The sequence below is a fragment of the Talpa europaea genome, assembly GCF_964194135.1.
Source record: "Talpa europaea genome assembly, chromosome: 3".
Classification (NCBI taxonomy): domain Eukaryota; kingdom Metazoa; phylum Chordata; class Mammalia; order Eulipotyphla; family Talpidae; genus Talpa; species Talpa europaea.
In genome coordinates, this window is record NC_140069.1 from 40797402 (window position 1) to 40858349 (window position 60948).

General features: G+C 37.8%; 2 protein-coding genes across 4 annotated transcripts in view; one reads left to right on the plus strand and one right to left on the minus strand.

The window, feature by feature from the left end:
• SNX16 (sorting nexin 16) overlaps window positions 1-10783 on the plus strand; it is a gene marked incomplete at both ends in the record, with an annotated part of 17185 nt that extends 6402 nt beyond the window's left edge. For 2 of the 3 annotated variants that reach the window (XM_084229294.1, XM_084229296.1), the window contains 6 exons: window positions 7-93; window positions 1676-1824; window positions 5733-5802; window positions 9233-9369; window positions 9859-9978; window positions 10687-10783. In XM_084229294.1, the coding sequence (XP_084085420.1) occupies window positions 7-93; window positions 1676-1824; window positions 5733-5802; window positions 9233-9369; window positions 9859-9978; window positions 10687-10783 (660 nt within the window). The remainder of the gene's footprint in view (window positions 1-6; window positions 94-1675; window positions 1825-5732; window positions 5803-9232; window positions 9370-9858; window positions 9979-10686) is intronic. The other variant, XM_084229295.1, reaches the window with a different exon arrangement.
• A 28024-nt stretch (window positions 10784-38807) lies between these two features.
• On the minus strand, window positions 38808-60290 carry CHMP4C (charged multivesicular body protein 4C; the record flags this gene model as incomplete). The annotated part of the gene is made up of 5 exons (XM_084230019.1): window positions 59932-60290; window positions 45296-45473; window positions 42093-42207; window positions 39054-39204; window positions 38808-38869 (listed from the first exon to the last, which is right to left on the minus strand). Exons 1-5 carry the CDS (start codon window positions 60116-60118, stop codon window positions 38808-38810), a joined length of 693 nt encoding a protein of 230 aa, XP_084086145.1. The 5' UTR covers window positions 60119-60290.
• Window positions 60291-60948: the final 658 nt, after the last annotated feature.

Here is a 60948-nt window from a genome sequence, read left to right on the forward strand (position 1 = left end):
GTCTAGGTATATAAAATACTAGTAAGGAAAACCCCAGAAGAAAGCTGGGTAGTTTTTAGAAGATATACTGACTTTTCTAGGCTTAATGATAAAGTAAGTATTTTAATAATTTAAAACTGACATTTCAATTTTGAATTATTATCTGTCACCTATAAAATTATTATCTGTCACTTCATATAAAGTATGAAGTCAAATCTTTGCTACTTCAGAAGAAAATTATTTCATTTTACTTTAATAATCTGAAGTCCCATCTCTTGAATTTAACGTCCCTTTTTTGGAAACCAGTAAGTAAGTATTTTTAGTATGAAATTGTGAAAATTGCTAACATATAAATATGTTTATATAAATCTTGTGAATTTGAAAGATATAGTCAAGCACACCTGTTTATTATCTACTGCCTTGTGTGGGCTAAGCTAGGTTTGATGCTTAAGGTCAAACAAGGTCAAAAACAAACTGTAGACTTAACTGGGCTCCTATCTGGTGACTATGAGGAAGAGCCAGCTTCCAGGTTTATCTGGGTCCTTGGCTACCTTCATTTTCTTACAGGTGTAGGGCCATGGTCCCTGTTTCCTTGTTGGCTATCAGCAAGAGGTTGTCCTTAGCTCAGAAAGACTGCTCTAGCATCTTTGCACCTGGCCCCTCCATCTTCCAAGCCAGGAACAGCAAGCCAGGCCCTCTGACATTCACTTTTACTGCCAGTCAAGAAAACCCTACTCTACTTTTAAAGATTTTATGTGATAAGATTAGATTCACATAGATAATTGCCTATCTTAAGGTCAACTGATCAAAAATTCAAATTAACATTGGCAAAATTTCTTTTGCTATGTAACATGGCAAAGTCACAGAAGCAACACCAGGAGCGAAGATGACAGGGCCACCTAGATTATGCTTGCTATACATATGAAACAGGGAAGATTAATAATAACTTCAATATATTAAGAACCCTTATAAAGTAGACCCAAAAGTGAAAAATACAGCAAATAATATCAGGATAATATTACAAGGTAATCCACAGAAAAAAATATAAAGTACCAATAAATTTGGAAAACCAAAGTGTAAATGCTAAACTACAAACTTCCAGGAAAAAAACAGAAGAAAATCTCTTCAACTTTGTCATGAGCAAGATTTTCTTAGCTATGATCTAGAAAAAAAAGCAAAAACTATAAAAAAATGGATGAATTCAGTAACATTAAAATTAAAAGCATATGTGCTGTTGAAGAGTCAGGCCACAGTCTGGAAGAATATATATGTAATGCATATTTCTGACAAAAGACTTGTATCCAAATATATGAGAAACTCATATAACTTAATAATAAAAATAGAACCTAGTTTTTTTAAGTGAAGGGATCAAAACCTTTGACTAAAGAATTCACCCAAGAAAATATGTTAATTCAAGTAAGCACATGAGAAGATATTAAAATCTAAAGGAAATGCTACTACATACCCATTTAGAATGATTAATATTAAAAAGTCAGATAATGCCAAGTGTTGACAAGGATTCAGAGCAACTGTTATTCCTGTATTACACGACTGATAGAAATGAAGAAATAAACAAGAAGCTTAGCTGAATTTGATCATACTCTTTAGAGCTTATGAATAATTTTACATTGTCAACAGGATAGATTTTGCACAACTAATATAAGTTGAATATTGTGTTTTCTTTTTCCTTTTTCAGTTAAAAGATATGTTTCCAGGCTTTCGATTAGCACTTCCGCCAAAACGCTGGTTTAAAGATAATTATAATACCGACTTTTTAGAAGATAGACAATTAGGATTACAAGCATTTCTTCAAAATTTAATAGCTCACAAGGACATTGCTAACTGGTATGTAACAAATTAAAATAAGAGGTTATTAAAAAAGCATTCCAACAACTCAAACTAGGACCATAGGGCCTTCCTGTGGCCTAGGGGTTGAGTCTCAGCATTGTCAGTGCCAAGCCCTGAGTTCAGTCCCCGCCAGGGAGCTGACCCACATGGCATAGCATACCTCTCCAGTCTCCCTGTTGCTCCTCTCAGCAGTGTATTTCAGTAGATCCACCTGTTCTGCTCCCCACTCCGTGTCTGGTGAATCCTCTCACCCCCCACACCTCTGGTCTAGACCCTAGTCTATTTTTTAAAAAAATCTAGACCTATAGTCATTCAGTCACAAACATAACTATATATATATTTCCTCTCTAATAGAGGTGATGGGACTTTTTTGCTTTTTTTTTTTTTGATAAGGCTTTTTTTTTTTTTCTGGTATTTGATTTGTATTACACTTTGAAAAAGTCAGCAAAGTTAAAAATTCAGTTTATTATGTGCTCCATTTGCCCAGCTGTAAACTCAATTTTAGTATTTTAGCAATTATTTGAACAAAGTGGTCCACATATTTTGGTTAAAATAATACTGTATAATTTTCAGAATAATATTTTTGTATTTCTCCAAAATAATGTAAAAACTGTGAAGTTGGGTTAATTTTATAGGAGGGGAAATGAAAATGCCAAAAACCATTATAAAGGGGAAGAAAGGATCCATACGAGTTTTTGCTTCATATTATAAGAAAATTGCTTTATTATTTTATATCAGCTGGGCATATAGTTTTGGAACTTACATTATTAGATATATTAGAACCATTTTCAATTAAGAAAAGAGCATTACAATGCATCGCTAGCATATTGTAGATACCTATGTCAGTAACTATCTTCGGCAATTTTTCACATATTAAGAAAGCTAACCTGTCTCACTTTTTCTACCTACCCTTCTCAGTCTTTATGTAAAACATCTTATGTATGACACACTTACTATGCATTTACATCTTACTTCTTAGTGTGTGCTTCATAAGCTTGATGGCTTCTTGAGAGCTCTACCCATCCCCTTGTTTTCTTCTATGAAGGAGACTACAAACCAGATCCCTTCTCTTAACTCAAGTTTCATATATGTAATTGCCTCCTTAGCATCTACTTTAGATGTGACCTCAAACTTAAACGCTTACTCTTCAGACATTTTCCCCAGCATCATTTACCCAGAACCCAAAGTCATCCCTTACATAGCCCTTATTATCTTTATCCCTTCCTTTATATTTTAAATGCCACTCACATCTGTTTCTCTAGTTCAGCCATTACCACTATAGTCTAAGCTGTGAACTCTCACCTTAATTTTTGCAGAAACTTTCCTTCTTCATCCACTTCCGCATCCACTCTTGCTTCTGTAATCCATTGGATTCATGGTAATATTTTATAATAAGTTTGACAAAGTCATTCTTTCTGGTCCCTGTCTATATATATATATATATATATATATATATATATATATATATATATATAGTCTGTCTTTCTAATTGTATGTTTTAGTTTTCCTCCCCACCCCCATTCAGTTATATCAGCCATATCAGCCTTTTAATTTTCTAAAATCACCTTGTTCCTTTGTCCCTTAGAGCCTTCAAATATGCTGTTCTCTGGGAAGACAATGTTTCACACTAGTATCCTCAGCCCTAGCCTAAACAACTCTTATATATCCTTCAGATTCCAACACTGGCTTTCCTGACCAGTCTCTCACCTCCTTCCAGCCTCCCACAATCAACACCACCAAAGGCTCTATCAGTTCCTTCTCATAGTATCTGTAGCAGCCCTTTTCTGCTGGTTCTGAGGATCAGCTCCTAATGCCTTAAGACATGTATGTAATGAATTAACTTTGATAGTATCTAGGATGATACCAACTATCCACCAGTGTTCAGAGAACTAAGGAAATAGTCATTAAGTTATTGTCAGTTGGGTTTATTTCTCATGGAGTCCCAGCTGAGGCTAATCAGCCCTCTAATAGTATTTCAGTTTGTAACTATTTCTGTTATTATTTGATTGTATTTCTCTCTCCAGCTTGTAAGATTCACAAATCATAGAAGTGTCCATTGCTCTTTTGTTCAGTTAAATGTATAGTGCTTAGCACAGAGCTGACGCAGAATCCCTGCTTAATAAATACTGTTGGAGGAATAACAGAACCGTTGATGTTTGCTATTGTACTTTTTATACAGAAAAAAATAGACACAAATATGACAAGTACCAATTGTCTATTTTAGGTTGTAGGAACATGGGTGCTCCCTACTTGTCTATATATATTTACCTTTCTCAAAAGAAGAAAGATTAATGTTAGTTCAAAATCACAAAGCAGGAATTAAGACTAACAAACTCTAAAATTGTAGGGAAAGCCTTTGAATATATTTTAATACCATAAAAGAAGACTTTTAAACTAAGAAGTCAACACATTGCCTTTCTTTTCTCCCTTATTCTGTAAACTTTATTGTCTGTTTTGAAAATGTGGTGAATTGAAATCAAATTTATCTTGTAAGCAACTATAGTCTAGCTAATGAAATATTAAATAATATGAACCACATAAATAAATTCAACCTTGTGATTTCTTGATTTTTTTTTTTAAAAGTGGAAGCGCATTTAAGTCTGAGTTTCAGTTTAACCCTGAACATTTCCAATCACATCTAAATGGTGAAAGTGTGTCATTTTTCAGTTACTGATAATTTATCTCCCTCTCTGAGGTCGGCATTACGACATTGGAGATCCTATAGTTTCTAAAATTGCATACTCTACAACAGTGGTCTATTCAATTCATAAATAAGTATTTCAGGGAAAGAAAGATTTCTTGACCAGATAACTTGGGGAAAGGTTTGATTTGACTTTCCTGGAGTATTAAGATCCTAAGAAACCTGACATGAAAGAATCTGATATGCCTCGCATCTATTTGCCTACTTACTTTCCTCATATCATCAGATATTTAGGAAACAGTAAGATAACTTAAATTGAACTAGAAATAAGATACGTCCTGTTTATTCTAGGGTCCTCATTATCTTTTTTGTGGGAAGTAGGTAGCATTTTTTAATTTCACAGTATAAGAAATTCCTTAATAAAGTATTCTTTAAAACACACATGAAGGGAGGGAATGAAGTGGTAGTCATCTGTGTCTGCCCTATACCATACTAAGGTGAACATGACAGAAGCTGAGGGCATACTCCTTTGGTCTTAGAATTCATTTGAAGATATTCTGCTCTGTTTGAACAAAATAAGTGATTTTATGAAATGTTACTGGTATGATAAAGATGATAAAAATAGCAGAAACACAGAGAAGGGTAAACGCAAGGATCAAGGAATATGGTAATTAGGAGGTAGAATTTGAAAGCCTTGAAATGCTGTGGATTAGAAAATGAATATGAGTCAGAAAGAAATTATTAAAAAGATATTTTAGAAGTCAGGTTACCACATATCCATTTATGAATTGAAAGTTGATCCATTAAAACCAACATAGAACTTTCCTACATTGTTTTTTTATTTTATCTCTCACCGTCAGTACTATTCAGAGGTATTAAGGCACAGGTCCAAAACCAGGGACAGCATATAACTCAGTTTGTCAAAGTGAAGGATATATAAAGGCAGATGGAGGGGATAAGTCTTATGTTGCACAATCTGTTATAGTAAAATATAATTATTTATTGCTTTAGGCTGTTTTAGGCCATTTTCATATTGATGCATCATTAATAACCACAGTAAATATTTTACTGTTCTTTGTTTTCAGAGGTACTATATATGTGTCTTGATTACAAAATTTCTCCTTTTTCTTTAAACTAACTTGCTTATTTTGATATATCAGCAGTAGCAACTTGTTTAGCACTATATCTTCAAAGTAACTTCTGCTTTTTGCTATCTTTTATATACTTAATTACACCCAGGCTAATTTTTTTTTCCTTTGAAAAGCCTTGCAGTAAGAGAATTTCTTTGTCTGGATGATCCACCAGGTCCATTTGATAGCCTCGAAGAAAGCAGGGTAAGTACTGTATTACATATCACATGAAAAGAGGAACAAATAATACAGTACAATAACTACATTGTTTTTTTAAAGGGAATAGCCCACAGAATATTATTACTTTGGACCATGCTAGTTTTGCACAGAAAGCTTTTAATATTTGAATCAAAGATTTCTTTCATTGGCATACATATGAAAATTCATACATGTCACATAAATAATGCAGCTCTAAAACCTAAACCTACATTTTATTCTTTTGCTGTTAAAAAAAAAATTGGAAATTTCTTTATTTGAAGTTGAAAGTACTGTTTGTATATTGCAGTTTCTTCCATCTGAGCATCAAAGAAACTACAGTTAAAAATCAAATTTGAAACTTACATTTAGAAGTGAAAGTTATTGTCTTGTTACCAATTCAGCTCAAGCTTGATGCTACTCAAATAACATTAATTGACGTGCTCAAGTGGCCTATTTCTCAAAGCAATTGGCTAGATGGACAAAACAGATTTGGTAATAATGGACTAGGTAGGATTTAGTTTTTCCCCAAATGTTTAATGGTGTTTAAATGGAACAGATTTAATTGCTAGATTTGTAATGTTTTTGATTAAACTGAATCAGTTCCTTGTATTAGAGTGAATGGCATAGAGGTTTTTTTGTTGGTTTTTTTTTTTTTTTTTTTAAGATTTATTTATTTATGCATCAGGAGCTGGGGTACAGGCCAGAGATGGGGGTGGGGTGAGAAGATTCACCAGAGACAGAGTGGGGAACAGAACAGGCAGACTGACTGAAATACACTGCTGAGGGGAGCAGCTGGTGAGTCAGGAGAGGTCTGCTGCGCCATGTTGTTTGCTCCCTGGCCAGCCAGGGATCGAACTCGTGGTGCAAAAGCTGCAGATAGCTTCATAGTGCGGTGCTTAACCCCTTGTGCCACCAGGGAGGCCCATAGTTTTTTTTTTTTTTAAACAGCTCTCTTGAAGTAAAATTTTCATCCAAAAAAAAATTTTTTTCAGCCATAAAATTCACCCAATTTCTTCTTTTCTATATAATCTTTTATGCTGATCACTTTTTTCATGTTTTTAGCAATGTAGATGAAAATGTCTTCTCAAGTTTTTTGCCCAGTTTTTCAGTTGAGCTGTTTCTCTTGTAAGAGTTTGAGCTCCAAGAGTCTTTTGTTTTGCATACAAATCCTTTATCAAATAGTTTTTTTTTTACAAATAGTTTTTTTTTCAATCTGTATATGCCTGTTCATCTTTTAATAGTGTATTTTGAGTGTTAGTTTTTGTTTTAATTTTCATTTTATCACTTCTTTATGGTTTATGCCTATACTTTTGTAGCTTATGTTGTCTCATAAGATCTCTTTTCCCAATGCAGGATCACAAAGGTTTTCTTGTACATTGTCTTTAGAAGTTTTATAATTTTGGCTTTTACATTTAGGTCCATCATTCATCCTGAAGTAATTTTTTTGTAAGGTATGAGCTAAGGGCCTTAAGTTCCTCTGTATACCTAATTGTTCAGTACCTAAACTGAAATGTGCTGACACCTTTTATCAAAAGTCAAGTGAACATAAAAGGGTTTCTTTCTAGACTCTTAATTCTCTTCCATTGATCTAACTACTTAGCCTTATTCCATTATCACACAGATTTGTTTACTTCTTATGATTATTGTTTGTATAGTGTGTTTTTTTCTATTCTTTTATATTTAGTCTGTGTCATTCCATCTAAGGACTGTCTCTTACACATAACATATAAGTGGGTCTTTATCTGTTACTCAATCTGATATCTCTGCCTTTTCTATCTGTGATTTTGCAGTGTTTTCTGTCGCATCTGTTTTGGTCATCCTCCTTTACTGCCTACTATTGTATGAAATAAAATATTTTTATATTAAAATTCCAGTGAATTAAAAATGACTCCAGTATATCTCCTTTTCCTTCCCCTTTGTGTGGCATTGTTGTGTTTTTCATATCTATATTTGTTGGAAGCCCAACAGTACAGCATAATAATTTCTTTTTACAATCCTTTATCTTTTAATGGGCTTATGTGAATAAATAAGAAAAAATACTTTATACAAATACTCTATACACTTTTATATTTAGCCATACATTTGCTATTTCCAAGTTTTTTCATTCTTCCTTTGGATTGGTGTTTAATATTATATTCTTTCCATCTCAAGCCTTTTCTTTAGTATTTTTTTATAAGGTATGCCTGCTGACAACACATTCTCACAATCTTTGTTTATCTAAGAATGTTCATTTTTAAAGGCTTTTTGGGTTTTGTTGTTTTTTACTTTCAGTGCATTGTCATTCCACTGTCCTTTGGTCTCTATTTTTTCTAAAATCAACCTTTAATTAAATTGTTTTCATGTATATGATGAGTCCTTTTGTCTTCACTACTTCCAAGATTTTTTTTCTTTGCTTTCAGTAATTTGATTGTGATATATCAAAGTATAGATCTCTGCTTATCAGAATTTGAGTTTTTTTAGTTTTTTGGACTTGGCAAATTAAATGCTCTACATCAGATTTGGGGAGGAACTGGCTATTTTTTTTTTTTTGAGGGTTTATTTAATCAACTTCAGTCAAGTGTAAGTAAACTTAGAGGCCAAAAGAGGGAGGAAGGTTAAAATTTTAAGGGAGAGTGTAAGTGATAGATCAAGCTTCCAAAGGAGGTAAGGCTTAATTTGAAGAGTCCCTTGTTCTTGAGAAAAACAATAGGATGCAGATGCAGTTAGGATTCAGTAGTAGTAACATATTGTAGGGGGATTTCTCAGAGGTGAAGGTTTAAAACAGCCAAGGATAAGACAAGAAGTGATAGATAACTAGGAGCAGTTTTAAATAATTCATCAGCAATACTGAAAACCTCAAGATAAGTAATCAAAATTTTTTCATGCCATCATTCTTTATGGTAGTATAATTTTGTTTTTTGTTTTAATCTTTATTTTAGCAATGGTTAGTATCCTGAAATATAAAGAATAGAATGTCACTTTTGAGTTAAAATGAGTAAGAAGCAAGTGCAAAGTAATGTTGAAGGTGCTATTATTTTAAAAAGTTGTTACAGTAATATGTATGCTGAGCTAATAAAAGTATCATGCATAGCCCAGCTTTTAAAAGTGTAATCATCTAAAACTGGGCAAAAACAGGAGAATGGAAACTAAAACAGTGGTTATTAGTTATTTTCTTCCTAATTCTAATTAGAGAAATATTACATATTCACTTTAGGCATATCGGTTTACTCCTTAATACTTCTCGAGAAAAGGGACTTGTAATTATAAGTCCCCACCTATGTAGGGACTAAGAGAGCAAGATAGCAGAGATCTCAGAGGTTAGTGTGAAGAACAAATCATTTGGGTTTCATGCAATGGGTTAATTATCCATGTTCCTTGACTCTTCAGTTATGCTCTTGATTGAAGTACTGCATAAGTAATTTTATTCTTTTTCTGCATGTGTTTTTTTGGTTTTAAGGCTTTCTGTGAAACTTTAGAAGAGACAAACTACCGTTTTCAGAAAGAACTACTTGAAAAACAAAAAGAAGTAGAATCACTGAAGAAACTGCTCACTGAGAAGCAGCTTCATATAGACATGCTAGAGAACAGACTCAGGTATGTTGTAACACTTACATTTTGTCTGTCTAATTCAGCTCTTAATATGCTGGCATAACTGCCCTTTGTATTTTAATATGATTTAGGAAATTTCTGATGATAAAAGTCATAGACTGTTGGCACACTTCCTTATAGATTGGGAAAACTATCTTTTGATATTTTATTTAGGAGACATGAGACATTTAAAGAATGGGAAAAATCAGAAAAATTAGTATACAGCTATTCAATAAGATAAACACCAATTTTAACTGTATCTTTGGTATCATCTAGGCATTTATGCCAGCTTTCAAAGTTTCAGTTTGCTCTTTGCAAAATTTATTGAATTGATACTGAAATAATTTTAAATTAAGTACTGATTTCTCTCTCACCAAGTTAGCGTTTTATTAGCCATATGACTGCATTAAGACCTAAGAGCTGAAGACTCCTAAAGCTACATATTTTCTATACTTTATTCATAGAAAATAACTTGGTGCTGTGATTTACTTTTAGAACATTATCCTTAGAACCTGAAGAATCACTTCACATGTCAAGAACAAAAGAACAAGAGATGTTAAAGATGGAGTCCTCTGCACTTGAGGTTGACCAGGATGTCTTCGATGAAGAATCTAGGTATATAATGTTTAGTTTATTATTGCCTAATCATCTGAATGATTGGATGGAAAAATACCGTGTATCTTTTTATGAATTTGTTATTGTATCATGAATCTGTTGCTCAGAGAAAGATTATAGATATTCTAAGTGTTCCTAAAAAATGAGTCTTTGACATCCAGACTGTAGGTTTTCTTATTTCTTAATTTGAGACTATGTCTGAACTAAGTGGGCTCTGATTAAGGTAACTCATTCATTTTTTAGTGTTGAAAAATTAATCTCCTGTGATGTTACTCTTTTTCCATTTAAAATGTGGGACACTATAATAGCAACCACCCTGCCTACCTAATTGGAATGATGAAAAGATAGTATATTTGAAAACACAAAATTTTTATTGCATATAAACCCAAGGTAATTATTGCTACTTTAGTAATAAAGGTTAAACTGTAATTATGAGAACAAATTGTAAAATGACAAAGTAGATTTTTATTGGTAAATGGTTCTGGGGAGAACTAAAAGAATTCAAAATTATCTGAGTTATTATATGGCAACAATAATTTTAAAATACTAAATTCCTAATGGAACATTTAAATGTTCCATTAGTTATTTTCCATTGAAAATATTCTTTATTTATTATGCTTTATATAAGGTCAAAGATATTAAAGGTAATAGTGAAATGAAATAGTATATATGCAATCTCTTCATTGATGTTTCTCTCTTTTTTTGTAGAGCTGATAATAATCCATGCTTAAGTGTTAGTGAACCTGAAAATTCTTTGTCAGAGATAGAAGTAGCAGAAGTGGCATATAATACTGAAGAAGACTAATTCATCACAAGAAGTTTCCATCATTTTTGTTTTGGCAAATTTAGAATAGATTGACAAATATTTAAAAAGAAAAAAAATAGACTGGAATATTTGTAGAAAATAGCTAGAATGCAAATGTATAAAGTTTATATAAAGAAAAGGTTTTTTTTAAGTTATTGGAATAGAAAATATATTCACTACTGCTTTAAAATGTTTTATCCAACCTTTGTATTTAATAAACTAAAAAAATCTAGTTATTAGAGTTCTGTTATCCAGGGCCACAGTCTTATATACTGTGCAAGAATTATTTTGGTGTTTTGCCAGTATATTACTCCAAACTAATGTGTGCATGTGTTGTGTGCGTGTGTTTAAATCACTTAGAATGGACAAATGGACATTAATTGCATGTTGCTATGTCTACTTGATAGATATTTCTTTGTAACTCTGACATGATATTTTTTCATTAGTGGGTTAAATCAATGGTAAAGATGAATTGAGTTTTAGATATTGACATGTTTACTATCTTTAAATAAAAATTGCTTATTTGAAATGCTACTGCTGTTTAAAAGAGGAAGAAAACTTCCTAGGAACAAAAGAAAACTATTTAAAAGAGGTATAATAATATAGCTAAAGTGATAAAATAACTTTGATTTTAAAAGTTAATTCATTGATATAAAAACACTATAATTATCCAGTTTATTGTGTTATACTTGTTTATTTTCCACATATATTTATCTTAAATCTTTACCTGTAGAATCAGTGAGTTTGCCTTTTCAAGACACTACCTCTTTTTGCTAATGAAGGCATACTCTTTTGAAAATACACTATAGATTCTAAGTAAATAAAAAAAATCAAAATAAAAAGCCATATTACTACAAAGTTCTTAACTATGTTGAATTCTGGCATGGCATTTTTATTTCTACATATGTGAATATGTTGCTATGGTGTATTATGGTTGATTTTCTTTAATATATTTAGCCAAATGATGCACTTTATGATAATTAAACTTTTTTGTGCCAAGTTTAATTGGTAAATTTCTTTAATAATTGGAGTTATGAAAAAGAATTATGTAGTGCCTTTACTCTTACTTTTTAGAAAAGTCTCATAGGGTCTGTGAGTCAGCTTTATGAAAAAGTGTTTATTTATGCTTCTCATATTGTTGTTGAAAGTGCCTTATTTCATTTTTATCATAAGAATTTAGTCATTTATTTTCTACTTTTACTGTTTTGCATATTGCTGTTAATAAAGATTATAGTCATGTTGGCATTTTGAAATACCAGTTGTTGATGTTGAACTACATATGCTTTGTAAAAATGGAGGGAAACTTATTGGGGAAATAAAATAATCTCCAATGTTTATCAGTATCTTGATGTATATATTAAGATATGGTTGCTTAAATTCTGCTGACATAGTTTAAATATGCATTCGCTGTTGATAACCTTTAAGCTAAAAAAGTCTGCTTTTTACCAAAGTACACAGAATTTTTAAAGTCTGTGAAAATGCACAAATGTGCTGTCTCGGACAGAATATTTTCCACAAAGTGGAGTTATGTATTAGAAATGTGTTTACTCTTCTAAAATAGACAAAGAATATAAAATAGTCTACTTGTTTATTTAAAATATTCTAGGTTTTAAAAAGGATTTTAAAAGGATGATCATATAAGTTAATATCATTTTCAGTCTAATAAAGCAGAATGATCTTTGCTAAATTTCACATATTATAGTGCTACATGTCAGTGTTAGAAAGTGAACCACACACTTTGAAAACCTGGCCCTTAAAAAGATTGTATTTTAAGTTTTGGATGGGTCAGGAAAACTCTTGTTATTAGGTAAACCACTAGTATTTATATTTAGAATTTACTTTTTTTACTTTCATAATTCATTTTATTCATACTATGTTCATTTAATAATTTTTTTCAGTACAGCGGTAGCTATGTTGTTCAGATGTTGAATGCCATTTCCCCCTCTAATCCCTATGTTCTCATCCCAATCTCTGATTATTGTTAATTTCATTATAGTTAACTGCTGCATTTCACAGATGTCAACTGAGTCTATGACTTTTTTTAAATTTGCAGTTTATATTACTGATCATTCTAAGTCTTTGTGAATAGGGGCAATGTACTTCAAATGTAACCAGTATTAATTAAAAAAAATTGAACATATCTGAAACAAGAATACTCTTTTGTTGATACTCTTAGCTTTTTAAACATTAAATTCATATGTACGTAGTATAACCATAAAACTTAGCAAATGTGTTTTGTACAATTATGCAGAGACTAACCATATTAAAGCATATTTATTTAGAAAACCCCCAGAGCAGATGCAAAGTTGTAAAACTATTTTACCTCAATAAACATAATTGGTGGGGGAAAAAAGCAAAAAAAAAAACACTTTCTTTAGTTGAATCTGTATAGTCTGGTTGAACTGCCTGTGATAGTAGAAAGAAACAGTAGCCTTAGGTTTAATAATAATTTAGTTTTGAAGTGAAGTTTATTATAGGAATAGAGAAATTTGGAGATTATGTTAAAGCAGTTTGTTTTCTCAACTATAGCAGTGCATCACATAACAAATATTTCAGTTGATGACAGACCACATGTAGGATGGTTGTCCCAGAATTTCTCCTGCCTAGTGACTTTCTTCATATCACAGCATGTTAGACAGCTTTCTCATGTTTATCACATCTCTTGATAGCATCTTTTACCCTTGTACTTGATTTAATCTCATATTGACTTGATCATGATGGCCCTTTAAGTATACAAAATTCACTGCTAAGGTTGCCAATAAAAGGTCACAACAAATGATTGACCTGGAACTAAAATGAAAGGTGATTAAGTGCTACAAAAGCAAAAAATCATTGATGGTTATTGCTCACGAGTCAGGCATGTCCTGCTCCACCAGAGCTAGGATTTTGGAAGTACAAGAAGTTCTTGAAGAATCTGCTTCCTTGAAAGCAGCAAGACTAACAAATTTTAAAAAGGGCCTATACCGGGCCTCCCCGGTGGCGCAGCGGTTGAGCGCTGGGTTGCGAAGCTGCCTGCGGCCTCTGCGGCGCCGGTTCGATCCCCGGCTGCTCCCCGGCCACCGGAGGAGGATCCCACATGGTGCGCAGACCTCTCCTGCCACCCGCTGCTCCCCTCAGCAGTGTACTTCAGTCCCTCTGCCTGCTCTGCTCCCCACTCTGGCTCTGGTGAATTCTCTCACCCTCCCGCGCTTCTGACTGTACCCAGTGCATGTATAAACAAAACAAACAAACAAATATAATAAATAAATAAAAACATGCCTCTATAAAAAAAAAAAAAAACACTATTTAAAAAGGGCCTATACCTTCCCTGGTGGCGCGCCAGTTCGTTCCCCGGCCGCCAGCGAGGGTCCCACCAAAAAAAAAAAGAAAAGGGCCTATAGAAGATATGGAGAAATTTGTAGTAACCTAGAGTGAAACATAATATTAGACACAGAATCATGTCCTCTCAACATGATAATCATAACCAAAGGAAAAGTTTGTGGTGTTGAAGTACTGGACCTGACTATAACATTGAATTTACTGCTATCTCTAAGGGATTTAAATTATGTGATAGTGAGTAGTGAGTTGTTAGTGCTGATGTAAAGATAGTGGAAAAATTTTTGGAAACTAGAAAATCTAATTGTAAGTTACTTACCAGAACAAGTCTTCCACATGGATAAAACCATTCACGTCTGAAAGGACTTTCTCTGAAGGAAATCAAGTGAGTGCCAGGAAAGATGGAAGCAACATGTGTTGCTGAGGATGTGGAGAAAAAGGAATCCTCACACTGTTGGTGGGAATGTAAGCTGGTGCAACTTCTATGGAAAATGGTATGGTGAAATTGCATTAAAATAGAAATATAAATATTAAAATCGAAATATTTCTAAAAATAGAAATATGATATAGCAATACCTCTCTTAGGAATTAATCTGAAGAATATGAAAAAACTAACTCAAAAAAAAAAAAGCTTGCATCACTATGTTCATAGCATTATTCAAATTAGCCAATATACAGAAACAACCTAGATGCCCATCAGTGGATATCTGAATAAAGAAATTGTGGGATAGGACATAGACTCAATGGAATACTATTCAGCTATAAAAAGGAATTAAATCTTGCCCTTTTGCAACATGCATAGAATTTGAAGTAATTATGCTAAGCAAAATAGGTTAAAGTGAAATATAGTTGCTGGATGATTTCATTCGTGTGGAATCAAATAAAACAAACTAGTAGTTTACTGATAAATGAACTAATAAAATACAACAGAAAAAAAAATGAACGTTACCAGAGGGTAAAGGAAAGTGGGAGAACAGGTAGAGGGGTCAATTTGAGAGTGTGAATGGCACTAGAACTTTTGTGGTAATTGAGGTAATGTATCTATTAATATTGGAGTGCAAAGCTGTACTCGAGAAATTGATATAATATTATAAACCAATGGTAAATTGTTATAATTTTATTAAGTATGATTCTAGGGTTTGTCCTATATTATGTACAGTATTGTAAACCAGTAATACCTCAATCCTCAATAAGAAAAATAAAGAGGATTTTAAGTAAGAAGAGTAAATATGGAACAAACTTAAAAAGCTAGCCAGTTGTAAGCTATGGGTAGGTTTTTGACCAGAGCACAGTATTAATAAACTCAAGTTACAGTATTAACCACCGCCACAAATTAGAACAGTTTCCACTTGCCACTTTCTTACATTTTTCATTAATAGCAAAGTATAACTGACATTTCTACACAGAACAAACAGCGATAAAAAGCAATATAGCCAACGTATACTCAATAAATGAAAAATAGCATTTTATTATAATAGATACAGGTGAGAATAGGTATAGTCTTTAAATACCCTAACATAACGCCTGCAGCCTCGCTAATTGTAATCAAAGAGGTATTAATGTTAGATCATGGCTAGAGTCCTTTGTAAGGGCTTTACTAACATGTGAAATGTACAACCCCACCTTGGGTGATTAAGCCTCTTAACTAGAGGATTCTCTCTCTAGAATTAGCTGATTTGCCAGTCCAGTTCTCTGTATTGCAAACGCTATTCAACAGATCTTTGAATTCCTTTTCTCCTTTGCCACCCCTGAAAAAGAATTGGATAACTACTTGCTTTCTCAGCTCCATTGCAGCTAGTTGTGAGCCTGTGGCATGACTATGACCAATGAGATGTTGAAGTCAGTGCGTAGCTTCTGGGAAATGTCTTGCTTTTCCCATAAAACAGAAAACAGCAGCTTGCTGCTAATCTCAGGTGATGCTCCTAAGTACTAGAGCAGACTTCTTGCAAAAATGAGGTGTGGTAACTATGAGGAACCACTATAAATTTAGTGTTTTGTTAATTGTACCAAGATAAAAACCATCTTAAATTTGGATTGTAGATTGTAAGCATTGAGGGGGAGGGCAATGGGGAGGGGAGCAGGGCTGTGAGAGAGAGCTTTTCAAAGGAAGAAACATTAGACATCAAAGTTCTGCTTTTGACAAATCAAATATGAAAGAGAAAACAGTTCTCTCTCTCTTTATCTCTCTCATATATATATATATATATATATATATATATATATATATATAAATCTGCTCAGGCTGCTACGACAAAATACCACACACTGGATGGCCAAAAAAAAAAAAAAAAATCAATTTTTTTCTCACATTTCTGGAGGCTGAGAAGTCCAGGATCAAGGTGCAAGCAGGATATCTGGTGCAAGCACTCCCCTTGTGTTGAACCTCTTTATTGTGCGCTCACTCAGCCTTTTAGTGCCTCTGCATATGGAGAGCATGCTCTGATGTCTCACAGAGTAAGGACATTAGTCCTATTGAGTCACAGTCCCACTTTTATTCATTTAACCTTTATTAACTCCTTGTAGAGACCTTGTTTTGCAACCATCCCAGGCCAGGTAGTTTCACCATAGGTTCTAACAATTTGAAAGAGAATTTTGGAGCCCTTGGCATCATTTTCACTGGTTTTAATGGTAAGCAGGGGAAACAAGCCAGCAGGGAGACAGCAAGTTGGCCTCCTGTGAATCTCTATCTCTGGGCTTTCTCCAGCTTTCTCTCATGGTCTCGTAGCCATTGCTCCTCCTCTTGATGCTGCTCCACCGTCTCTCAGTGACGCCACCCTTATATCCATGACCTCTAGGATCAGGTGTGCACACTTGCACATGCGCACACACCCATGCTCAGGTGTCCATAGTCAGGCACGCGTGCCCCACAGCCATGCGCCTGCTGTTAACAAGATCAAGGCCACAGGTGATGGTCATAGAGGCCAATGGAAAAGCCTGACCAACTTCATTTACCCTACAGACCTCATTTCCAAATACAGCCAATTAGGGATTAAGGTTTCAACATATGAATTGGGGTAGGGGGAGCAGGTTAACAAACATTCAATACGTAACAGTATAGTATGAGCATAACATCATTAAATATTTACAGAGATATTTCTCAATTCAAGAGAGTAAAGTAGATGGCCTTTTTTTTTATTTGCTCATTCAACAAGCTGAGTATTAGGTGTTGACACTGAGTTATAAAAATTATTGAGAAGCATATGCCCCCTGTAAGTTCAGAGCAGTAAATTTTTTATACAGTCTGATCTGTATATTATAGTATTTTAAGTATTGTAATAGAAGTTTTTGTGATAAATTTTAATTTTAAATGCAGCTGGTATATGCAAATTTGGAAACAAAAGTTGTTCTTGGTAATCACCCAGCTGGGGGAATGGGGGGCAGGAAGGTAGAGAAGGGGGGAGAGAACAGGAGTGTAGGCTTTCTAGGAAGGTGCCCCCTAACCATGAGAATTCAGGAAATGAAGGGTGTCACTGAGTGTTCTGTCTAGAGAAGATAAGTAACTTTTGCAATTAAAGTGCATTCTGAGGGCCTCCCTGGTGGTGCAGGGGGTTAAGTTTCAGCACTATGAAACTATTTGCAGCCACTGCATCACAAGTTCAATCCCTGGCCAAGGAGCTAACCCACATGGCACAGCAGGCCTGCTCCCCTCAATAATGTATTTCCATAGATCCACCTGTTCTACTCCCCACTCTGTCTCTGGTAAATCCTCTCAGCCCCACCCTCCATACCTCTGGCCTGTACCCCAGCTCTTATACCCCTAAATAAATAAATCTTTTTAAAAATAAAGTGCATTCTGAGGTTGAATGACTTACCTACCCTACCAGTTCTCCTCCACTCCACCACCCTGATTCAAATCACCAAGATATTACAGATGAGCTGATTTATTAACTGACTCCCTGCTTTCATTTTTGCCCCACTATAAGCCAGTTTCCAATAGTAACCAGTTTTTTAAAAAACCTAAATCACATTTTTTTAAAGATTTATTTATTTATACAAGAACTGGGGTACAGGCCAGAGGCACAGGAGGGTGAGAGAATTCACCAGAGACAGAGCTGGGAGCAGAACAGTCAGAAGGACTGAAGTACACTGCTGAGGGGAGCAGTCGGGGAGACAGGAGAGGTCGGCTGCACCATGTGGGTATCTCCCTGGCTGGCCAGGAATCTAACGTGCCCTGCAGAGGCTGTGGACAGCTTCACAGTGCTGAGCTCAATCCACTGCGCCACCTGGGGGATCCTAAATCACATTTTTTACTTTAAAAAGTGTAAAGCTTCCCCATTGTGTTTAATATAAAGTTCATTACTTCTACACATGATTCCACTCTGCCGACTACTCTCCCTAAAGCCAACCACATGGCCAGCTTTCCTCTGTTTGAGTCTGTTAAGGTCTTCTATGTCCCAACCTCACCAGAATGTTATTTCCAGAGTCTAGAATGTTATTTCCAGAATCCTAATGGGCTGCCACTCAAGTCTTAGGTTAAATGCAGCGTCTTCAAGCAACCAAACAGTCCGCATGGCAATCACTTGGATCCCCAATTTCTTACTTTCTTACTGGGTGTTCACCTGCCCACCTCTCTAGTGTCTCTCAAATAAAAACAAAAACAGGGTTTGGCCTATTTTCCTCTGATCTCTGATCCTCTCCCAGTTTAGAAGAGAATTTGGCACATCATAATTGTTCAAGGGTATCTATCTGATTATGATTACAAGGGCCTGATGTAGGAAAATACTATAAAGTCTAGAGGTATTTGGACAGAAAATTTAAACCTTATAGATTGGTATTATCTGAGAAGATTGTGACACTACTAACAGAATGAGACCGGCACAGGGAAGAGGAGTTTTGGGGAGACAGAGGGCAGATTCAGTTGGCTTTGAAATTGTGTAGGTGATCAACTAAGCTCCACAGGGGAGCAGGCAATTAGACACAATCATCCAGGAATCAGGGGAAAACTCTGCCTTGTGGAGTCCCAATCAGATTAATTAGGCTATGAGGACATGTTCATCATATTTCTTGCCCATAGCACAGTGGGCTAGAGTCCATGAGAGTCTAGTGTTAGGAGCACTAAAATGAAGAAGACCAGAAAAGCATGATACTGTTTGTGCCATGGTGACAAGCGTCACAGAAATATGCCTGATGGGCCCAGGTGTCTCATCCAGTTAATTTGTTTTTCATTTCATAATTTGTTATCACAAAAGATCATGTTTTTCTTCCTTCAGAGACGATGTAATATTAGCACAGTATCACAAACTTTCATCTTGTTTTTTTTTTCTTTTTCTAGTGTGATATTAAATAGCAAAATGTAAGAAAAAAAATTCAAATAGTAAAATGAAAAAGATTTCATCTCACTAGGAATTAAAGAGATATATTGCAACTATAAGAAGGCAATATATTAACAAAGCTTTTAATGATATTTTCACTAGAGTATAGAAAAATAAAATCTATTGCTGGTGGGACTGAATTGGCTTAAGAATAGTATTTCTGGACAGTTCTCATCCCAAGACTGCCCACCCAGATCAATGTAGGTGTCCCTTCTAACAAAACTGTTCCTTTCAGAGGCAGCTCCTTTGCCCAATTGTATCTGTTCAAAAGTCTTCTTGTCTTCATATTCTAGTAAACCTGTCATTTTAAAAATATAAAATAATATTTCTAACTTGGCTAAATATAATATAACCATTAAAAATATTCCTAATCTTCAACCCAGCAATTACATTTCGAGGATCTTAAATTACAGAAATGTATGTAATGTGTAAAGATTTAACCCAAAGGACTATGCCACATTTATCACAAATACAAAATTTCGAGGTTGGAGGTGGTATATTAAATATTTTTGTCATATTGAAAAGTAGACCCTTTCATACCCAACAAGTGATGCTGCAGAAGATTTAAGGATGTTCATGATGTGCCACCAATTGAAAAAAGCTGGTCACAAAATACTATATCTCACTTCTATGAATGAAAACTATATAATTTATGCATTTGTATGCAGAAACAAAGGTAGTTCAATAACAGCTATTGCAATCTATATGATGGAATTCTGAAGGAATTTTGTTTTTCTGCAATAAACATGCACTACATTGTAATTTTTAAAAATTATTCATAAGCTAGTAATAATTAATGTGCATGTTGCTCAAACATCCATTATGTTTTCGACTTATGGCAAATTCCTTAACCTGCCTGCATCCCCACAAGAGAAGATAATGCCACCCAAACTATAGCATTGGTTCTCTGGTGAGTGTGAAGACATCAAGCCCAGGCTACCTCATAATAGGTCCTCTGAACGAGAGAGTAGACTCTAACACCCAACCTCCTACATTGAATGCCATTGTCATCAGCCACTGAGAAACCCATCTGTAAACCTAAAGTACAGTGGAAATCCATTATTAAACTGATGGGTAGACAGGACAAACCTAATTTCATCAACTAACTATGTTATCCATAGTTTACCCTGTTTAACATCTGGAAGGCTTGAATTGGGGGGGAGATGGCAAGGTGGCGAAGGGACGGTGAGGGCAGGGGAGAGCAGTGGAGTGTGGTGGAGGACTGTGGGCATGTTGGTGGTGGGAAAGCTCTGGTGACTGTACCTGAGAGAAGAAATCCTATATTGTGAAAAAATAAACAAGGATGTTTAAAAACAAAAAAATAATAAAAATGCTTTATTAAACTATAAAATACTGGACATTTGTATAATGTTTGCGATGGGACAAAACAATTTTGAACTGGTAAACAATAATAATATAGTAACATTTTTATCTGTACACAGGGCTTGAGGGAAGCCATTTAGACATGAAAGAAAGTGGAGACTTTTGTAAAGAATCCAGTGGAAGAATTTAAAGTGAGCCAGGTAAAACACAAAGAGATGATAAAGGTTTGAAGTCTGCTAAAAAATGACAACTCTGACTACCCTAATTAAATAGACAGTGTTAAGATACATTCCACAACGGGGGCCTCCCTGGTGGTGCAGCAGGTTGAGTGCAGCACTGTGAAGCTGTCCACTGCCTCTGCGGCACAGGCTCGATTTCCAGCCGGCCAGGTTGATTCCCACATGGCACAGCAGACCTCTCCTGTCTCACAGTGTTTTCGCCTCAGCAATGTTTTCGGTCGTCTACCTATTCAGCTCCCTGCTTTCTCTCTGGTGAATTCTCTCACCCTCCTATGCCTCTGGCCTGAACCCTAGCTCTTGTATAAATAAATAAATCTTAAAAAAAAATTTATTCCACAATGATAAAAATGAGAGAAGTAGCTCCCAAATCCCCCTGGTTTTCCTCCCCAACTCCTGTGCTCCATCAGGCCTGAGTGGGGCCTCGTCACCCTGCAGGCTGCCTGTATGTAAGAGGATAGCTTGCAGGGCCACAATTAGCTGGCAGTTCTGTTTTTCAAAAACCAACTCATAATGTCCCCAGCTCTTTATAGAAGAGCAAACAAATCAAAAAGTATGAAGTAGGGGCCTCCCTGGTGACGCAAGGGGGTAAGCACTGCACTATGAAGAAATCTGTAGCCTCTGCAGCACGAGTTCCATCCCTGGACAGCCAGGGAGCTACCCAAATGGTGCAGCAGACCTCTCCTAGTTTGCCCACTGTTCCCCTCAGCAGTGTATTTCAGTCATTCTGCCTTTTCAACTCCCCACTCTGTCTCTGGGGAATCCTCTCACCCCCCACACCTCTGGCCTGTACCCCATCACTTGTATGCATAAATAAATAAATCTTTTTTTAAAAAAAGGATGAAGTAGTTTAACAAGATCAAGAAGTCATGCAGCTGACAGTAGGGCTTAAGCCCCATGGTGCCTGTGCACTAGATTACCCTGTGCCCACTGCCTACAAAGTATAAAGCCAGGCTATTAGCCTGAAATTTTAATATAATTAAATACCAAATTCTAAACTACCTGGTTAGCTAATACTTTATGAAGGTGAGAAGTGCTCAAGTACATTGACGAAATGTTTAATTAGTGCTAGATTAGTTTATAATAGTAGAGTGTATACCTTCAGTTACCCCCTACTTGTCTCCATATTCTACCTCTACCCAAAAGTTTTCACTATGGGACCTCCCCGGTGGCACAGGGGGTTGAGCACAGCGCTGTGAAGCTGTCCGCAGCCTCTGCAGCACAGGTTCAATCCTGGCTGGCCGGCGAGAATCGCACATGGCGCAGCAGACCTCTCCTGTCTCACCTGCTGCTCCCTTCAGAAGTGTATTTCAGTCAGTCTGCCTGTTCTGTTCCCTGCTCTGTCTCTGGTGAATCCTCTCACCCTCCCGCACCTCTGGCCTATAGCCTAGTGCTTATATAAATAAATAAATCTTTAAAAAAAAAACTGAAAAAAAAATTTTCACATAGTGACATAGTGAAATTTTCACATAGTGAAAATTTTCACAGGAAAATTACCACATCTTTATTAGTCTTCTGAAAATTCCAAAATTATTAGTTCTTGTGCCCAAGTTTTTTCTTTATTTAGTTGTATTATATCTGATCAAATTAACATTGGTTTCCAGTACTGTATACAACTTAGAAGTACAGAGTCACACCTGCGAGTGTATGTCACCATACCACACCCACCACCAAGGCACCTAGTCCTTCACTACGGTGCAGCCTCCCCACTTTGCTTCCCACCCCCCCAAAAAAAAAAACTCCCCCGCCAGTGGTCTCATTTCTGCATTCATATTTTAGGTTTGTTTGGGTTTGGTTTCTGACATTTCTATTTTTTAAGTGTCTTCATGCGTGCAGTAGGCCAAGTCACGGCCTGTCACACAGGGCTTCAGAGGAGATGGCTGGCTCTGGATTTTGTTTGTTTAGCATAAGTCTTTCCATCACCAGCTCAAATTGTATGAATATTAATCAAAATAAAGGCTGTGCTTTTGCTGCACACAGAATAAAGATTATCCTATGGTAACTGGACAGGAGTTAGAAGACAGAGGAAGAAGGGAAATTCTGCCCACACGTGAATTAAAGTATGCACAGTAAAAGAAGGAAGTCACAACAGCATGATAACTCCAGTACTGAGAGCAAAGGAAACTATGGTAAGTAAAGCTGAGTCCAACAAAATCAGGTGGACACGAGTCTGGGGGTTGATAATTTGGTGTGTGTCAGACTACTGTCCTTCAGATACTCAGTCAATGATTCATTTAGTCTGGTGCTGGAGAAATCAGTTTTATAATATGTGAAAAACTTTCATGTTCAAAATAGACCTTAATTGTATGTGTTGAAAGACAGAATATATTTAAAATGTCTTGCTTTTTTAGATAAATAATACATTAATTACTCCCTACAGGTCTCTATAGCCTTCATAAATATATACTTACAATGCCTTGCTCAAAATATATATTTTTAATATGTTACGTTGACTTTTCTGAGTGTTTCACAGCTGCAAAATGTTTCCTAGTTTTTTCCAATTCTTCAGGACTCACTACCTTCCAAGGTCCCTAACTCCTTTTTATTTTAAGATTTATTTTATTTATTTATGCGTACAAGAACTGCAGTGTAGGCCAGAGGTGGGGGGAGATAAGAGGATTCACCAGAGACAGAGTGGGAAGAAGAACAGGCAGATCTACTGCTGAGGGGAGCAGCAGGCAAGACAGGTGAGATCTGCTTTGCCAGGTTGGTAGCTCCCTGGCTGGAGAATCAAACTCCAGCTGCAGTGGGTGGTGATAGCTTGATAGTGCTGAGACTTAACCCCTTGTGCCACGAGGAAGGACCTAAGATCACTAACTCTTAACCCAGTTCTAGTTAAGAATATACTTTAAACAGGCAGACCTGAGTTTGAATTTTAGTTCTGATTCTTAGGAAGTGGGGCAAATAATTTTGCCTCTCAGTCTCCATGCGCTTTTAAATGGAGGATCCCGGTGCTCACCAGTTTGGCTTATTGAAAGGAATACAAGTGAAAGGGCATGTAAGCGGTCATAGCCTCTCCTATGGCCTGCAAGTAGCTACGCGCATCTGCCATCTCCCTGAGTCGGCAGAGGGTGTTGAACAGCACTAAGCGAGGCTGCGCACCCTCTCTGAGCAAACATGAAGATGTATGCCTGTCGGGTATTTCTGCGTTAACCAGGGTCCACCAAGATGTTATGAAAACAATAACAATTTGGTGACAATATGGAGATTTATGAGAAAAAAATAAAGCTGGGCCTACCCGGTGGCGCAGCAGGTTGAATGGCACGCTGTGAAGCTGTCCCAAGCCTCTGCAGCACGGTTTGATTCCTGGCGGGCCAGGGAGAAACCCACATGGCGCTGCAGAACCTCTCTCCCCTGCGCTGCTCCCCTCAGCAGTGTCTTGGGTCCGACTGCTTGTTCTGCTCCCCACTCTGTCTCTGGTGAATTCTCTCACACTCCAGCACCTCTGATCTGTACCGCAGCTCTTGTATAAATAAATAAAAAAGAAAAAAAAAAAAAGAAAAAAATGAAAGCTACATGTAGTACCGAACTATCCAACTACCCTTGTTCCTTCTTTCTATAGTCTTAGTCATGGTGGAATCTCTGAAAAGAAATTTTCAGAGATATGCATTTCTTTTTTTTAAAGATTTATTTATCCATGCATATAAGAACTGGGGTACAGGCTGGAGGTGTGGAGGGTGAGAGGCTCCACCAGAGACAGAGTGGGGAACAGAATGGGCAGACTGACTGAAATACACCGCTGAGGGGAGCAGCAGGCAAGCCAGGAGAGGTCTGCTGCACCATATAGGTCACCTCCCTGGCTGGGGATAGAACTCGTCCTGCAGTGGCTATGGATAGCTTCATAGGTTGCGCCTCAACCCCTTGCGCCACCAGGGAGGCCCCAGAGATAGACATTTCAAATGCATCCAAGTTGACAATAAATTGGACCTACCTCTTCCACCTCATCTGTCACTGTTCCTAGTCACTGGCCATACTAGCCTTTTTCAGTTTATTGAATGTTCTGAAGATTTTCCTGCCTCAAACTTTCAAAGAGAATATTGTCTCTCAATAGAAGAACAAAGCCAAACTAAATTAAAGAAATCTTAAACTTCCTGCTTTTGCGTTTTCCCAACAAGTCTTGTTTCATTTAAGATGCTTATAAATTGTTTCATAAACACTGAAAGATAAAACGAAAGTTCCAGTGTAAAAGTATGGAAAAATAGTCACATTATAGAAGAACGCAAAGTAATAGGGAATTTAAGGAAGTTGATCTATTCTTGTTCCCTTAATATCAAGCTCCCTTAAATTTATTTTTGGAAATATATTTCTTTTGGTTCAGTCCCACCTTTCAAATATGTCAAAGAAATAGTATCGATTTAGTATGCTGTTAAGGTAGAAAAACCTGATATGAAAATCACTTCCTAACTTTATTTTCAGAGCATAAAATGGTCACTGTGACCAAACATAGTATGCCTTGTGCTTTGGTTGGTGCCTCATTCAATTACAAAGCAAGCCTTAAACTTTAAAATGTTTGAAAGTAAATAATATTTCAGTAACATTATCCCATTCCTTTTTCACAGGCTTCTGTTAAAGTGAACCACACGCCAAGAAAATTGCATTTTGAGAGATGGAAATAAGAACTTCTGTAAATTTAACCAATATATCCATATATACTAAGATTCCTGTCCCTGTCCATGGAATTTCCAGAACAAAAAGGGCAACAAAAATACCACCAACAATGACCTTGGATTCTGACTAAGGAAAGTTCTCAGAAATATTTTATGCACTGTTCTCAGTTACCCCACATTTTCTTATCTGTATCTATTCAGACAGTTAGTCAGCTAATACTGACCACCCTCTGCACTTGGCAGGGCATCTACATGTACTGCAATGAGCCAGGTCTCCGTGACCAGCGACTTCTCCATCCTCAGCTTGAGCCCCTAACCCCAGGCATGCTCTGTCCCAGCTGTGCGAGTGATATTTCCACGGGGATGCCCAGCAACTAAGACCTATAACACCCTGTACTTTCCTCTTGTCGAACACACTTAATACCTTGCACTGTGCTCATTTGTTTTAAGTCCATCCACCACACAGACTTGATATAGCCCTTCACTGCTCAGGCCTCAGAGCAGCATCTATATACCAGGTGTGCCATCGGCCACAGGATTCATGTGAATGGGCTGTGACCAGTCTCAAAAATAACATTTAAAAATAAGGCATTTTGGGCCTCCCTGGTGGTGCAAGGGGATAAGACACAGCCTGTGAATCTGTCCGCAGCCACTGCAGCACATGTTCAATCCCCGGCCAGGGAGAATCCCACATGGCGCAGCAGACCTCTCCTGTCTTGTCTTCTGGTCCCCTCACCAGTGTATTTCAGTCAATCTGCCTATTCTGTTTCCCACTCTGTCTTGGGTGAATCCTCTCACCCCCCACAACTCTGGCCTATACCCCAGTTCTTGTATGCATAAATAAATCTTTTTTTTAAAAAATAGGGCATTTGGAACTCTTAGCCCTAGTCACTTAATACTTTATAAAACAACTCATAAGTAATAGGCACCCTAGTATAATTAGAAGTAACTTAGATGTTATTTGGTCCAAACTGACCTTCAGAGCAAGTCTCCAGTCCCACAGAAGCAGCCAGGACTTGGCAAGCTCTCCTGCAGACTTGTGGGGTGGCCGTTTGCAGACAGCTCTGACTTGCTAAATTCAACTCCTACTTAGAACATTTATGCCTGAAGGAACCTGTCAAGTCTCCTCCAAACCTCTCGTCTTACAGATGAAACCTCAGACCAGAAAGATTACATGAACACAGTGAGTGAAGGGTAGAGCATCAGGAAAGCAAGGCTCTCTGGTTCTTGTCTAATGCTGATTTATTTCATATGCATCCTTTCTGTGTTTGATTAAATCCATAGAGACCATGAGTGGTAGATTAGAACCATTGTCTATAAATTATACTTTTCCACAGCCAGGGGAGAGAAAGTTCTCAATTTTGTCCCTGATTCCAGGTTCCAGTTCTATCCCTTTGGCTGAGGTTGACAGAGCAGATGGGTGAAGAAGGGTGATGAGTCACATCTGACACAACTACCAGAGGCCAAGAGCTTTCAGCCTGAGCCTTGCTGCAAATATCACACCCACCTCCTTTGAAAACTGCTGCCTATTCCAAAGCCTGGAACCTCATAAGCACAGAGAGCTGTTTCTCTGATTTAACTGAAATGGAAGCTCCCTCTGTCACAGTCATGCAGTCCTGCCTCCTCTCTGCCAGTGAGCAGTGAAAACCTTTCTTCTTTAAGTTGGAGAAATTTCTTTAGTGTGTGCATGGTACACCGGCATGCTGGGTCCTGTCAATTCCTTGAGAAGCAGCAGTAGGTTTTCCAGTAGAATGAGACATCTCCCTGTTAGCACAGTCCAGGCCATTTGTACTCGGGGAAGCATCACGAAGTGGGGATGCCCACTCCAGGCTGGTATTGTCACTTTATTAGTGCATCCAATGCTCCAGAGTCTGAACAGAAGCAAAAACAAGAATTCTAAAGGCTACATACGTTCAGGGTCAGTAAAACCATATGGCTTTCCTTTTTGCCTAGTTTATGAAGAGCTTGTTTCAATTAATAAAATCCAGAATGTTATCAACTTCCCACAAATGGAGCCTCCTAGGGGCACATTTTGCTGGTGCATCGTTGTCTCATTTATGATGAGCTTAGAGTGCCGCCTAGTGGGAATGACGAGTAATAGCGCTTAGTAACAGGTTCATCTACTTGAATATTGAAAATGGTCTATTTGAAAATTGAAAATCCTAAGGTCTCCGTAACTGGCTGCTGTTTTAAGGATATCAGACCTAAAAGAAATATACACCAAAGAGATTCTCTTTAAGTGACTATCTCATCTAACAATACTTCCAAAATACTAACAAGGATGTAAACCAATTACTTAAGAAAATCAAAATAAATAATAAAAAAAAGAATTAGTTTAGTCAAGGTATTCATCCCAGGTAGATCTCAAATAGTCTAAACAGAAGTATATTTCGCTAATTAGAATATTTTGGTGAATTTTCCCCTTTACCTTCATAAGCTAGGGAAATGAAACTGACCCTTGCCTTATCCATTTTTGTATTTATAATATGAAATGTTATTATCAACTATTTTTGAATTCTAATAAACTTTTCCACTTACTAATATCTGTTATTTTATCTCTTTTTCACTGGAATGCCAGCTACACAACATTGAAAGTTGCCTATTTTTAAACGGTTTCAATAATTCTCTGCCAAAACACCCCTATATTATTCCTTTTTCATTTCTCATCTTCTCTTTGCTCCTCTACAAAATCTTCTTTAGCTCTATTTTTTAAACTTCGACTTATTTTCTAAAAGTGGTTTGTGTCAGGGTATCATTTAATAAGGTTAAAATCTAAGCCACTGCCCCTTGCCCAATCTGCATGCAATTTTGGGAAGCTTGAATCGATAAAGGGAATTGATTAGGTTGCTATGGGAACCAGGCCATAACACTGATCAATTTGACCCTGTCTGAGGAAGTAGGGCCAGGATACATTCTGCAAAAACAGGTTGTAAAGGGGACCCCCAAATCTTTTGTTGCCCACAGACTTCTGTCTTGCCTGCTGCTCCTCTTAGCAGTGTATTTCAATAAATCTGCCTTTTCTGTTCTCCACTGTGACTCTGTCTCTGGTGATTCTTTCGCCCATGCACCTCCGGCCTATGCCCTGTTTCTTCCCCACAAAAATATGCATAACTTTTTGTCACCTTCTCTTGAAAAAATAAAATTCTTCCTATTAATCCCTAACTTCCTTTTAAAGGGGAGTCTGATATTCTGAAAGAAGTGGCTTTATTCTAATTTAAAATATGGAAAGTTGCTACTTGACTGGATGGAAGTAGGACATTTTTCCATATTGCCAAAACATACAAAAACAAAACGTACCCAAAAAAGTCCTGGATTTTCTATTCTTTATCCAACTCTTTCCTCAGCTGCAATTTTTACTAATGGATGTTGGCCTGTCCTCCTCCACTCCACTCTTTTCTCTGCAGCCACAACCTGCTGACTCCAAACTCTGGCTCTTATGCAACTTATTCTCTGTACTACAGTCCCCTTGTAATAATCAATTGGCACAAAATGCCTCAACTCTGATATGCAAAACCAATCCAAGCCTTCCCCAACACAGCGCTGCTCCTTCTCTCATCTCATAGAAATGAAGTGGCACTAACATCTGCGGAGCCACCCACACCAGAATTTGGGGGCTTTCTCTAACTCCTTGCTCTCCTGGAGCTCTCTTCACATCCAAGCCCATTACCACTCTCAGTCCATCGCTGCTGCTCTTAGTGGGTCTCCCTGTATTCAGTTTGCCCTTCTATTTTTCACTTTTCTCTATTTTTGTGATAGGTTGGACTTTGTAAAATGCAAATTGATTACCATTTAAAATAAAAGACCTCCTTTAACTCTCCAATATCTTCAGTATTCATTCAAATTAATGGATATTCAAGACCTTTACATCTGGCTCCCCAGCACCTTTCCCACTTACCATCTCCCCACTAGCTGCCTTACACCCTGCGTTCCATTATCACATCATAGTTCCCTGCCTTAGCCACTGCTCACCACTTCTGCAGACCATTGCTTCCAATATCCAACTCAGGCAACAGTTTGGCCAGGACAGCAGCCTAAGGCATTAAAACACCATTGCAATATTTTCCACATTCTGTTTTATGTTTCAACCTTAACCCAATTAGACTTCTGGAAAGCAAGAACTCTTGTTACTGTGAAGCCCAGTGCCCTACAGAGTGGTTGTTACATTTGCTAAAGAAGTTGTGAACAAGATAACCTTTGTGCCTCCTTACCATGCCTGAGGCACTTCTAGGATGTTACATGTATTTTTAGATTTAATCCTCATATTGATCTTATAGAGTATTTTTAAATGTTTATTTCACAAATGAAGAAAATGAGGGTCAACAAAGTTAAATTATCTACTATCAAGCTGTAGCATACTTGTTACAGGGCAACCCCAATGTGAAGTGGGTTGGCCTGAGTATGGGTCCTCACCCACATGCTTCAAGGGATTGAGAATGACTCAACTGCAGGCACACACAAAAATGGTTAATAAAGGGTTTATTTACAAAAAGGGAAAATGAAGAGAGGAATAACCCAGGGAGAAAGAGAGAGTTCCTACCAGTTCCGCTGAGCTGGGACCCCACTAGCACGCAAAAGGCCGGTAAAAAACCAACAAAACCCCCCCCACACACACACACACACAACCCACAGGACCACAAGTCTCTGATTATATACCAAGGCTGTCTATTTAACTCCACCCTTAGTTCCCAGTAATCCTGCCTTCGGTGGCAATGATATTATGGGATTTGTAGTCCTTGGTGCCTTGTATCTCTCTGGCCTTGGGTGGGGGTAAGGTCTGTAAAGCCTGAGTTTGTGGAGTTGGTTCAGGACATATTCTTCCCCCAACATACTTTCAAACTCCTCTTCAAGATAGTACTAACTCCCTCATGTGCTTGGAATATTGTAGGTGGCACTCCTCACCCAATATTATACCCTGTTTTCAAGGCAGCCATATTCAATAACTGATCCTCAGGGAAAAATGACTTAACCCAGATTTCACATTGGAGTATCCAGTGGGGTCAACTAAGGTCTCTTTTGAGACTGCATTGCAGCTCAATTTCTTCTATACACTCTTCTTCCCCTCTTTTCCTGTGGTTATTGAGGCCAAAAATACCCATAATAAAGTTTCTGCATTCTACTCTCCATCTCCAAGTCTGCTTCCAGAGAACCTGGCCAAGATTGGCATTGCTAGTCATTGACAAGCCAACACTTGCACCAGATGATCTTAATCAGTAATTGAGCTCTTGACTCACTAAATTTACTACTTCTTATGATAATTACCCAGCTTATCTTTATATCCCTGATACTAAGCATAGATATTCAATAAGTACAACTTACTTTTTCATCTATTGTTTGGTTTGGGTAGTTGAGTCATTTGTTCATAGTTCTTGCCCTCAAGAATCTTACAATCCAGTCTATTTCCATGAAAGAGGCGGCCGATAATAGTCTAACATTTATGATTTTAGAAGAAAGTCAGTAAGTGCTGAGTTTAACTACAAACAATATACAGATATCCTCTAAATTTAGACTTTGTTTTAGTTATCAAAACTTTTAGAAACTCAAAATTTCAGCAATTATATTTCCACTTCTTAAACATAGCCTAATCCAAGTCTTGTTTATGTTGAGTTTTAGATATCTTTAAAGTCATTAAAATCAAAATGTTTTAAGAGGGTGTAAGGGCAGGAATGGACACGGTGCAGGTTTCCTGATCCCATGTGTAGGGTAAAGAAAATGTCAGGTTTTTCTGCCCTTCCGCCTTCAGGATAGATGATGGATCTTTGTCCTGAATGCATGCCTGATGGCGGGCACCTGGAATAGGGTGTGGGCATAGGTAGATGGGATTCAGCTGAGCTAAGACTGTGCTTTTAAGGGCGGCGTCACGGGGACGCTAGTAGCAGCACCAGTAGCAGCAGAAGCCGAGAGAGAAGCCGCAGAACGAACTCCAGAGAGCTCAGATAGAGTGAAGACTTGCCAGCACCCCTGCCTGCCATATGCCTGGTGAACCCCAAATAAAAAACCTGCAAAACTACTGAGGACTCTGACTCCTCCTTTACCCGGTCTGCATGGGATCAGAAAGCCTGCACTGTGCCCAGTCCCGCCCTTACACCATGCAGACCGGCTAAAGGAGGAGTCAGAGTCCTCAGTGGTTTTGCAGGTTTTTATTGAGTTTCAGCGGGTACATGGCAGGCAGGGGTCCTGGGGGGCTGGGAGGACTGACAGTCCTCCCAGCCCCCAGCAAATCTTCATTCTATCTGGGCTCTCTGGCATTCTCTGCTTCTGCTTTGGGTTTCTTTTCTTTCGGCTTCTGCTGCTGCTTTCTCGGCTTCTTGCGTCCCTGTGACTCCGCCCTTAAAAGCACAGTCTTAGCGCAGGTGTACCCACTTCAGGTGCCCGCCATCAGGCATGCATTCAGGATCACAGGGTTCCCTCATCTATCCTGATGGCAGGAGGGCAGAGAAGCCTGCTACCTTTTACCTTACCCTACAGGGTTCACCAGGCATATGGAGGCGGGGTGCTGGGGGGCCGGGAAGCTGGCAGGCCTCCCAGCCCCCAGCAAATCCTCATTCAATCTGGGCTCTCTGGTGATCTCGGCTTCTCTTCAGCTTCTGCTGCTGCTTTCTCGGCTTCTGGCGTCCCTGTGACGCCGCCCTTAAAAGCACAGTCTTAGCCCAGGTGAATCCCATCTACCTATGCCCACACCCTACTCCAGGTGCCCGTCTATCAGGCATGCATTCAGGACCGCAAAGATCCATCATCTATATTGATGGCAGGAGGGCAGAAAAGCCTGACATTTTTCCTTACCCTACAGATGGGGAAAAAAAACAACAGAAGATGTTTACAAGCATGTAAGGAGCCCAGGTCTACAGGCAGTGTCTGTGTCAGGAATTTAGCTTCCCTATATTTTAAAATCTGTACCTGGTACCACAAGCTCTGTCCCTCTGAAGCTCTTGGCCATGGCAGAGTGCTCTAGATCCTGCCAACAGACATCCTCAGAAAAGAAACCAGAGTAAAAATAGCTCAAATTCCTTTAAACCTTAAACTATGATCTTGAACCCTTCGATTTTGACTAACAACTAGGCTACAGAAGGGCTCATTTTCCAGACAGGTGCTGAAGGGAGCACTTTTGTTTTTCCAAATCAGTCTTTGAACTTGGCTTAATCGTTTTTCTTTTTTGTTTTTGGTTGTTGTTGGTTTTTTTGTTTTTGTTTTTGTGGGACCGTCTTGGCAGTGGGGGAACGAACCGGCGGTACAGAGGCTGCAGGCAGCCTCGCAGCCCAGAGCTCAACCGCTGCACCACCAGGGGAGGCCCGGCTTAATCGTCTTGACTGAGGTTTGTTTTTTTCTCTGCAAACAAGAAGAAAAGTTCTTTTTTAAAAACTCTGACAGAAAAATAAATATTTCAAAAATGTCATTCTGACCCACTCTCTTAAGAACACAATACAATTTTAGATCTATGTAATAAATGTTGCATTATCCAAATTAAAATAACCTCGAAAAATGCTAGTAGAGAGGTAGTCTTATTTCACACTATGGAATAGCGCTCAATTTTTTTCACATTCTGAGCTCTCTCTGCTGCCCTCTATAGTCAAGGAAAGGCAAAGAACATTTTTTTCTTTGCATCTACTGTCTGGAACTATTAATATTTCCTTAGGGATTTTATATCTGTGTCATTTTATAAGAGAAGTGTAGATTCAGCAGAGATTCTGGGGAAAGGTTGGGAACATATGTATAGACAAAAGGAGAACTAAATTCAAATTCTTAATACAATTTAGCAATTGTATGACCTCAAGATTTTGCTTACTTTTTCAATTTACTACTAAAGTCTACATATACCTTCCTAGGAATGCAAACATCATAGCCATATTTTACAAACTAAATAGAACATTGAATAAGAACCTGTGCATTCAGTTGACATATAGATGACGCAAGACAGATGGGTATTACTTAAGGTGAGTTTGTCACTATGAGAATTGACAAAAGGAGGAGAAAGCATTTACTAAGCACTAACTTTGTTAGGGTTACTGTACTAGCTTTATATACATATCCCTATTCAATTCTCCTGCCAATCCAGTGAGATCAGTAATAGTATTACTATTATATCGTTAAAGAATTTTATTCTTGGAGAGATTAAGAAACTTTCTCTGGGTCACACAGTTAGATTACAACCTACCTGTGATCAAGATCTGTGTCTGGTTTAAATTCACACCTATCATTAAGTGGTTTTTAGGAATTATTCATGAATACATGAATAAATGAATGAATTGAGAAATGTGTAAACTAAATATGTATTATTTCCCCATGCAGTGCAAACTTTGCATATGTCACCCTCAAGAAAACAAGAGTCCTACTAAAATGTTAAGGAATGATGCAGATTGTAATTATGGATTCCTAAAAGGTACAGAGAATAATATGTACCACTTCATGCTAAATATTTTGGTTTAAACAATATGTTCTAGTTCCAGGTACTTATGAAATATAACTGCTGAAAGAAACTTCCAACCAAGAACTTTATAGTCAGCAAAAATATTCTTCAAAAATATGAGAGATTGTTATTTATAGATAAATAAAAACTGAGGGAGTTCATTACTAGAAGACCTACTCTACAAGAAAATGTAAATAAAAGGCGTTCTTAAAGTTCAAATGAAAGGACACTAGGCAGTTGAATCCACACAAGGGAGGACCAGTAAAAGTTTCTAAATACATAAATATATAAGATGTATTAACATGTTTTTTTGTTTATAGTTCTTTTTTTGCACAATTTGATTTAAAAGACAAGTCCCTAATGCAATAACAAATCTATGTTGATGGGTGTCCGGAGCCGTCCGGAATATGTGCCATGTTGCATATGCTTGCCATGAGTTCGTTTGCCATGAGTCCGCTTTACTGTTTCGCCTATGGGAGAACCACAGGTTTTTCCTGTTAAAGCACATAAGACTGGGAGGTACTGGGAGGAGCTACGAGGGTATAAGAAAGGAACCGCAAGAGAGAGACTAGGGATTGGAGAAGGGGACTGCGAGGAGGGACTGCGAGGAGACTGTAAGGAGATATGGCAAGGGTTACTGCGAGAGGAGCAGAGAGAAGGCCAGGGAAGTAAGAAAGTCAGGGAAAAGAAAGATATGTAAATGTAAGATAAAGGAAAAATAAAGAAGCAAACGCTAGCGTTAAGTTGTCAAGCCCCTCATTTTAATCCTCAGCCCTTCTCTTCCCGTGCCTCCGAATCCCGCGGGTCGGGACAGATGGGCACATTTGTATAAAGATATAATTTATACACATTAAAGGGGGGGTTTAAACACATAGGAGTGAAATTCTTATATTCTATTGAAATTGCTGGCATTAATCTGAACTGGATTTTATAAATTAAGGTGTAATTTTTAATCCGCAAGGTAGTCACTAAGAAAATAATTCAAAATCATGTAGTAAAAGAAACCACAAGAGAATACAAATAGTACATTAGAACACATTCATTAACTTCCTTAGTGACAGAATGGAGAATGTAAGGGGAAAAGAGACATAACACACAACAAAATTGCAGATAACAGGAACTACATTAAGGGTAAATGATTAGTTTCTCTGATTAAAAGATAGAAATTGGTAAATAGATAAAAATGTACTATCCATTATATGCTTCTACACTCACTTTAGATTCAAGCACAGATAGAGATTGAGAGTAAAAAGATAAAGATAGTCCACATTAGTGGTCACAAGAAGAGCACTAGAGTGGTTATACTGATACCACACAAAATAGCCTTCATGACAAAGATGTTGATATTGAAGAGATGGCAGGAAAATGAGAGGAAACCTTTAACTGCCACCTTAAGTTAGATATCATGGTTAGAGTTCAGGATGTAACAGATATTTAGTAAATATTAGTTGACCAAATGAATACATTTATGTATGAACTCGAGTCATTCCTGTAGAAGTGATAATTTAAAGTGAGTTCTATGACAAATGTAAAAAGAGGAGTGATCGAATAACTAAATCATGGGAATGTGAGAACGATTCATATTTATGAGGGAGAAACAAGACTGAGCTATCCAAAGAGAAAGATAAATGAGAGTTGGAATTAAGGAAATACTGGAGCTATGAAGGAGCTATGAGTAGCAGACTTTCAAAAGTAAACAAAATATACACATACTACAAAATATACACACGTTGTATTAATATAGAGTATGTTTAATCTGTATATGAACACATAAATCTACATATCTGCATTTTATATAACTATATTGTGTAAAATCAAAATAATCGACCACATACATGTCATCCTTTCAGGACTCCATAGAGTAATCTAAATTGGAGTTTTTCTGGCTGCTGAAAGGGCACACTTAATCTTCCTGGTGCCATAAATAATAGTGTTTATATAACCTTCAATAGCCTCTGCATACTAGAAATGTTCAGGAGAATCATTCATAATCAGAGGCACTGCCTACTTGCTCAGTCTTTGGACATCTCTCTTCTAAATAACAGCTCTATTGCTTGGCCCTGTTTGTCCTACCCTAAAGTATACTAAGTCTCTTCTTTCTGAAAAAAATATCTCAAGTGTTGTGTATATAGTGCAATAAAAATTCCGATAAGCCTAGAAACAAATGATGCAAAGTAAATTTGAAATTGGAGGAGGATTTTAGCTATTTTAAGAGACACTTTCTCCAGCAGAAACATTTATATCTGTCTTAAATTAAGGCAATGGGAGGAAGGAAGTGCAGAGATGAAATAGAAATTGACTAACATTCCATCAATTTATTCCCTAGGGCTGCAATGCAATGGAACCAGATATCCTTATTAGCCCCAGCTTCCTGGGTTTTTCCTTTCTTCATACTTGAATTGCTAACTTTGTCACATTATCCAATTTGTTTTAGGAAGAGACATACCACTGTGGTGTATAAACTATTTGCTGCTCCAATTTATACTAAATAAATCAGTGCTTAGATCTATGCTTGCTAACAGAGAAGATGCTATAGTTTAAGTGAACAGCTGTTAAATGGTCATCTATTGTGTTAGGTGATATGTTTAGGTTTTAGGTGACCAACATTTGTTCCCATTTCCCCAGGTAGGAACACCATGATTACGCTTTGACATCCTTCCTTGCTTTTCAGTTCATTCAGCATCCACATGATTGACTCCAGAAGTAATTACATGAGCCAAGAATGGCCATGAATTAGGGCTCTAGAATTCGACTCATGAGCAGAATAGCTTGCTCCAAATGGTAGGCGCTCATCTTCCCCTGCAGTTGGCAACTCAGGAGTTTCTTAGATCAGGAGCCACTCTAGCGTCTGATCTCTCAGATTTGCATTTTAGCATTTCCCTTTATTCTGGGAATCATCCAGTAAATCCAAGTTTGTTTCAAGTTATCTTGAATGTGCTTATTGTAACCAAAAAGAATAAAACAACCTAACTGATGAGTTGGGAAAGATTTTATTTAAAAATACAAAGCACAAAGTACAGTACTGCCCAAACCAAGGCCCACCACAAGGTTCTGATGTTATGTTGGGTCCATGTCCACCAATAAGCTCTCTGCAGACCTCCAGGGTGCTTCTTGCTGCCTCCCCACCACCACCACAACCTCAGCTGGACATTGGAAATACTCACTTCATTTGTTTTCTTCTCTCAGGAATCATAATCTAGTGCAGTCTATTGTTTCATACTCTTGTCCAATTTCTTTATTTTTTTTGAGGGTGGAAGGTTGGTACTATTATTATATCATGGTTCAAAAGATGTCAAATGTAATAGTTATTTAATAAATATTTATGGAATGCCTACTGTATATAAGTGCGGGGGATACACCATTGAACTGAACTACCCACAGTTCGTGCCTTCATGGCTACCATAGTCTGGCAGGGAAGAGCAACAATAGTTTAGTAATCATTCAGGTAAATGTGCAACACAAGCCAGGATAAGTGACAGGAGAGAAAGCAGAGTCCTATGAAGGCAGGTAATGGAGAGTCTTGATTTAGTCTGTACAGTCAGGAAAAAAATCCCCCAAACCCAAAGTGCTTTAACTAAGATTTAAGGGATCAGTAAGATTTGGTCTCTGTATTGTGGAGGGTGGAAAAATTACCAAGGAGAAAAGCTTATGGAACAAGGTTGTGGGAAGGATGATATTTTCAGCTCTCATGAAGTCCAACTCTTAGATTTCCTGTGAAGAAGCCAAGATTCAATTTAGGACATGCCTGGCCATAATGTATTAGTGGTAAAGCAGGGGCTGGAATCCAGAACTCCTACCTCTGGGTCTAGTGCTCCTTCCGTTTCATCATGGTGCTAAGCAAGTGCAGGGGATACTAGGATGCGTCATACAATAATATTTGTCATGTTACGGTCTACAACATATTATGGGCAATACATAAATATGTAATTTACTTTCATTTACAAAAAATATTGGGCAAAAGTTTATTCAAGGTAAACTTTTAATTGTCTATATTTTTATGTATTTACAAGAAATATGCTGTAAAGTATAAAGAAATGTATCACAGAGTACAAAAGAGAAAAGAATGCACATTCACACATTTAGCACGCTGAAGCCATAACAGCATCATAATGGCCTGGGAGTGTTAACGCAGCTTCCTAAGTGGCTAAATTACACCCAGGGGATCCTTGCTCAGCAGTGTAAGCTGTTAGTGCTTTCAGACATTTTGGGAAATGCATCCATTGCCCCATTCCAAGCTTAATTGGCATAATAAATGTCAATTAAAGCTTCTTTAAGATTTTAAACTGCAAAACTCAAGTGAAACTACTTATGGATAGACTCATACAAGACATCTCTATATGAAGTCCCTCCTAAGAGGTGTGGGGTGGTTAGAGTTACCATGGGCTACATCTCTGTTAACATGGGTCAACGCAGTAAACTTGCATTCGCATAGTAACAAGTGAATTCCCCCCAGTTATCCTACACATATCTCTCCGAAATTAATTATAAACTGTTATGTGCTTTTTGTGTTAACAGAATTCAATTTTCTTTCAACAAATACACAGAGAGCACCAACTATGTGCCAGAATTAGAAATACAGTAGTGATCATGGTAGAATTCCTCTATCAGTAAGAAGGGATCCTCCAAGAAGCTGCCAGAAAGCCCCTTTCCACCCCTGATTCTGTCTACATGAGACTCCTTTTATAACTTTTACTTTTGAGGCTTAAAGGATAATTAATTATTCCTCTAGTGCAAATATAAAACAGTCTTTTAAGCTTCTGAACTGGGCACATTTTTTTCATGTCTTATGTATAGCTCATTAAAATAGGTGTAAAAAATTTCCATGTTAGTTTAAGTAGCCCAAGCTGCCAGTTGTTTGAAGTCATCATCCTCTTCTGTCCTCCTGGAAGATACTGAAACATACAATGGATACAAATTAGTAATTGGTGATATTCACACTTTCAGCACAGAAAACAGGCTATGAATTATGTATGAAAAGATGCATATTTAGGAAATAAAACAGTAAATGCTCTAAGGGAGGAGTGTGGCTATGATTTGAGGCCATTATCTGACCAATGAGGGTGATGGGGAACAGACCTGCTCGGGACCGATGTGCAGAGGACATGCTTGGTACTCTGTCTGGCTGTGCTGGGAGGGAGGAGGAAGGCACATTTGGAAGTCGGGTATTTGTCATCTTCTTATTTAGTTCCTCTTGTTCCAATTCTTCAAGTTCTGCCATCAACTCATCCTGAACAGAGGAGAAAGAAAGAATTACGGAGTTAACGTTTCAAGAAGTGGGTTTCCCCAAACACAATCAACATCTGCTACCCCATTGATATGTGAGAACCCAGTGAAATGGAATATTTATTTTAAGACTAAGCCTTTTTTGCAACATTGAACAATGATTAAAAAATGAATATTTGGGGTGGTGCAAATTGTTGCAGTTAATCTTATAATACTTCAGTAAACAGATATTCAATTTATGCTAGCTGAAAATATAATCTCCACAGTTTCTAGGAAATTTACACCTTGCCTGTCATTTTCGCAGTGTCTTTTCACTTCTGTTGAATTAAGAATCTGTGAAACTTTAATTGGAGAAAATAAATGTTTTCATTTGGGCTAATGCTACTGAAAATAAAATAAGTACAGCAAACCCACAATAATGTACAGAAAGTAAAAAGAATCAAAGATAGCATGTCTTCCTTTGTTAAAATACCAAAGCCAATAAAAGTCATGCTGTATGCTTGGATTAAGAAAGTTACAACTCAACGTAGATAAACTGCATCTCTTTCTTTTAGCAATAGTCCCAGAGAGTATGGCATAATCCTAAACTATTTTCTGAGCCAAGAACCTTAGAGAGGTAAGACTGGTTTGAGATTTTAACAGTATGAGTTACCTAATAACAGATCTAATATGACTTGTACTTGTTCAGATCTAGCTGGCTCCAGAGGTCCTTAGGGAAATTCCAACCACCTCAGCTAAGTTTGTCATCACTGAAATTCTGTTGCTGTCACCCCTAGAAATTACCTAAGACTTATATTTGACCAAAGAGACCCTTCTTGTATTCACTCATTAATCATTGAACAAATTTATTGAGAGTTCACTCTGGCACACATTAAACTCAAAGCTGGGGAGGCAAAGTTGAACCAATGGTCCCTATATTAAGGAACTTATTATTGAAAGTAGGGAAAATGCATATGAATAAACATTTATCTGATAATGAAATGAGAGCAACAATACTATGAGCCAAGAGAGGAGGTATCTAAACCAAGCACAAAATTTGATCAAATCAATGGGTCAGACTTGCGGCAAGATGAATGATTATCTGACCTTCGTTAAATCTACGCCATGAAAAGGAAATAAAACATGAAAGCATTCGATCATGTGACTGTCGAATTGTGGTGTAGTGTATGCTTTCTGTGAATGTCGAATTGTGATGTACTGTGTGCTTTCTGGTTCTCCACAGACTATATAAATAAAGAGCCTTTAGAATAAGTATTCTCATGAACCTTTTCTGCTCACAAAACATTAGGGATAAATATAGTAAATGGTAGAATACACTATACTACATTGATGTGTGCCCAGAATTCTAATAACACATGACAGTTATCAACAGTCTTGAAAAGACACTGATTTTTTTTTTAGCAAATGAGATAGCAGAATATCATCTCCGCCATCATTTTCAGCCTTCACCTATCAAATACTTATTTGATCATTGATAAAAGAATTTTAGAATTTAAGAAACTTTAGAGATAATCTAGTAATCTACTAAATTTCACTTTATAGATGAGAAAACTAAGGGTCAAAAAGGGGAAGGGACTTAGATAAATTTTAGTAATAAATGGTAAGTCCAGATGCCCTCATGAGTCCAGAGTCCATTCTACCAAATCATAATGCACTCATTAGATGTCTGTTAGTCTAACCAGAGGTTGGCAAACTTTTTTTTTTTTTTTTAGAGGCATGTTTTATTTTATTTATTTATTTGTTTGTTTGTTTTGTTTATACATGCACTGGGTACAGTCAGAAGCGCGGGAGGGTGAGAGAATTCACCAGAGCCAGAGCGGGGAGCAGAGCAGGCAGAAGGACCGAAGTACACTGCTGAGGGGAGCAGCGGGCGGCAGGAGAGGTCTGCACGCCATGTGGGACCCTCCTCTGGCGGCTGGGGAGCAGCCGGGAATCGAACCGGCACTGCAGAGGCTGCGGGCAGCTTCGCAACCCAGCGCTCAACCGCTGCGCCACCGGGGAGGCCCCTGGCAAACTTTTTTAGTAAGGAGCCAGGTAGCAATATTTTAGGCTTTTCAGGTCGCATATAGAATCTGCTGCATAATCTTCTTTGTTTTGACTGCTATTCCTTACAATCCTTTAAACAGGTAAAAACCATCCTTAAGTCATGGTTGGGAAAGATTTGGCCTCAAAACTAAATTTTTCCAATTTCTACTTGATACCCAATTCTCATTTTCTAGGATTCTGTGAAAGCTCAATTCTACTTATTAGAAGTATCATTTTTAATACCATATAAATGTAAGAAGTGAGATTCTTTGCCAGACAAATGTGAGGATTAGAAACTTTTCAAAATACATACTCATTCTATTTGTGTATGCTTTGCGTGGAACACTTGAAATCCACAGTACAATACTGCCATTATAATTATAGTTTGCATTATTGAACTGATTAATCTAAATGGAATGTGTGTTAATAACGTACTCCACATTTATTTTGTTTCACAGCCTGAGTAATAAACAGAGGCAGCCTAACCCCTAATTTAACAACTACAAAGCATAATACGTCTGTTCCGTGCAGAGTGACACAGCCTGCTTTGTTTTGCCCAGATGTTTGAGCACTCAATTCCTCGTAATGGCGCTATTTAGGCTTCAACCATTAAAAGTCACTAACTTAACATAATCACATGCTGCTTTTCCTTAATAGCTGAAAACTTAATTAGGGACTGTTTGCCAAACTATATTAATCTTTCCTTTAAATCGGAGCAAACAACACTTCATTTTCTTCTCATGAGAAGTACATTTCTAACAAATATTGCTTACTGTTTAAGTAATAAGGAAACCTGTCTGCTAGATATAGTGGGAAGCTGTCATTTAGAGCAGGCACAATGCCACATTCTTTATACGGGTCACCCACCTCATCAAAGTCATCACCAAATCCAACCCGTTGAGAAAATGCATCCGAGATTTCTTGGGCAATATCCTGTTGCTCCGTGATCTCTTGCATCAAATCGTCTATTTTGTTTAGATCCCTGGGAAATAATATTTTATGAAATAGTTTAGAATTTTAGTTTCAAATGATAAATTGAGATATAATTCCATATGAAAAATGAATCAATTTAACAGAAACTCTTACTTATTTCAGCAGGATAACAAAAATTCTGGGGATAATACTTATCGATTTTAAGAAGTTTGCATTAAATAATTAGTAATCCTGTATAGGCACATATATTTTAAATATTAAATGATAGAGCACCAGGGTCTATGGTGATGGTACACAGGTGAATTGGTGGTGGGAATTTCATGGGGACTATAACCGAGATGAGAAAGCATACATAGTACAAAAATGAAGAATGATGTAAAAAAACATATATAAAATAAAAAAATAATAAAATTGAATGATTAAAAAAATAAATACTAAATGATAACCATTACATTGGGAGTCACTAGAGATAAAGTTAATTTATAACTTAATATTTGTAGGCTCATTCTGCAATTTTGTCTGGTAGGAAATAAGTAAATTTGAACATATGTTGTTATGTATCAATTCTTCAGGAAATGGTGCCAGGGACCACCCAGGACCACCATGACTCAGGGAAGCGGTGGCCCCTCTCAGCAGTCACTATCTGACAGCAACCTTTTGTTGCTAAACTCTGAATGAACCATCTATTTTCTAGAATATTTAGTAACTCAGAGATACTGACTCCCTGAGGTTTTCCCATGACTGCTGATGCCCTGGAAAATTACTGATGAGTGCAGGGTGAAGCCTATGAACCCTAAGAAGAATTAGCAACTTCAGCAAAAGTATTCAGGTGACCATCGGCCTAGAATGGACAGGTGTTTTTTTTATATAAATTATTTTATTTTATATAATTTTTAACATCATTTTTCATTTTTGCATAATGTATGCATTTTCATTTTGGTTATATTCCCCATACAATTCCCACCCCCCTTATTCTGACCCTAATCCCTCTTCTCCTTCCCCAACCCCCCACTGTAGTGTGTCTCTGGTCTATAGCTGCTTGGTGATTTTGATTTTTACTTTATTGCAATTAGTCTTTTTCCTGGTCATTTATTTAGGTTTTCTAAATTCCTGCTATGATGAGTGAGACCATTCGGTATTTTTCTTTTTCTTTCTGGCTTATTTTGCTGAGCATGATCCCTTCCAGCTCCATCCATGTTGCTGCAAATTGCATGAGTTTATCTTTTTTGATTGCTGAGTAATATTCCATTGTGTATATGTACCACATCTTCTTGATCCAGTCATCTATTTTTGGGCATTTGGGTTGTTTCCATAGCTTAGCTATTGTAAATAGTGCTGCTACAAACATAGGGGTGCAGGTGCCCTTTTGAATTAATGTTTCTGTGTCCTTTGTCCACCTCGGAGTGGAGTTGCTGGATCATATGGAAGCTCTATTTTTAGAAGGTTAGGAAATCTCCACACAGCTTTCCATAGTGGTTGGACCATTTTGCACTCCCACCAGCAGTGCAGGAGAGTTCCTTTTTCTCCACATTCTCGCCGACATTTGTTGTTGCTAGTTTTTTTTAATATGTGCCATTCTCACTGGTGTAAGATGGTATCTCATGGTAGTTTTGATTTGCATTTCCCTGATTACAAGTGATGTTGAACATATTTTCATATGCCTGTTGGTCATTTGCATTTCCTCTTTGGAGAAGTTTCTGGATAGGTGTTTTGAAGACATTTTCCAGCACCTGGGTGCCACAGGCCCCTAACCACCAGCTTGAGTTGGAAGCTTCTAAATGCTAGGATCAGACCCACTTCTCTATTCCCTGACTCGGAATCATTCCTCCAAGTCTGAAACCAGGCCAAACTGATTAGAACAAAAGGAGAAACAAAAGAAGTTTCCTCATTGTTAATGATCTTAACAATGAAATTTTGATTCTCAGTGGGAAAAAAAAACTTGCAAATTTCCCAGACTCTATATAGTAACTAAGAATACTTATGCCATCTACCTATCATCCTTTCCCCCCCAATTCTTATATACATTATGAATATATAGAGAATAGCTTTATGGAAAAAATGTATATGAGAAAGGTATGGCTAAAGTTTGGGCCTATGAGTGAAATTTTCTCAAAAGGAACACAATGTGACGATGCTGTAAAGCTACCTAAATAGAAAGGCGATGGTTCCTGAATAATTTTAGCACCTGCCCTACTACAAACAGAGGACCTTTGTGAAGTTGTCTAAAATGACAGCCGATCATCAAGACAAGAAAATATTAGCACAGATGTCTTCACTGACCCATCCTCTTCCACCTTTCCAATCCATGGAAACTTCTCTACATCCCTCAGGTACTTACTGCTCTTGAGCATCTTTGGCCCAGACTTCACCCTGATATCTAATCTCAGGAAATGATCTGGGCCCAGTAATTGATTTCCCAGTGTGAATGTAAACCAAACTGTTACCCACCCCAATACCAAGTCAATATTAATTGAGAGCTTACTTTGTGATGGGAACTATGTCAAGTGCATTATATTTAGTATTTCAATGAGTCTCACAATTATCACCAGGTAAGTGGTTTACACGTAAGGAAAAAACCAAGAAGAGGCAAAGTACTTTGCACTTTGTAGAACTGGAATTTTAACCTAGAAAATCTAACCCCCAAATCCATATCCTTAACTAATATTTTATGTCAAGATTCTCAAATATTGATTACTATCAGAATCACCTTAAGAACTTGATGAAAGCGAACAAATGAAAAAGGGCCCTCCTTCTTGAAGGAGCATTTGTGGTTTTTTTAGAAGCTCATGAGGTAATCCTATTTCCACCAAAGTTTGAGAACTATTATTTTATAGTTCTAATATCCTTCCTGAATTTGACATTCAAGTTTTTATAAGATTATAGAATGAATGTATTTTAAAGGTGGCATGTTGGGCAATAGTGAGTTGACTCGACATCATTAACAGGGAAATAAATGTCCTTTTCTTCATGTTTTGTTTTGTTTCCCTTTACCACTACAGCTTCTATTCTTTGTCTGAAGAAGCATTCCATTCCAACACATCATAAAGCCTCAAAAGAGTAAGCCCAGTCCTGTCAAAATCATCATATAGTTCCAAGGCTGTTCCCAACACTGACTCAGAGGAGACCAAGTCACTTACATGTTTTCGTGGACTGCTTTCATTGCTTTTGCCGCAAAGCCCATGTTCCTTAACACCTCGGTGTTGGTGTGTGAGTTTTCCAGGGCTTCTCTCTGGAACTCAATGGTGGATAGTGTGCCATCAATCTGGGTGAGCTGCTTCTCAAACCGTTTCTTTCTCTTTAGTGCCTGTAATGCAGCTGAATAAGGAAGAGGCCACATTTATAACAAGAGAGAGCCTATGTCACTCACTCGAGACATTTGCCTAGTCCCAACCACAGACTCAGCATGGTTGACGCCTCAACACACAGAAGATACCAATAAAACTGAGAAAATTAAAGGTAACCACTGGCCTTCCAATCACATGCACCAGCTACAACCCCCTCCAACATTTTCTTAATCTTTTCTTCCAAATATCTGGCAACTATGAAAGATAAAAGGTCAGTTTTCATACACTATGAAATATACTGTTATGGGAACCCAGCCATCTTAGTGATGGGAGCCAGCAGAACAGTGACGTCCTTTCAACCCTGCGGCCCCACCCCAAGTCAGTTGTCAGTTGTGGCAGTTGCTCCTCACAGCCCAGTAGCTGCCATTTGTAATGGACCAATCAGGTGTGAGCCATGAGCTGACTGGTGCTAAATGGTCCAATCAGACTTGTGGGTGAAAGAGGATATAAACCAGTGTTAGAGGGGGGCTAAGGGAGCCCACAGAAGAAGGAGATGATGACCAGAGCTCTTGGAGAGAGAAGAGGACAAGAGAAGCCCCCAAAGGAAAGGAGATGATGACCCCAGCTCGAAAGAAGAGGACCAGGGCCCCGAAGAAGAAGGAGCGACAATGTCAGACCCCTGAAGAAAAGAAGACAGTTCCAGCCTCCGAAGAAAGAGGAAAAGAAGCATCCAGCAGCCGCCCTCCGAGGAGGGAAGAGAAGCTAATGGACTCTGTCAAGGACTGGGCCTCTGTCCTGTATCTGACATTGCCTGAGAGGAGCACCAAAAGCCCTGGGCCTGGTGCCTCAAAGAGCTGTTTGTTATTGGTACCTGGGTGAGCAGCCACCACTTGTGGGTACAGTGAGCTCTTTGTTTGCCCTGTTTGTAAAAAAAAACCCATGGCTGCTGTTCCTGGAGCCTGAGGTCTCTTGCAAGTGTGCACTCGGGTGAGAACTCAGACAGTGACCTGTCCTCTTATCAGGCACTGTCCTTTGTTAGTCTATAGCTCTTGGTTTTCGTTTTTGGCCTTTTGGGGCTTTTTGGAGGCTCTCTGGTCTCAAAGATCCTGTGGTCTCTTTTGTGGCCCTCTCTGTACCTGTTTCAATACTGCAGAAAATGTTTCTGTCAGTGAAGAGTTTTGGAAAAAGAATAGAAATACAAGTAAAAGTCATGCAACAGAGTATAATGCTTTAGGGCGAGAAAGGACCTGAATGACTACGTATTCTAGCCCCATTTCCCTATTTTAAAGTCAAGTTAGTTGAGACACAGAGAAATTAAAAGACTTGCTTGAAGGTAAACAATCAGCATCTAATTCAAAACTTAGGATACAAGCTGTGAGAATTGCTTATACCAAACAGACCAGAAACTGTATTTATTGGTGAGGGTATAAAGAGAAAGGAACTCTTGTACACTGTTGGTGAGCATGTAAAGCAGGGCCCTCCATAAATGATATGGAGATTCCTTAAAAATCTAAAAATGGAAATACCATATGACCCAGTAATACCTCTTTTAGATAGTTATCAAAAAATACAAAAACAATTCAAAAAGATTTATGCACCCCTATTTCACAGCCACATTATTAATAACAAATAAGACATGGAAACAATCTACATACCCATCAATGGATAACAGAATAAAGAACTTGTGGTGCATATACTCAATGCAATACTACTCAATATAAAAAAAATGCAATTTTGCCTTTTATGACAACATGGATAAAACTGGAGTTGATTATGCTAAGCAAAATAAATCAATATAATCCCATGAAGCTGGGTGGCTATTGTGGGAATAAGTGATAATTTATGGAAAATAATTTGTTAAAGTCCCTGTGTATGGTAGGGACTTAGAACTAGGTATTATTATTATTAGTTAATAGTGATTTACAGAACATCATTCATTAATGAGATTTTATATCTTATTTCTGAGACAACTAAGCAAAAAGTTACTTGTTTTTTCACCACAACTCCCCTAACAGGAACATAACACTATAAAACAGCTCCACATTTGATAGGTGCAGGACAAAAATTATTCATCATAGTAAGAAGCTAAGTTCCAAACTGTCCATCTCCACCCAACATACCCAGAAGTACAATGCTCAAATTGTGTCCCCTCCTTGTCAGATATATCTGCTTACTTGGAACCTAACTGATACCAATGAACCAAAAGCATTTACAATTTTTTGAGAGTTTTTTTAAGTTCTCCGTTAAAAATCATACCATATTTCCTAGCAAGAATTAATTTTAGATTCCTTTCAAAAATCAAGAAATGTAATTTGCTATACAGGATAAAGCTTTAGAGTCACTGGATCTGTATTTTAATCTATCTCTAACAATTAATAACTGTGTAGAATAACCTTGGTGCATGACCTTAACTCTCCTTACGTGGTATCTCCTCACTTGAATAATAACAAAAACAATAGCGAGGAGATAAAAACAAAACATTGTGTGTGTTTTTTTAAAGATTTATTTATGTATACAAGAGCTGGGGTACAGGTCAGAGATAGAGGGGTGAGAGGATTCACAAGAGACAGAGTGGGGAACAGAACAGGCAGACTGACTGAAATACACTGCTGAGGGGAGCAGTGGGCAAGACAGGAGGGGTCTGCCTCACCATGTGGTTTGCTCCCTGGCTGGCTGGGGATCGAACTCATGCTGCAGAGGCTGCGGATTGCTTTACAGTGTGGTGCTTAATCCCTTGTGCCACCAGGGAGGCCCAAAACATTGTGTTTTGGAACTAAGTAACCACTTTTAAATCTGACCCCTACTATCCATCGCTACATGGCCTTACATGGTACTCTCAGGAAAGGAGGCTATAACTCATTTGGTTGTTATGGATTAATTGAAATGATGAGTGATCACTAAATTTTAGGGATTTTCACCACCATCATCATCTCTTTCACAAAGTTTCAGATCTATATGATGGAGACCATGTGATATAATGCCCAAGTTTGTTGGTTATTAATAATAATAAGTTCTTGTTTGGGCAAAATTTCTGATGCCTATGTTAACATATGGCTTCTGCCCTCAAAATACATGGGAGAAATTTAAAAGTTCACTAAGAGTTGAGATCTCAGCTTATACTATAATCCCCATTCCCACAAACTACACAGGGGTCACAAACTCAGGAGCCAGGCAAGTAATGAAAATAAGAGAAGCAGAGAGAGGTTAGGGAAAGACCTTCTTTTTTTTCTCATCTGTGTGAGAGACAAAGATAAAGTATTTCTCTGGGATAGCAATAAAAAATAGTATAAGAGTGACAATAAATGGCAGCATATACTGAACTGGTATCAAAGAGTCAACAGGAAGAAGTGGGAGCTCCCTGACCAGGAGAACATAAACCTGATCTAATGGAAGTAACACCACATGGCTTCAGCCCACAGGAGCCATACAAAGTGTAGCCCAGTCTTCTACACATTCAAAAGAAGCAAGAAATCTGGATTTGCATGCAAAATCTCCCAAATTTTAATGCCAGTTTATATTTCCCCCAAAACCATGTATGAACAAAACTGATGACTTCTACAGGACTGGATCTGGCTCAGGATATCTAACACTTCCTGTGACCTCTGCGCAGCACATTAAGCTTTCCCCAAAACTTACAAGAGGCCTCTGTTCCAAAGAGCCAAGAATTGTATGTGAGGAGTTTCCCATAGGCTATTTCTCATGTGAAATTATGAGCCCACTGGCCCACTCTGAGTTGGACAGGCTTTAACTCTGTTTTTCAATAAACAATTTGGAGGAAAAAGCAGCTATATATTTTTCAAAGGCATGCAACAAATGCTGTAAGTCAAGCATTACTCCCAATTTGGCAAAACCCGACATTTTTAAAGCCAAGTAATTTAACCTGTGTGGAAGGTGCAATTCAATCTTCCAAACTCCTGGATGTGTTTTTTATCAGCTGGTGAAACCTGAACAACATCCTTCCTAAAACAAAGGAACCTACTATATTCCTGTGCTAGAAAAAACAGTCAGGGGTTTGTCTCTTCACGTAACAGTGGTGTTCCTTCAGTAATGCAGAATTGTGTCCTGTTGCAGCACACTGCTGCTAAGGGACACGAGAAAAGCCCTTACTACAGCCCTTTGAGAACTGGGACTAACATTTTAAAATTGTCCACTTGAATTAAAATTAAAGTACCCCATTCAGCTTTACTGTGCTGCCGAGGGAAGCTTTTAGTCATCTATGAAAAATAACTTGAAGTAGCAGAAAAGAGTTCTTATTGTATTGCTCATATAATGCCCAGGTTGTCCTGGTTTTAAAGGTCAATCTGTGGTGCTTTACTTATTCGGGGTGTATAAATGCATGCATTGTTAAGTTGGCAAAAAGTAAGAAAACTTTAGGAGCCATCTTATGCAGGGATAACCTCCTTTGTGAAATGTGAGACTGTATGACACTGTTCCTCTGACCCAGGAATGGTTGATCTCTACAGAAGGCCTAAAAATTGAGACTTAGAGAGGGCATAAGATACATATGTCACAAATAATTGTAATGGCTTCTGTTGCTTTTAACTCAGATGTCTCATAATCACATTGTTTTATTTGAGAAATTTTAATGTAAACCCTGATCTTCCTCATATACAAATAATTTCATTATCTAAACAATATTTCTATTTATGGAGCCTCCTTTAAGTTCTCAAAAAATACAATCTAAATAAATGTCATCTTAAGTATTTCATAAATGGAACAAAAACAAAATGTTCCTGTTCAAAATTGCAGGTTAGATTGGAAAAAATTAGGGAAATACTAGAAAGTTCTAAAATTCACTTGACTAGGGAAACCTCATTGTGAATTTCCGTGGCCTTTTTACCTTTAAAAAGATATTCTTTATCCATTAATTTCAATCGCTCCACAAGTATATACTGAAGATCTAGCACATGCCTGGCACTATATCAAGAACTGCAGAGACAAAGAAGTAAGGCTATGATCTCAGAGGAGGCAAAATATGAAATGAGCATTCAGTAACTCATTCATCATTCAATAAGTATTTATTAACCATCAACTATGTTATAGGCATTGTACAGGGACACTATCATGCATAAGTTACAGAATTCATGTCAAGCAGTAGAGGAGACATAGAGGAGAATGACAGGAGACATATACAAGGCATAGTGAATACAAAGACATATCCAAGCTCTCTCTGCAGAGGAAGGGTCAGCTTCATAGAGGAGGCGGTGCAGATGAAGTTTTGGTGACTTCCTACACATAAACTCAAACACATGCTCAGTAAGGAATATAAATGTTGAAAAGTATTACTCAAATGATTCTTACAGCTCCCAAGCCTCACACTACTGCAAATCTCATACTAAACAAGGTAAAGTTTCTAAATAAGCTATATTAGAAACCAGGAATCACACTGGCTTGCACACTAGGTGGACCTTATATGTGAACTCCATATTTTCAGAAGTTTCACCAATATTAAATATCATTAAAAAATAAATAAAAATCTAAAAAAAGATTAGAACACAGTAGTGATGTGTGGGATGGCATGATGATAAAGCAGATACTTTATAGAAAAGTAAGAAGGAAAAAGAAATAAGAGCTCTTTTAAGGAAAGGGCACTGAAGTGGAGTGTTGATGTAAGCTTATCAGTAACACTGAGCAGAATTTGTATAAAAAATGAGATAGTGATTGATTAATATATTAAAGCATAAAGAGTAGAAAGGTATGACCAGTGCCCTCTCCTATCTCTAGAAAGACAGTAATTAGATAAAGGAAGTTAAACTCCTTTTCCAATAGAAGTGATGCCCCTCTCCTCATTCTAGAGAGCTTTTGGAGATGATACAGTTCTTACTGCCAGGATGTCAGTAAGAGGAAACAAATGTGAGTGGCTAGGTAGGTCATAACCTAAAAGAGCTATCAGCCTTGAGTTGTCAAAAAAGGGAAGAAATGCTTGTGTAAAAGATTCATTTTTAAATACTTACTGAAATTCTTATTTCTTATAATTAATTGCCTCCAAGGTCAATTGCCAGGCAAGTAGAATTACCCTGATATTGGAACAACATACCAATAAATTAAAATCTACTTCATATTCTTTGCAAAACCCCAATTAAATGTCTGGCACCAGACATTTGAGTGAATGAGTTTTTTACTGGTTATTAGCTTTTTTCATAACTTCACAAATTAGCACTGTTTATGGGCCTGCTATTACCTGGAATATAAGGGAAACAGTAGGAAAATGAAACCAGTAAATATCAAACAGAAAACTACATCTACAGATATAAATTTATATTGTATGTGTGTATATATTTATACAAGTATACACGTGTCTGTGTTTATATGTGTGTATATATATATGTATATATGTGTTAATAATATGGTTCTACATTCTACTTTTGAGCAACTATTTCTTGTTCATATGATGCACCAATAAATATTTCCAACCACTGTGCCTGTAGCTTGCAGGTGCCCCTGTGAATCAATATATTTTATACCTATTGTCCCTTTCAACTCTCACTGTTTATGATCCCATGACTATTCTTTTGAGATACTCTGATCAACAAACCTCAAGAACTATATTTCTCTATCTTCAAGGTGACTGTTAAACTATTTAAAATTCTCAAATAGGTGTACCTTGAAATTGATGAACTCTTTAATTAAAGAATATTAAGTATTCTTTAATATTTCAACTAGAAGAATATAAGAATATTCTTATAGAATACCCAATAAATCAAGATAATTTACATAAATAAAAGTTTCCATACTCTTCACAAAATGATAAAATGCAGGCTTGTGTGTACATGATCTTTAAAATATGTATAAGTTGGTAATATATGTAAGTTGGTTTACCACAATCAAGATATTTTTCTTGCATCAGTTTACATAATACAAGTTTTGAGTTATGGTAATGTCTTTGTTCTAATTCAAAAGCTATCTTTACATTTACTTTACATGCATGAATGCATGGAAAGAACTGGTAATGTAAGTAGCACTGCTCCCTGAGAAAGGCCTGTTGAACGTCACTGCAGTAGCAAATAAGACACACCCATTATAACCTTGGCGCATGCAACACTCTGTAAAAAACAAAAAGATTCACTAGACATTTCATATTTAAATAAGGAATAAAAAATTCAAAGTGTTTATCATTATTTGGTTACATAATTTTATCCTCTAAATTTATATTTTAGCCAAACAAAAGTGTAAACTTTATTTAAGTTAAACTTTAAATTTTAATTGCTCAATGAAAAATTTCAACGTCTAAGGCAAGGATTTCTAATTTTTAGCAAAGAATCATCCATGCTTCCTTCTCTGTAATTTTAAAATCATCCTTCTCATTTGGTTGCTTTTTTAGGTTTGTTTTGTTTTGAGGGTAGCAATTACAGTGTTGGTATTTAAGGTACTAAATTGTTAGATTAAGGAAAAGTTGGAGGTTGCACAGAGCAGATGAGAATAAGACTTTTAACCATCCTCTTGCTGGAAACACTCACAAGTTAGAAATACGAAGAAAGGACTTAGCAATAGACGGAGCCATTCCTGGAGGTTTGGAGTGCTTACTATTTTAAAGTACGACCACATGAACTTTGATCTGGGTTCGAAATATTTCCAACAAATAATTCCCAGCTAGCACAACTTGTCTGAGGTAAGGAATCAAAATCTCTGATAGATGATAGTCACTTTTTCAAGAAGTGCATACTATATGCTTCATATTTAATATAGATTCTTGCTTTTTTGTTTCTTTCCTGTCAACTTTTTTTTTAGAGCTTTCCTGTCAACTTTTAAGACAATTGTATATTTGTTAGGACTTCTATCAAGTGATAGTCAGAAAACATAGGAGAAACAAAATTACTAGTACATAGTAAGTGTTCTGCTTACAGTTTACTAAGGCAAAATATTGAAAATGTAATTTCTGAAAAAAAAATTCTCAATATCCTCTCTATATTTTACAAATATATTCCTGTATTCTTTAGTGTATTACAAAAAGTAAATAAGAATAATAAATTATTCATGCCCTTTTCAGACATAACACCCAAAGCACAACATCATAAACTTTAAAAAGCATTAAATTCAGCATTATGCTGAATTTTTTACATTGCTTTATATATCATTGTTTAGAACACTATGCATTTTTTTCTATTATCTTGAAAAGAATCTGAAAGTCTTAAACAGTGGAAAGCACACAACTAATACTAAGCACATGTGAGGCCAAGCTCTCTGTAATCTCCCACCATAGCTTCTTGAAACTGTGTTAAGTCAATAACATAATGAAGGCATAATCAAAGCACTTAGCATAATCAAGGTGATAGTAATAAATTTTCTATCTTATTCTACTTTATTGTGCCTGATTCAATAAACTGCAAAATAGCATAAGAAAAAGAAAATTCTTTTGTGCACATGTGTATGATATTTTTTAAAGAGTTATTTATGTATACAAAGAGCTGGGTACAGGCCAGAGATAGAGGGGTGAGAGGATTCACCAGAGACAGCGTGGGGAACAGAACAGGCAGATTCACTGAAACACAACGCTGAGGGCAGCAGCGGGAGAGACAGGAGAGGTCTGCCTCATCATGTAGGTTGCTCCCTGCCTGGCTGGGGATCAAACTCATGCTGCAGAGGCTGCAGATTGCTTTGCAGTGCGGTGCTTAACCCCTTGCGCCACAGGGAGGCCCCACAAAGAAAATTCTCAATGCAAATATTTCTCAAAATGTACTCTATTATCCACCTCTGTGGAATTTAGATGAAGAAGAAAAATGAATGTTCCAATATTTATAATACTGCTCCCAATGTCTGAAGGGAAAAACAAACTCCATGTAATGTTACATAACACAAGAAACAATACCAAGTACCCTTCTAGAAGTAGCTACCAAACTGTCAAAATCTGTGCCACAGATACTTGAAAGAACAGTAAGGGAAAACTGAAGACAGAAACACACAACGCTCTAGTTACTGATGAATTAATTAGAAAGGAAGACAATGGGGCCTCCCCTGGTGGCGTAGCGGTTGAGCATTGGGTTGCAAGGCTGCCCGCAGCTTCTGCAGTGCCAGTTCGATCCCCAGCCACCGGCGAGGGTCACACACACACACAAAAAAGGAAGACAATGATAGCTGAAATCCAGTATGATTTCACAAAAATTAGAAATATCAAACTAATTTCATAGACTTCTTTTTTTTAAGTAAGTACCATATTAACTCAATCCACTAAGTTACAGTTTTAAAGGGGTTACTTGTGAATGTATATTTTAACAAGCCTTCTCCAGGAATTCTGATGCAGGCAGGTGATCTAAGGACGACATTCTGAGAAACTCTTTTAAGAACAGAGGTCAGGGGCCTCCCAGGTGGTACAAGGCATTGAGATGCAGCACTATGAAGCTGCCTGCAGCCACTGCAGCATGAGTTTGATCCCCGGCCAGGGAAGTGACCCATGTGTCACAGCAGACCTCTCCTGTCTGGCCTGCTGCTCCCCTCAGCAGTGTATTTCAGTCGGTCTACCTGTTGTGCTCCCTACTCTGTCTCTGGTGAATCCTCTCACCCCCCAACACCTCTGGCCTGTACCCCAGTTCTTGTATGCATAAAATAAAAATAAATGTAAAAAAAAAAAGAATGGAGGTCAAAAAACATTAATTCAAAAGAATACATGCATCCCTATGTTTACTGCAGCACTATTTGTAATAGGTAAAACTTGTAATCAACCCAAATGCCCAAAAATAGATGACTGGATCAAGAAGATGTAGTATATCTACACAGTGGAATACTTTTCAGCAATCAAAAAAGATAAAGAACCATTCGCAGCAATATGGATGGCGCTTCAAGGGATTATGCTCAGTGAAATAAGTTAGAAGGAAAATGAAAAATACTGGGTGGTTTTACTTATAGGAGGAATATAGGGGATCAAGAAAAAAATAATAACAAAAAATACAACAAAACAAAACAAAAATAAACAAACAACTATAAATCAGAGACATTCTGCAGGGGAGGGGAGGCAAAGGGAAAGAAAACAAGGGTGGGAAGAGCACAAGTGACTATGGTGATGGTGCATGGGTGAACTGGTGGTGGGAATTCTATGGGGACTACACCTGAGAAAAGAAAGCAAACATTGCAAGGGAAAAAAATAATTAATTTAAAAAAAAAAAGGCCAGAGGTCACAGGTTAGTACTATCTCCGGGAAGTTCCGTGTGTCCGGCTTCTAAGCAATCTGTGTGTCTCTTCTATTACCTAAATCACACTTTCGCCCTTACTAGATTGTCACTCATCTAGCTGACACGGATGTGTCTCTCTTTACACATAAGTTCTCTGGTCTCCAGTGTCTGAGACGGTAGAATTCAGCCCTAGGAGAGCTGAATGAAATAATAAATAAATAAAATAATAAAAGGCAAACTCAGGAGTCTGAGGAGGTCCCATAGCACTGAGCTAAACCAGTGGGATTGCGCATACACCTCTGATCCTAGGAAGACCAAGTCTGCCTCATGACTCCAACATCAAACTCATTCTTTGCAAAAAATAAAAAAGTAAATTCTTCAGGATTCAAAGTGAGCTGGTTTAATTAATTTAAATCAAAGACTCTCTGCTTTAAGGTCTCATTCACCAAAAGACACCTGATGAAGAGGTGGAATGGCCTCAGCACCTAGTTTCACTGGGATCCCTTGTAATGAGGAGGGGTTGTGGCCAAATTCGCTTCATCCCTGTCTCAAGCTTTCCATCTTTATCAACCTATTCCAACAGCCTGAGGCCTACTGATACCCCCAGACTGGATGCTTCCCTTTTCATATAATTACATATTTGGAGTTCTTATTCCGTATGGGACAAAGTAAACACTAGGATCAGGACTAGTGTGGAGGACAGAGAGGTACCTAGGGTACAAACTTAAGGAGGCACTTGCACTCAGGGTCACACAGTGTGTCCTAGGTATCTTACTCACCGCACCCTAGACCCAGCCCTGATGAGGAAAAAAAAATCTCAGCACAGTAGAGGGTAACTGAGGACAAAGATGTGAGGTTGTGGAACAGGAGACTCAGGGAAGTGACTGGTGACTTCAGTTATGAGAAAAGTCTTCAGTTGACAGATGAAGTAGATTTATTAGATGTTATTTCAAAAGACAAAATTTGAACCTGTAAATGGAACTTACTAGGAAGCTAATTTCAGCTTTAAAAAATGCTTTTTAAAATAACAATAGCTAATATTTATAGAGCACTGAGTTAAGGACTTTGCACCATTATGCATTTATCTTCACAACTGTAAGAATTTAACCTTATCATGGCCATTATGTAAATGACAAAAATGAGAATTAGACAGGGTGAGTAAATAGATAAACTCACTTAAAATTTCTTAAGAGGTAGGGCAGGGCTAGGAGTCAAACCTAGGACTGTCTGCTTTGAAGCTCAGGCTCTTAACTACAATGCTAAGTTATTTTCTATCAAATGTCTGAAAATTGGACAAAGCAAAATACCTATGGCCATGTCTTAGTGATATTATTTTTAAAAGATTTCATAAAGGAGGTTAGCACAGTGACCCCCCCCCTGAGGTATTCCACCAAACCAGTGTGGTAGGAGGTATTTGTCCTGAGCGAAAACAGGAGCCTTTGGCTCCCAAGGCCACAGGCCCAAGGCACTGAGTCCAAGTTGCTGGTCCCTGGCTATCCCAGAGAAGCACACAAATATCATCAGTGTCCCTGGGTGCTATGATATAAAAAAGGTTAGGAAGCACCACAAGACTTAGAGTGCTTGTATTTCTACCTCATTAATACTACTACAGATTAGGTTCCTAATTCTTAATGATGGTCTCAAGGTGGAATCACCCAGGGCCACTTTTTAAAAATACTAATGCCTGAGTCCCATCCCGCCTATTTTATCACAATCTATGGAGGTGGGGTCCAGGCATCAAGGTGACTTGAATATACAGCTCAGATTGAAAACTGCTCTAGATGACAGCACTCAAAAGAAGTGGAAACAAAAATTACATGATGTATAAAAAGTTTCCTTTTCCACAAAGCTGATTACCAGCTAAAAAAAAGTAATAGCATAGCAATCTGAATAAATTGTATTAAAGGATCTCTGACCGCCTAAAGTTTTTTTTTTAAGATTTCTTTATTTATACAAGAACTGGGGTACAGGCCAGAGGGGTGAGAGGTTCACCAGAGACAGAGTGAGGAACAGAACAGGCAGATCGATTGAAGTACACTGCTGAGGAGATCAGTGGGAGAGTCAAGATCTGCTTCCATGTGGGTAGCTCCCTGGCTGGGGATCGAACTCATGCTGCAGTGGCTGCGGATAGCTTCATAGGTTGCATCTTAACCTCCTGTGCCTCCAGGGAAGCCCTGACCTCTTAAAGTTTTTAACCAAATTATAAATCTTTCTCTAGCCATTACTCTTTTAGATTATCTTTTATTATTATTATTATTATCATTAAGATAACATTAGTTTAAAACATTGTACAGGTTTGGGATGAACAGTTTCTGACCTCAGCAGATAAATACATCACACCACACCTACCACCAAACATGCGATCACCATCCATTGCCAACCAATCAGTCCCTCTACCTGCTCCAGGCCCCCCTCACAATCTTCCCTCTGGTAATACTGTTAGATCAACAGAGTCTTGAATACCACAGGTGTTTCAAAACCACATTGGTAGTGAATACTCAAGTCCTTTTAGTAGATTATGGTAACTGCCAAGAAGATTGAGATGAGAAGAACCACCTAGCTGAGTTACAATGAAAGCAAGTTTTTGATTAATTCTGCCTATATACTGATTAAACACACATTAGCAAGCAGGCAAAAAGTCTTTGAACCTGTGCCAGAAGCCCAATGAAGTCCTACCTTTACATCCTTTCAAGGCGTACTCCATACACTCTGGATGAAAGGTTCACAGAAGGTAAGTGACCTTCCCTGGTCAGGATTTCTTACCACTGTACCACTTGGTATAGTGAAATAGAAATCTACCAGATTTACTTGCATCTGTGCTTTCTCTGATGTAAGGAAGTTAGATTGATATTCTTAATTAATGTCATATATAATTTGAGGGGACTTCTTTATAAAGTCAAAGTATAACCATTTTCATACATTGTCCATAGAAAACATTTCAAAAAAAAAAATCAGCAAGACCTACATTATTTTACATTTGTCTTCTGAAAGCAAATCAACATTTTTACCACTTTTAAAAGAAGATGCTTATTTTTCAGATTTTTAAAACCAATATATAATAATATTTAAAAAGCACCACTTTTGGTAAAGCTATATGTGCAGAAATGAATGGATGACCAAAAAAAAAGGGGAAAAATAAAAGCCTGGACAGACGCTAAGTGAATGTCACTGTACACATCAAACTGAAAAGCAAGAGCCAAGTAATACAACAACCAAAGACTTTTTGGTAAGCACAATGGCATGTTCTTGCTTTAGAAATTACTATGTAGTAACTTCTCAAAATATTTTCAGACATAAAGTAAAAATAGAAAGCAGCACTTAGCTATAAGACACGCCATAACCGGGATAAAAGTTAAATGCAGTAGTAAAAAAAAACAATGAAACTTTGACCTTTTTATTGTTAGCAATAAATGGGCACAATGCATCAGGCACATTTGTGGTAGGATTTTCGACGTCATCCCCAGAAGACATTCTTTCCCTTCTTTAAACAATGGCAATATCATTTAGGGCAAGCTAAATCTCTCAAGACTACCTTATGATGAAAGAAGCCTGACTTGACAATGCAAATTCAGAGTTTGATAGTGAGCAGAGTCATGTATTATCACTTATTTTTCTGAGTCTGTCTCTGGCCTGGTGTTACAGGGGAAAAATTACTTCAACTTCTCATTGGGGTTTTATATGTGCCATGGGTGCTGTTTAGCTCTAGCCTCTATAGAGAGAGCTGTACACTTCAGGAAAAAAAAAATGAACTGGCAAAGAACAAAGGGTTCAAGGTCTGCCAGGCAAAACAAAACTAATTACTGACTCAAAGTCCTTTCTTTGTGACAAAATCCAGTGATAGGAAATTTAATATTTAATTCCCTGATATATATATATATATATATAAATAAATATATAATTTAATTTCCTGACTATACGTGTGTGAGTATTGGTATACACACACATATGATCTCAACTGCCCAACAGTCAACTAAACTTTTCAACAGCTGAGAAGCAAGGTAAATTAGAATGTATTAGAATATGCTTCACTGGAGATTACATGCAAATTAAAATGTGGGGTTCGGTATACAAACACACAGCAGAACACACGCTATTAGTACTCAGGTCAGCAGCGCTGGCCTAGATGAGGTGAGCCAGCAGCAAAATATAAGGGACACCCAAACACTCAGATACCAAGAAATATTTTGAAGCAAGAAGAAATTTTTGGCGTCCCATCCCATTTTGCCATCCAGAGGGTACTTTGCTCAGTTCACTCCGGAGCTCTAGAATCAGTACCAGTTCCTAGAGAGGCTGTGGGAACGCACCTGGCCGCTGGGAGGTTACTTCCCCAAAGAGCTGGAGGTAGGAGGGAGTCAGCTCTCACCTGGGGCCGGACCCCGAGCCTACCTCGCTTATTCTGCGTGCCGTGCTTCTTGGCCAGGGTGAGTTCTCTTTGGATTCGGTTTTCCAAGTACTCTTGTTTCTTGCCCAGCATCTCCTCCGTCTCCCGAAGTCGGGCTAGGGCCTCCTGGGGGCTGGGAGGCACTCGGCTCTTGGAGCCCCCACCTTTAAAGAACTTGCCCAACTTGCTCATGGCTGTGAGGCTGGGGGTGTGCGCGCACCCGGGAACCGCTCAGGAGCACTCCCAGGCTGCGCCTGGGCAAGGTGAGCTAACTCTTCGTCCAGACTCGACTTACAGACCAAAACGGCGATACTCCAGGGAATCAACAAGTCGTCGGGAGCAGGTGACAAACACTCCTGGGCATTTCCTGGCAGCGGGCGCGGCCCCGCCCCCTCGGCGCGGCTCGGGCTGGGAGGGCGTGGGGTTGGACTTGACCCGCTGGCGCCACAGGGCCCTTCCGGAGTTAAGGGAAAAGGGAGAAAATAGACCTGAAAAGACGGACAAGACTGCAGCAAAGTTGCTGCTTTCACCACACTAGAACGCCTACTTTGAGGACTAGTTTGTGAATGACTGAGAAAAGCAAACATGGGCTGCTGGGGTCCAGGGCTGGGGGGCCTGAAACTATGTGTTACCGAAGTGCACCCTGCAGATACGGATAAACAAATGCTTTATTAATGCTGGTGATTTTTTATGTGTCTTTGAGAGTGTGTTAGCACAGTTCCTCTATTTAGGTCTCCGTCCTTGTAAGAATATCCGATACGTTGGTCGAATTGTATGACAGGTCGGTGAAGTGAGTGGAGACAAGGGCTTTCCGGGTTTTTGTCCCCCACTATGCTGCAGGTGTGCTGGCAAGGGGTTTATTTCAGGAGCAGCAGGTTGGACTGGGCAGATGTATAAGTTGGGCAGGTTGATGAGCATCTGGCTGCCAGTTGGCATGGGTAGATTCTAGATCATTCTTATGTGGCATGAGGTGGGTGAAAGATGGTGGTCATCTCTTCCTATGTCAGGATTTCTTCGTGTGT